The following is a 72,089-nucleotide window of genomic DNA, read 5'->3' on the forward strand; positions in this document are numbered from 1 at the left end:
AAATGTTAAATAACTCGAGAAGTGGTTCTCTGCCCCACAGAGCATAGCAAAAGTCGTGAGAATCATGGACTTAATATTTATTTTGCAGCTGATCTTTAATCCATGAATTGCATGGAAAAAATCTTCGGGATATTGGGTAGGTTTGGTGCTTCATTCATCATATGCCTTAGAAGCAGAGGGTTGCAATCTTAAGACTCTGATGGGTTGAGATTTACGGTGTTATGTCTTTAATACTCTTATAAGAACATAAGAACATAAGAATTAGGAACAGGAGTAGGCCATCTAGCCCCTCGAGCCTGCTCCGCCATTCAACAAGATCATGGCTGATCTGGTCGTGGACTCAGCTCCACTTACCCGCCCTCTCCCCGTAACCCTTAATTCCCTTATTGCTTAAAAATCTATCTATCTTTGACTTGAAAACATTCAATGAGCCAGCCTCAACTGCTTCCTTGGGCAGAGAATTCCACAGATTCACAACCCTCTGGGAGAAGAAGTTCTTTCTCAACTCGGTTTTAAATTGGCTCCTCCGTATTTTGAGGCTGTGCCCCCTAGTTCTAGTCTCCCCCACCAATGGAAACAACCTCTCTGCCTCTATCTTGTCTATCCCTTTCATGATTTTAAATGTTTCTATAAGATCACCCCTCATCCTTCTGAACTCCAAGGGGTAAAGACCCAGTCTACTCAATCTATCATCATAAGTTAACCCCCTCATTTCTCGAATCAGCCTAGTGAATCGTCTCTGTACCCCTTCCAAAGCTAGTATATCCTTCCTTAAGTAAGGTGACCAAAACTGCACGCAGTACTCCAGGTGCAGCCTTACCAATACCTTATACAGTTGCAGCAACACCTCCCTGCTTTTGTACTCCATCCCTTTCGCAATGAAGGCCAACATTCCATTTGCCTTCCTGATTACCTGCTGCACCTGCAAACTAAACTTTTGGGATTCATGCACAAGGACCCCCAGGTCCTTCTGCACCACAACATGTTGTAATTTCTCCCCATTCAAATAATATTCCCTTTTACTGTTTTTTTTCCCAAGGTGGATGACCTTACACTTTCCGACATTGTATTCCATCTGCCAAACCTGAGCCCATTCGCTTACCCTATCCAAATCTCCTTGTAGCCTCTCTGAGTCCTCTACACAACCCGCTTTCCCACTAATCTTAGTGACATCTGCAAATTTTGTTGCACTACACTCTGTCCCCTCCTCTAGGTCATCTATGTATATTGTAAACAGTTGTGGTCCCAGCACTGATCCCTGCGGCATACCACTAACCACTGATTTCCAACCGGAAAAGTACCCATTTATCCCGACTCTCTGCTTTCTGTTCGCCAGCCAATTCTCTATCCATGCTAATACATTTCCTCTGACTCCGCGTACCTTTATCTTCTGCAGTAACCTTTTGTGTGGCACCTTATCGAATGCCTTTTGGAAATCTAAATACACCACATCCATCGGTACACCTCTATCCACTATGCTCGTTATATCCTCAAAGAGTTCCAGTCAGTTCGTTAAACATGATTTCCCTTTCATGAATCCATGCTGCGTCTGCTTGATTGCACTATTCCTATTCAGATGTCCCGCTATTTCTTCCTTAATGATAGTTTCAAGCATTTTCCCCACTACAGATGTTAAACTAACCGGCCTGTAGTTACCTGCCTTTTGCCTGCCCCCTTTTTTAAACAGAGGCGTTACATTAGCTGCTCTCCAATCTGCTGGTACCTCCCCAGAGTTCAGAGAATTTTGGTAGATTATAACAAATGCATCTGCTATAACTTCCGCCATCTCTTTTAATACCCTGGGATGCATTTCATCAGGACCAGGGGACTTGTCTACCTTCAATCCCATTAGTCAGTCCAGCACTACCTCCCTAGTGATAGTGATCATCTCAAGGTCCTCCCTTCCCACATTCCTATGACCAGCAATTTTTGGCATGGTTTTTGTGTCTTCCACTGTGAAGACGGAAGCAAAATAATTGTTTAAGGTCTCAGCCATTTCCACATTTCCCATTATTAAATCCCCCTTTTCATCTTCTAAGGGACCAACATTTACTTTAGTCACTCTTTTCCGTTTTATATATCTGTAAAAGCTTTTACTATCTGTTTTTATGTTTTGCGCAAGTTTACCTTCGTAATCTATCTTCCCTTTCTTTATTGCTTTTTTAGTCATTCTTTGCTGTTGCTTAAAATTTTCCCAATCCTCTAGTTTCCCACTAACCTTGGCCACCTTATACGCATTGGTCTTTGATTTGATACTTTCCTTTATTTCCTTGGTTATCCACGGCTGGTTATCTCTTCTCTTGCCGCCCTTCTTTTTCACTTGAATATATTTTTGTTGAGCACTATGAAAGAGCTCTTTAAAAGTCCTCCACTGTTCCTCAATTGTGCCACCGTTTAGTCCTTGTTTCCAGTCTACTTTACCAACTCTGCCCTCATCCCACTGTTGTCCCCTTTGTTTAAGCATAGTATGCTCGTTTCTGACACAACTTCCTCATCCTCAATCTGTATTACAAATTCAACCATATTGTGATCACTCATTCCGAGAGGATCTTTTATGAGGAGATCGTTTATTTTTCCTGTCTCGTTACACAGGACCAGATCCAAAATGGCTTGCTCCCTTGTAGGCTCTGTTACATACTGTTCTAAGAAACAATCCCGTATGCATTCTATGAATTCCTCCTCCAGGCTACCCCCTGCGATTTGATTTGACCAATCGATATGTAGGTTAAAATCCCCCATAACTACTGCTGTTCCTTTTTCACATGCCTCCATTATTCCCTTGATTATTGCCCGCCCCACCACAAAGTTATTATTTGGGGGCCTATAAACTACGCCGACCAGTGACTTTTTCCCCTTACTATCTCTAATCTCCACCCACAATGATTCAACATTTTGTTCATTGGAGCCAATATCATCCCTCACAACTGCCCTAATATCATCCCTTATTAACAGAGCTATCCCACCTCCCTTCCCTTCCTGCCTATCTTTCCGAATCGTCAGATACCCCTGTACGTTTAATTCCCAGTCCTGGCCACCTTGCGACCATGTCTCTGTAATGGCCACCAAATCATACCCATTTGTAATGATTTTTGCCGTCAACTCATTTACTTTATTTCTAATGCTGCATGCATTTAGGTAGTGTGTTTTCATCCTAGTTTTTAAACCATGATTTTTAGTTTTTACCCCTCCTGCAGCCCTTTTATATTCAGTGGTCCTTTTTGTTTCTTGCCTTTGGTTTCTCTGCCCTCCACTTTTACTCATCTCTTTTCTGTCTTTTGTTTTTGTCTCCTTTTTGTTTCCCTCTGTCTCCCTGTATTGGTTCCCATCCCCCTGCCATATTAGTTTAACTCCTCACCAACAGCACTAGCAAACACTCCCCCTAGGACATTGGTTCCCTTCCTGCCCAAGTGCAGACCGTCCGGTTTGTACTGGTCCCACCTCCCCCAGAACCTGTTCCAATGCCCCATGAATTTGAATCCCTCCCTGCTGCACCACTGCTCAAGCCACGTATTCAAAAGTAGTAATCCCGAGATTACTACTTTTGAGGTCCTACTTTTTAATTTAACTCCTAGCTCCTTAAATTCGTCTCGTAGGACCTTATCCCTTTTTTTACCTATGTCGTTGGTACCAATGTGCACCACGACAACTGGCTGTTCTCCCTCCCTTTTCAGAATGTCCTGCACTCGCTCGGAGACATTCTTGACCCTTGCACCAGGGAGGCAACATACCATCCTGGACTCTCGATTGCGGCCGCAGAAACGCCTATCTATTCCCTTTATGATTGGATCCCCTATCACTATCGCTCTCCTACTCTTTTTTATGCCCTCCTGTACAACAGAGCCAGCCACGGTGCCATGAACTTGGCTGCTGTTGCTCTCCCCTAATGAGTCATCTCCCTCAACAGCACTCAAAACAGTGTATCTGTTTTGCAGGAGGATGACCACAGGGGACCCCTGCACTACCTTCTTTGTACTACTCTTCCTGCTGGTCTTCCATTCCCTAGCTGGCTGTGGATCCTTCTCATGCGGTAAGACCAACTCACTACACGTGCCACTTATGTCATTCTCAGCATCGTGGATGCTCCAGAGTGAATCCACCCTCAGCTCCAATTCCGCAACGCGGTCCATCAGGAGATGGAGGCGGATACACTTCTTACATATGTAGTCGTAAGGGACACCGGAAGCGTCCCTGAGTTCCCACATGGCACAGGAGGAGCATATCACGTGACCGATCTCTCCTGCCATGCCTTAACCCTTAGATACCCTTAAATTGGTAATAACAATGCTACAGTTTACTTACTGATATAAAAATAAAAAGAAAAGCTACTCACCAATCACTAGCCAATCACTTACCCCATTGGCTGTGACGTTAGCTTTTGATTCCTTTCTACTTCTTTTTTGCTTTCTCTCCTGCTGTAGCTGCACCGGTACGCCTTTTATAGGCCGCTCCGACACTGCTCCCACCTCTCGCCAACTGCCGCTGACTCTCGAGCTCCCGCTGGGCCTTTTATAGGCCGCTCCGACACTGCTCCCACCTCTCGCCAACTGCCGCTGACTCTCGAGCTCCCGCTGGGCCTTTTATAGGCCGCTTCGACACTGCTCCCACCTCTCGCCAACTGCCGCTGACTCTCGAGCTCCCGCTGGGCCTTTTATAGGTCGCTCCGACACTGCTCCCACCTCTCGCCAACTGCCGCTTACTCTCGAGCTCCCGCTGGGCCTTTTATAGGTCGCTCCGACACTGCTCCCACCTCTCGCCAACTGCCGCTGACCCTCGAGCTCCCGCTGGGCCTTTTATAGGCCGCTCCGACGCTGCTCCCACCTCTCGCCAACTACCGCTGACCCTCGAGCTCCCGCTGAGCCTTTTATAGGCCGCTCCGACGCTGCTCCCACCTCTCGCCAACTGCCGCTGACTCTCGAGCTCCCGCTGGGCCTTTTATAGGCCGCTCCGACGCTGCTCCCACCTCTCGCCAACTGCCGCTGACTCTCGAGCTCCCGCTGGGCCTTTTATAGGCCGCTCCGACGCTGCTCCCACCTCTCGCCAACTGCCGCTGACTCTCGAGCTCCCGCTGGGCCTTTTATAGGCCGCTCCGACGCTGCTCCCACCTCTCGCCAACTGCCGCTGACTCTCGAGCTCCCGCTGGGCCTTTTATGAATGACTCCATGAGGTCTAGTATTGTACTTGAACTGTTGTGACCTTCGTCCCATTTATTATAATTCCAGAGTGAGGCACAAGCATGGTGGGCAGCCTTTTATACTGGGTCCTGCACACCTATGCAGGTGACCCTCAGGTCTCCCACCACAGTGCCCTCTGGTGACACACCTTATGTGACTATACAGTAATTATACATGGTCTACATACATGACATACGGGTCTTCTCATTTAGGGGGAATTTGTGATCCCACCCCTCGGCCTTTTCCCTACTGAACTGGAAAACTATAACTCTAACCTTAATACTTCCATTAATGCTGAATTTAGGCTTTTATGAAGCAATTAAAGGCTTCTTTTTATGAACACGAGTGTATGGATAAACTCTTGGTGCCATGATGAAACAGATAGAATATTTAATGTTATTTACCCTCTCACATCTCGGCAGGTGCAGTGCCAGCACCAATCAATGTGGTGTCCGAGTTATTTCAGGTGCCCCTGGGGCATGGAATGTTTGACCCCAAGATTGGTCCTTTCAGCTGCTGTTTTCTGCCCAGAAAATGGGTGCAAGAAGGACCAATTTCACCCCCATTATGTTTTTAACTCTTGGAAATGCTGGCTTTCCTCTGAAACACTCCAATATTGTTTAAATCCTTCAGCAAAGGAAAACCCTTCTGAAAGTGAATTTGAAAAATATGGGAAGCAAAGATTGGGAAAAGATACGACTAGTAGGCCATCATCGATTTTTCCAATAAATTTGGTATTTGGGCCATCTAATTAAACCAGGAACAGTTCAGACAAAGATCAAAAACAAATGGCATTGTACATTTCTGTCCTTTTAATAAACATGTAATTAGTCAAAAATAACATCGGCACTTTATTGGGTATAAGTATAATGAAATGATACAAGAAATAGCTAATTATATTTAAGTTATGTTGCACTTCATGGCTAAATAGTGGAGTGCATAGATGGACCTACGCAGGGAGCAGGAGAAGACTGATCCTGGCTGTCCATGCATACTAGATGACATAGGAAGCAGTCTCAGAATATGCAAATTAATTTAGAAAATAGGTGCAGGAGTAGGCCATTCAGCCCTTCTAGCCTGCACCGCCATTCAATGAGTTCATGGCTGAACATGAAACTTCAGTACCCCCTTCCTGCTTTCTCGCCATAAGCATTTTGCCTGAAAACAGAAGCATCAGGGCCATAAATTATGTTATCTTTGTTACTGATGGTCATTGGTGGCAGCATTGAGCCCGCGAGTCGAATCACAGGGATTAAGTCGAAGTGGTAAACGGTATTTTTCAGACTGGAGGGATGTATACAGTAGTGTTCCCCGGGGTCAGTATTAGGACGCCTGCTCTTTTTGATATATATTAATGACCTGGACTTGGATATACAGGGCATAATTTCAAAGTTTGCAGATGACACAAAACTCGGAAATGTAATAAACAGTGAGGAGGGTAGTAACAGATTTCCGGCGGACATAGGCAGACTGGTGAAATGGACAGACACATGGTAGATGCAATCGGAGATGTATGAACAACAACAACAACAACTTGTATTTATATAGCGTCTTTAATGCAGTGAAGCATCCCAAGTGTGAAGAGATACATTTTGGTAGGAGGAATGATGAGAGGCAATATAAACTAAATAGTACAATTTCAAAGGGGATGCTGGAACAGAGAGTCTTGGGGGTGTATATACACAAATCTTTGAAGGTAGCAGGGCAAGTTGACTTTATAAATAGAGAACAAAAGCAAGGAAGATAGGATAAACCTTTATAAATAACTGGTTAGATCTTAGCTGGAATATTACTTCAAGGTAAGTCAGGCAGTAGAACCAGAGGAAATCAAGTTAAACTATTTAAAACAGATTGTAGGAAACATTATTTATTCCAAATATTTATCATCCTGTATGTAAACTGCTCGACATTCCTAATGCTGTTGAATTCTCAAATGGGCAAGTTAGAGTATTGGATGGACAAATATTGATGGACTAAATGACCTTTTCTCATTCTTGACTTTTTCTTATATTCTCAAGTACTCACCACTTTATTATAATTGAAATCTGTTACAACAAGGTTTGTGATGTGAGATCTATTCCGTAATAACATTAATATTGAATATGAAAAAGTTAGGCGTCAGGGTCTGTTAACTTTCCAATAGAATGAAATACAGTTGAGTACCTAATAGCGACAATGTTTTTACAGGGATTGTTCAAATCCAAGAGGTGGCCATATTTACATTACATATGGCACGTAATATACTCAAGCTGAGGCCTGTCTACAAAAAGGTTGTTGATAGAGAAGCTTGTGGCAGGCATTAAAAAAATGCACTCCAAGTGTGAAGAGAGAATGAAGTACACCCAGACATGATAAACTGAACATTGGCTGGTACAGTTTTACAGTGGGATCCAACAAAGCCAAAAGATGTATCTTTAGGGGATTTGGATAACAGTAACAATGAAGGCATAAATCTACTGACTAACTCAACAAAATTTTATGACAGTATTGAACCAATCGTAACTTTTGTTGAAGTATCTTCATTTGAAAGTTTAAGCCAATGCAATGAGTGAAATATTTACATCCAAGCACAACTTTCCAATTCCAGCCTGTGTTAATCAGTACTGGCCATGTAATGTTCAAATTGCAATGTACTTTTATACTTTGTACTGCCGGCATTGCTCCTGGTCAGTGTGGGGAGGACATACAGTTCTAAAGCCATTTCCCTTGGTATTTAATACGATAAATGATCAGCACAGCGAAAACAACACTGGATTCCTGGGTCTTTGCCCTTTTTTACCAGAAACACTGATTGGCACCATAAATAAATGCCATAGCCAAGAAGATTTAGTGCTGGGCAATATCAATCTTTATACAAATTGTGTTTGTGACAACACCAAAATGCATTCATGCCAGAATATATATTAAAAACACAATTTAGATCCACTGAGAGATATCGAATCAGGTGTACGAGTGTTCTCTCGCACTGAGAAGCTGTTGAACCATGTCTCGCGTTACCTTGTTGTGCTTCTGTAGAGCTTGCTCCATGTCAGGCCACTATCAGTAAGCTGAAAAATGCTTTCTAGTTTTCGTATGGCTTTAAACCAAAGCTCAATGCATTTAAAAAATTCAATGAAGATCTCTATCGGATTTTTAGTGAAGGCACAAGCATCATTTTCCAAGTCCACACATTTTGAAAGGAGTCAATCAAGTGTTTGATAAGAGGAAGTTTGGGCAAACTGAAGAACATTTTTTAAAAGTTATTGAGGTGTTAGTGTGCATAATAGGACAGAGGATTAGCTAGCCAATGACATAATATAAATCCCCCACTTCTAATTATGTGGGGAGATATAAAGATTGTTCCCCATGGCATTTGTTTGCATGTGGTGCATAACATAAAAGTATTAAATTGCCATTTCATTTAAAACTAAAAGAAATAGTTTGATGTCTGGATTTCTACCTGATCCAGGAATTAAATTGAGGCTAATTATAGTAGTTTCGTCATGACTTACAGACTGATCCCCTTTTCTAATAGTGTTGGTTACATCAAAAATGTTCTTTACTCCAGTAATTTTCTACTGAGTTATAATGGGGCATTGCAATTTAACCATATCAAACTGCATCTACCTAGGACAATTATGCCACATTATAAGTTACTATACATCATTTATAGTACATAAAGTACAGTTGCAAAAGTGCACATTGGCAGAGAACATTTTTTTTCATTAAGTGGCAACTAGTTCCAAATGGGGAGGCAATTTTGTATTCTGGGCTCCTCACCACTGGGAAACGTTCAAGTCCTAAAAGAAAGGGCTTACATTTATATAACGCCTTTCAGGACCTTAGGACATCCCAAGGCGCGTTACAGCCAATGAAGAATTTTTTGAAATTAAGTCACTGCTGTAATGTAGGAAAAGCAACAACAAATTTGCACACAGGAAGGTGTGAGATACATGACCAGATAATCCATTTTAGTGATATTGGTATTGGATATTAGAGATAAATATTGGCAAGGACATGAGGATAACTCCCTTGCTCTTCTTCGAATAGTACCGTGGGATCTTTTACACTTACCTGAGAGCGGACGGGGCCTCGGTTTAACGTTTCACTTACAAGATGGCACCTCCTTCAATACCACACTGAAATGTCAGCCTAGATTATGTGCTCATCTGGATTTCTGGAGTGGGACCCTTCTGACTCAGTGAGGGTGCTACCACTGAAACATCCGAGAGACCAAGAAAGGAGATCTTTATTCTATCCGTCCAGGCTGGATTATAACCTGAGCCCAAAAAGTACAGGCACATTCAAAAATGTTATGAAAAACAGATCAAAATGATTCTGTCTCCAACCAAGATTCCCACTAAGCTGCATGGCTGCGTGGCAGTCTGGAGGTCCTGTGCAGGCCGCTCACCGGCTTTTACATTGAAGAAACCGTGCATGTGTAACAGTTTGAATAAACCATGCAACCAGTTAAAGGGACCATCCAGGAGAAAAAAAAAATTAGAGGGAACATTGTCTGTAACAATATACTGCTATGGTAATATTGGCGATTACTTTGTCTTTATTACAAGTTTGTATTTTCCACAGTTAATTAAACACAGCCATATTGGATTGCTGCACAATGACTAATATGTCAATTATGTCAATTTACTGGGGGCTGAATCTTCCTAGCCGTGCAATTTTCTCAATGTTTTGCATTAAATATGCACACTTTAAGGCACATTTGAAGTAGGTTTTAAAGCTTCCTATTATTAGATAACTGCTTAGTCACAGATTTGCAATAAATGCATTGTGCTACATAGGAAACTATTGTGATTTACAGAAAAATTGAGATTCCTTACCATTTACTATGATAAGAATAAGATTTTTAAGCAATATTTAATAGCTGCCCGCTCTGACTATATTGTATTATATAATAGAATTAAAGGAAAATAATAAGTATGATCTGAATGAAAATTGCACATTATCCAATTATTTTTATGGACTGGCTGGCAACTCGGGCCTTCTACATACACGTTGCAAGGGACTGAAGACCTCGAAGATAAAGGTGCAGCCCATATGTGTGGGAACTGGATTCCGAGGACATGGGATGTAATGATCTAATGCTTGTCACAGAATGTAAATAGCTAATAGCTTGTTGTAGTACTGAGTTAACAAGGTGCTAATTGGTTAATTGAGAGTGCACTCGATACAAAGCAGACACTCAACAGGGCTGTAGGATTTCAGAACCAGAAGGGAATGGTTATTGGTTTGGAGCTGACAAACAAAGAATACGCAGAACATCCACGCAGCATAGATTACCATCCATTTTTAAATGGTAGGATCGATAAAAAGAGACCTGCGCATTATGAAAAAAGCTACAGTTTACAACTATGATACCAGAACTGAGAGAAAAGACTGAACAGGCTGGGGCTCCTCTCTCTGAGTAAGGGAAGGCCGAGGGGTGATCTGATAGAGGTCTTTAAAAGTGTTTCATAAGGTAGACATAGAGAAGATGTTTCCACTTGTGGGGGAGTCCAAAACTAGGGGCCATAAATATAAAATAGACACTAATAAATCCAATAAGGAGTTTAGGAGAAACTTCTTTACCCAGAGAGAGTTCGAATGTGGAACTTTCTACCACAGGGAATAGTTGAGGTGAGTAGTATAGCCACATTTAAGGGGAAGCTAGATAAGTGTATGAGGGAGAAAGGAATAGAAGGACATGCTGATGGGGTCAGATGAAGTTGGGTGGGAGGAGGCTGTGTGGAACATAAACACCGGCATAGATCAATTGGGCAGAATGATCTGTTAGTGTGCTGTAAATTCTATGTAATTTTAAAGGATTTACATTTAAAAAGTAATATACCACAATAAAAACAGTTGATAACTTCACTATTATTTATGATTGTCAAATGACATCAAACGCTATTTAACGTACAACTTTGGGAGGAGATGTCACAGAGCCATGTCTCCAAGTGCAGGGGCATTCAAGGCTGCTACTATAATCTCACCAGATTGACTGCCTCACGTCTGAATCCTGAAAGGCTACAGATAGAGAGTGGCCAGTTATCGGTGCAATCAGCAGACTAACTGTATCTAGTCACCTTACATAGTGTGATCCAGGGGTGCAACCTCACTATGTAGCTATTAACAATTAGTTGGTACGGCAACATATCATTTTTGGTGCTCGAGGCTTTAAGGCACTTCAAGGTGTGCAAGTGGATGGAAGTTGAGGAGCCCACACGTGATGCAGGTGCCTAATGCCATCACTACTTATTTTCTGGGTGCAATGAGGTTTTGTATGGTGACTATACAGAAGATCTTGCCAGCAAGGTGATGTCCTTCTGCCTTCCCTTTTAACCACAGCATTATACTGTGTAGTAGTTGCCACAAGAGACCATCAAATCATTTTCCTCTGCAGGTGTCTTCCTCCATTGATAGGGATTTAGATGAAGCCTCTCTGAAGGTAGGAAAGTATGAAATCTGAATATAGGAGTTAAAACTCAGTCATCTGAGAGCGTTTGTATAAAGACGGCTATTTAGGACATTTGCCTCATTTTTATTGGAATGGTGGACAATGGTCTCCTTCTGTGCTGTAAATTTATATGATTCTTTGATATCATACAGGTGGACAATATCAGACTATATGGGCTGTGCAATTATTATTGGCATGCATATTACTATTACATTAGTGTCAATTAAGGGAGATTAATATTTTTAACATTGAATATAAAGGTATGTAATATATAACAAAAAAAAAACGGAAATAAAAAAGTAATCATTTAAGGACTTGGGGGCTGAAATTGGTGGAAGTTGCACCTGCAGTCGCCGAGGTTCCACTGGAAATGTAGTTTTTTTGGGCAATTCGCTGGAACCGCTCATCTGCCGTCCACGTTCCGCCCGGTGGGAAATTGGTGGTGCAGGGTTCCGCCGGCGAAACGTCGTGCTGCCTCCCGTGCCGGAGGCTGGAAATCGCCCATTTTGATCAGGGATGATGGCCTCAGATCGACCTACCGCCTGCCAGAAGGGGGTCTGAGCTGGCCGTGAATCAGGCGGCAGGGAGAAGGGCTCCGAGTGCTGCAGCTATTATGAATGGGACATCTGGAGAAAACTTTGCTGGATGTTGTTTTAGTTTATTGATGATACTTTTATTTAAGTGGTATGTGATAAAAGCGACTAAAATATGTCTAAGCTGATGAAAACTTTTTTTTTTTAACTTGCTGAAACACCTTCATTTAGAACCACAATGGCCAAGGCCAAATAATGATCAATAACTGAAAAGTATGTCACATTTTGTACAGCCCAGCTCATTAATTAATTCTGTGACACAGTCCTTGTAAAAGTTCTCAGAGAAGCACTGGATATAACATCGAAGGTCAGAGGCACAGACTTGTAAGCCTGAGACAGCTGGAGACTCTCACAACATTTGTATGGGAGGGAAAGGGTATAAAGTTACAGCTATTTGACTTTAGGGGCAGCACGATTACAGAGGAAACTGAGGAAGGATTACGGTCAATAGAACACAGCAAGAGACAAGCGCCGTGGTGACTCAGTGGCTGACCGTTGAGGTTTCAATGACTAGACTGTCACTATTGTCTTGTTAAGTTTTTTTGTACTGCAAGGAAACTACTTCATAAAATATGTTCTGCTTAATCACAAAATACCTGTACCCAGCATGCTTTGTTGTGGTCACGGACATAAGTCTATTCTGAGAGATGTAATAAATCTGACAGATCGAATAACCCTCACAACACATAAAGAGTAATGTGATGGACCTTAACCTGCACAGAAAGAGTTCAGATATATTTCTCCATATGACAGTTGAAGGGAAGATCTGGTGGATGAAGTGGCAATGAGAAGTGAAAGGTGGTAAAGGCTCAATGGAGATGCCCTCCAAGAGTTTTGAGAGCATTTAATGCGGAACATATTTAGGGACATATTGTGACTGCGCAGAGGGTATGGGATTATGTCAGGCTGAATAAGCGAGAGTTAGAAGATGTAAAGAAATGGCGCCTCATTGGAACTGATAGTCAGAAGAGCATTACATGAGGTATGGAACACGGGAAAAGACATTTAATGTACTGCAATGTAACTGATTACCATGTCATCTCAGGGGTGGCACTCCCCCATGTTTGGCCTCGGAAAATGAGGGTTGAAATGCAAGCCTTAAGGTCTGCCCTGCAAGTAGGTAAAGTGAGTATCATTGAATGGCAGCCTTCCTGCATTGGTGACCCTTCCTTGTCGTGTTGCCATGGCCTGATGACAGGACCCATTATACAGTGCAGTCATATGTGGATGGGAAGATATTCCTGATAAAGCAGATGACCTGAGGGAGAGATGTGTGTTTCTCACAAGGCACCACACATGACGTTAAAATCAGGCACTCACCAAGAGAGGGTCAACAATGTGAGTGTATTTACAAGTACACAATAACAAAGGTTACATAACATAATAACATTTAGGAATATTTACACCACCAACATCTACCCTGTACCCACCACCACCTCTCTTCGCCACGCCCCCCTTGAAGTGATGCCCAAGCTCCTCTTCCTCGCCCCGCCTACCCCACGGCATCCCGCTCCCCTGTCCCTCTCTGCCTCTGGTTGACGAGGTTGTGCAGGAGGGCAGCGGGATCTCTGCAGACATGTGCGTCTTGGTTGAGAAAGTAGGGGGCATGACCAAAGGCGCCAGGATCTGTTGCTCCTCCGGATCTGTCAGCCTTGAGGGTGTGGGTTCGAGGGCTTGCATTACATTCAGAAGCCATCTCTTGCCTCATCACCTCAACGGGCTCGGTTGTGCGCTCCAACACAGTGATGAGCCGGTCCATCCTGTCATTATGCTGCTGAGTGAAGGTGGCCATGCTGCCAGCGATCCCAACCATGGTCTGGAGCATATCGAGACCTATCTGCACACTCGTCCGTGATAGTTGGGACCATCTCCTGAATTGCAGAGAGTGGTGCTGCATCCTCAGGTGGTTGCTCGCTCCTGGTGGGTTCTGGCACTTTGCTTGCCTTCACATACGGCCTCTGCTCTTGGTAGAGCTTGCTAGTGTGGAGTCCGTTCCAAACCCCAGGAACTCGGAGGCCGACACTGAGGTTCTGTGGACAGATTGCTCACATGGCAGGAAGCTGCTGTCATCCTCTTCCAGCTCCTCAAGCTCAAGGGCCTCAAAGATGGGCCCTTCTCCCTCCTCTCTCTCCTCTTCTTTGTGGCTCTGGATGGCGGAGGTGGGAGCGGTGGAAATGGATGATTTGGGGGGGGGTTGGTGGAGGAAGGAGCCACTGTGTTGGGCTGGGGCAACATCTGGGTGGGAGACATTGTGGTCTGACGGCTTCTCTGAATGCCAGAGGTCGATGGTGTGCCTTGATCGATGCTGTCCAAGTCATCATCTGCCAGTAGAGGACAACATTTCAGTTTGTGGTGGGGGTGGTGCTGGTCAAGCTGAGATGTGAGGTGTGCCATCTCATATTCTGCCAGCAAGGAGTTCCATCTCTACATGGGCACACCAATACTGGGCAACAAAGTGTGCGGTAAACTGCGGAGTGCCTTAACACCGGAAATTAGTATAATCTTACCATGCTGTAGCACCAGATCTGCATCACCCTTTGTGGTTGCATGGCGTTGGTCACCCGGGCTGCTCAATTCGACCAACTATGCTGGTCCCCCTCCCGTCGCTCTCAGCCTTGCTGCCTTGGATGCATTTTTCTTCTGCACAAAGAAACGTTGCAGCCTTTAGCCCCCCACACACACTCCCACACACACACACATCTGGTGCACAACCCTTTTGGTATTGGACAGGAGGGGCGAATAAATTTGTACTCACTCTTGCTGCCGCCAACAAATCGTTCCAACGTTTCCTGCATTGGTCCCCATCCCGTGCAACGTTGGCCAGTGCAGACACGATCTCAGTGATCTCCCTCCAAATGCGTCGGTGTTGTGATGGTGGAGGCTTGCCACGACCATCCTGGGTGAGGTCTTTATACCTGTGCGCCATCTCCGTTAACAGCTCCTCCAATGCCTCTTCATTAAACAGTCTTCAATGAAGCGTTTTTCCCACTCATCCTCAATGATTAGAGGAATGGCTGCTCAAGACTTTGTGACTCTCAATTTACAACACTCTCCCCTCTCCAACTCAGACTCTCCCCTCTCCAACTCAGAATCTTCCCTCACCAACCTCTAACTCACACTCTCCCCTCTCCAACTCACAGCTGCAGGAGAGTGCTGTGCCTTTAAGCGCTAGCACAGATGTCCCATCAGTCTCAAATGTGGCTGAAATGACGTCAGATGGGTAAAAAGACGACAAACAAGAAACCCCAAATCTTGCGCATGTGTGTTGTAGGGCCTCTGAAGTTCTCTGATTCGAGAGGCCTGCATCTGCTGTCCACTGATGCCACCACCCGCTGAAGCCCGCTCTCGCTCGCCGACTCCCGCTGCCTGCCACTGCCGCCCACACAACCTCGCCGAAAATGGCTCCCGACGGAACCCGACGGCAGTGGCGCCAAAAATATAGGTGCCGCCCGGGGACCGCTGAAAAATGGGCGGGCCTTACTGTACATCAATTTCGGGGCCTTGGTGATGTGTTCTCCTTCTCCAGCCATAAGGCTGAAAATTATGGTCACTCTCATTTCTGTGGCTGTTAGTTTTCCAGCACAGCCTTGGCCCTCTTTCATTCTCCATAGACCTTTGCTTGACCAGCCTTTTAAAGTCATTAACGCAGCTCTTAAATTTTGACATTTTGCAAACATAGGAATATATTTGTCCAAGTGCTTACTTTTATAAGCCAATATTCCTCTTCAAAAGGGAGTTAGATGTGGCCCTTATGGCTTAAGGGATCAAGGGGTATGGAGAGAAAGCAGGAAAGGGATACTAAAGTTGCAAAAATGATCAGCCATGATCATATTGAATGGTGGTGCAGGCTCGAAGGGCCGAATGGCCTACTCCTGCACCTATTTTCTATGTTTCTATGTTTCTATGTTTCTATTTACTTTTAATGGATTATTTCAACAAACCATAAACTTCCGTCCTTGGGATCTGCATTGGTATTAAACTGGTTTTATTTTGCATTTAATTTTGCTGCATTCAACTCCACTGCAAACAAAACCACATTCGTTAACAAAGACCAAATGGGCCATTTCCAGTTGTAAAGCTGTTTATTTCTTCCTATTACCAACTGTATTCCGTTCAATGGCTTAACTTACTGTGGAAGCGGTAAATTACTGTGCAAAAGAAACTGAAAACGATGTTCTCATGGCTGGGCAGTAAACATGTGTAATTAGTGTGATATTACTGTACAAATAGCTTTAATAGCCGTGGATTGAAACAGCTGGCCAAATTCTTTATAAATATGCCTCATTTCTAATGAATAGCGCAGCAAAGTGGCTGTATAAAATGCTTTTGTGTTTTGCAAGACTCTTAATTCCCTCCAGAAATATTATTATGCTATGGGAAGGGTCACAACTCTCATGCAGAATTTGTGGCAAATGATTTTCAGGAATTGTTGGCACTGAATAATATTCTCAGTGAAACAGAAACATATTGCAAGAAGTACAGAACCAATGTCATCAATTGCACGCAATCCCTGTTTTTTTCCATTGCTTTGTCTACATTAAAGCATATAGGAGCACTGACCACACCAGCTTTCCTTTATACACCATCATACAGAATGCTGATCTTAGTGATGTTGGTTACTATTTTAAAATGCATTTTTATATTAATGCTTATTTGTTGCATTCACTTTAAAAAAAAACATTACAGTAATAACATTCACAGAATGCTGGGTCTTAAAAGTTTATTACCAAATATTACTTTTCATAACATGCAATATATACACACAGGGTGAATTAGTTGCAATTTCATGCAGAATGGTTACAGTTTAATACAAGTCTTGGCAAGTGAATAGATTGTGGTCATTCTTTTGTTTATTATTTCCTCCACATAATGTTTGAATGATTTCAGGGATCTAATCTCTCAAGATTAGTGTGATTGAAGTAGTCAGTCAATTTTTTCCACAAATACTTTCAAATCTTAAAACATAAAATTTTTTATGTTTTTCAGCTTCATCGGAAACAAATTCAGAAACATTGGATACAACCTTCTAAAGATCTGCATGGCCACAAATCCTTCTAATGAAAACCCACAAATTTTGCTAATGAAATTGCAGTAATGTACAGCTTTGAAACATGCAATTTCTAAGTATGCGCTTTTATTCGTGTGCTGTTAATTATGGAGAAAAATATTCTCCCATTTTTACCTGATATTTTAATTTCCTAACCATGCAAAATAATTTAGTGGCTATTTTTTAAAAAATCCTTCTTGTGAAGGATATGGGTATCACTCGTCCTTAGTCGCCCTGACAAAGTGGTGGTGGACCACCTTCTTGAACCTTTGTAACAGCAGTTTGATACAATTGAATGATCTGCTAGGACACTTCAGAGGGACTGGAGTCACATATAAGCCAGACTGGGTAAGGACGGCAGGTTTCCCCGAAAGAACATCAGTGAAGCAGTTGAGTTTTTATGACAATCCGACAACTTCATGGTCAGATTTACTGATACCAGATTTTTATTTCCAGATTATGTTTTTGAAAACTGTATTCAAATTCTCAAACTGCCATGGTGTGATTTGAACTCACGTTTGCTGGATTACAAGATCAGCACCATACCCAGTAAAACAACTTAGTGGGTGGTTGAGATCAACATAACCTGGTAGGCATGATATGTAGAATCATATGAGGGTCTCCTCAGTAGAGAGAAAAATCCTGCATGTTGGATATTGTTGGACATTTATTTCCACCCTATTTAGAGAAATTCCATTAATCAGGTCCACTGCAGTGATGGTGCTTTAGGTAAATGCAATTCAAATCCAGACAAAGGTTCTTGGGGCTTCACTTATTATTTCATTTCTTTAAAGCTCTTCTGCTGCTTATTCTTAAATAATGAGCATTTTGAGATCTGCATTGTATTTAGTGATTATGTACTGAAGAAAAAGTTACATTTTTCAAGGACATTTTCCATAATGACACTAGTAATTCATTATTTTAAACTATTAACTTGTTAACATTCATGCTAAATCTACACTAGAGCAAACTTCAGAATCATGCTACCTTTTATCATTGTTTATTCTTCTATAAAAAAAAAGATTTAGCAGTTCTCATATACTACAAGCTCTCAAGCACATGGCTAAATACCTTCTGTATTAGTGTGTTCAGCAGTATAAGTGTTTGTGTAAACCCTTATTTAAACCATGTTGCTTCAAAGTTATTGCACTATCATGCGATGTGTTTCCCAAAAACAGGAGTTGCAATACTGATGCACATTACATAGAAATAATTTCACTCTGAAAGTGATTCAGAACATGGGAACAGGAATAGGCCATTCAGCTCCTCAAGCCTGCACCGCCATGCAATTAGATCATGGCTGATTTGTACCTCAACTCCATTTACCTGCATTAGCTCCATTTCCCTTGATACCCTTACCTAACAAAAATCTATCAATCAATTGGAATATTTTTGAATATGTTACCAGTCTTCTTTCAAGTCCATTTCTTTTATGCACAGACCTTCAAAGGGATTTTCTAATGAATCCACGACACAGTGAAGAGAAGTTGGTTTAAAATTATAATCATTTTTGTACAGAATATTCTAATTTTTTTTGCAGAAAACGAATCTGATGTAAAAGTGCAAGCTCGTGAGCATCACATTCTTTCATTTGAGTGAGTCAATCGCTGTGCTGAAATTCATGAAGTACAATTTCCTGTTTATTCTTTTGTCCAATAGATACGGTATACGGTTTATATTATGGCAAAAGTTAAACCAGCTGATCAAAGTATAAAACAAATGTGGCCTCTGCTTTAGCCCATGGAAACAAAAAATGGCATCAATTACTTCGGGGGAGGAAGAGTCAGAAGGGAGAATGGAAGGGAAATTCAGAGAATAGGATGAGGATGGGAATGCCAATTTCACTGAGATGAAGACATGAATATGAAAAGCAAACTTCTGGTCAGATATAATTATATTGTATTTTCATTTTTAGTACAGTCATGGCCACTCTCTTATCTCTGTGAAATCCTCTTCATGTATACTTACTAATGAGGATGCCGGCCCTAATTATTTTGCAGGATGTGTTGAAAGGCCACTTACTACTATCTGTTTTTTCCCGACTCTGTCTTTGCTTCTGCTTCTCTAAGCCGTACATAGACCATCTTCTTTCTTTGATGTTTGAGCATAGTTTTCATTCACAATAATATCACTTCATCTGAAAAAGAACCTGCCAGCATTGCAATTCTGATACAAAAGGCATGACATAGTTAAAATAACAAACATGAATGGCACACTACAGTAAAGGATCATTGAATTAACCCACAATTATAATTTTTAAAGTCCTTTAGTAAAATCGTCACTTAAATAAACACTGATATATTCTCAATATACATTTGTTATGGAAAGCATAATTGTATTTTATATTGTTTTGGGGTAACTGGAGGAGAATTTATAAAGCAAAATGGGAGTGATGCTTATAAATATAAACCTAAATTGCTATTGCATTGGATCTCATATATTATGCACCAAAGCAAAAGCAGTAATCAGCTCATATGCAACATTTCTATTATCAAATTTGCCATTCATGAAACCAAGAAATTACATAAAGCTAACTGTTGATTCTACAGATTTATGACAGTTCGACCAAATATTGTTCATGACTTAGAAACTTTTATAGAAACGTTAGAACATCTGTACTCCTTCTGTAAAAGTTTTACTTACATGTTTAAAATAATTGGATATTTAATGTTATAAGAAAAAAATTATTTCATCTTAGAGGTTTATTGAATTAGTATTATAAAACAACCATTTCAGAAACGCATTGAAGATGCACCTGAATAACACCAATTTTGGAATGAACAGTAATAAATAGTGGGAGTTGGCATTTAAAGGGTTAATACAATGTTTGTAAATTTTCAATGTTCAATTCTATCCATAGTGTGCATATAATGTTAGACATGTGCATTATGTACTGGAACACTGTCACTTTCACCTTTAAGTTCTGAAAGGGTCATTTGTCTTTCAAAAACACATTTCTTTTCATTCATATATTGGGAAAAATGATTACTGTAAAATGCATGTGATCACACATCATTTGCGAATTTGTAGTACTTCAAAATAAACAAAAAAAATTATTGTAATCGTGTTAGATTTCTGATCTTAGTGCATCTGTGATCCTGAAAATTAATGGCCTAGAAATCCGGCAGCGTTCTTTTTGAGCACCTTAACTGCACAGAGCTAACAGCCCGCTCTCAAATGGGGTGGTCCGGGATTTTGGGCTTTAGACCTCATTATCATGTAGATAGTGCAGCGGTAGCAGCCTGCAAAGGTTCGTGTGCCGATTTTCAGCGAAGTGATTGGGTAAGATCGTGGGGGTCTGGAGGGGGAATGGCTGGGCCTCGGATTGTGATCGGAGATCTGTCGGGGTTCGGGGAAGAAGATTGTGGGGATCTGGAGTATTGTTGGGAGGTCGGGAGTGCTGTTGCAGGGGTGGCTAGGAGGTCGGGGCCAGGGGGAGATCGGAGTGGGGGAGGTGGGTGCGGTCTGGAGGTTGGGAGTGAAGTCGGAGATCTCAGGCCTGGGAGTGGCACTGATCGTGGTAATTATTAATCATTTTTTAAAATTCTGTGCTGTTTAGCTTTGGTTTTCCCAAAGACAATCAGCACTGGTGCTGGCTGCCTCAGGCACAAACCAAAGTTGCAAGAGGGAGCAGAAGCAGGCGTTAGGCCCCTTATTTGTTAATGGCCTAACGCCTGCTTCAGACATGGGTAACGAATGCCCCTTGTTTGGCTTTTACCAAAATGGCATCCGGTGCGGCCTACACCAGAATTGTACTTGCACAGTGCCATTTTGGATACAAAACAGCACCTGGTACTGCACAGCTGAATTTCTAGCATTGACAATTTAAAATCATTGCATTTGCTATTTATTTTTAAACTTTTCGCAAACTGTGTGTTCTTGACAAATATGTTTTCTTGCTATCACGCGTACAATTCCTGATCAATAACACTTGAAATGCACAGGAAATACCTTGTACATTTTGTTATACACCAGCCTAGAACAGAATATTACAATGTGAAGTTATCACCAACAATATATTTCAAACTCATTTCTCAATATTATGTACTTAACTCAGTTTCATGAAAGTAATACATTTTCTTAAACTCAATGTCCAAGTGCTCCGTCTGTTTTAGCTGGTGTAACTTAGAGCCGCACTCGAATACGATGCAAAAATTAGCATAGCATTACAACGTGCTCTAAAATCCAGCGTATACTTAGCTTGCAGTACAGGAGCTGCTTCAGCAGTAATACCCATGGCTATGTTATACGTGCATCCCCATGAGTCACAGCTATATTTCTAATCCACAAAATTTGGGAAAGGTATTATGTGGAGCCTTGTGGAAATTGCACTTTCAGACCTTACAGTTTCTACATTATAACTGACTACACTTTAAAAGTACTTCATTGGCTCTACAATGCTTTGGTACATCCTGAGGTCATGAAAAACGCTATATAAATGCAAGTTTTTTTCTTTCTTTTTTTCTGCAGAGAAGCTGATAGATCTCGCTTAACATTCAAAAAAGCTAATGACGAAATGGTTTAAAACCCAAATTCTTAAAACTATGGTGGGGAGACATTAACAACGAGCCTTCCAGGATGTGGCTCAACTGCTTCTAAATTGAAAAGGAACACAATGGTGAGCGCTTGAATGATTTTTCTAAAGCGGTACATGGGTATTTGTATATTAAAAGGGTATACTTGGTATGCAAAGGCACTTGAGCGATATGTTACCAAATCTTTGCTAATTCAATTCTTTCCACGGTGAGGTGATTGAGAATTGCATTTGCACAGACCGCACATATAAAAATCCAGACCCTGGAACTTTTTTGCTACCCTCATATGTGCAAAAGGTAGGCAATCTCGTGGGATCTGACACAAATATTTTGTGAAGTGAAATCAAATCAAAAACAGCTAATGGAAAATATTATCATATAGTAACTGGTGTGAAAGCCAAGCTGGTTCCAATATTTGCAAAATTCTATGAGGAAGTAATTGCCAGATGAAACAGAAGTTGGCACAGTCTGCTTAAATAATCTTGTTAATTCTTTCAGTGCTATTGATGATTATGGTGAAGGAATATATAACAAAATTAAATTGTGATGTTTTTAACATCTGTTTTGTTGCTTCGAGAGGAATTCAATCAACCTTTTGCATCTTCTAAATGAATAGTTTTGACAGGGTGGCCTCACACAGTACCAAGTAGAGGCGAGATACCCAGCCAGTAAGAGGGAGGAAAAAACAGCAAGGTTTGCACCTTGGATTATATTTCAGTTCCCCTAACAATTGGCCAAGGAGTGACATTGGCGTAGGTGTTGGGGATATTTTCTGTCACTTGCCTCTCCTTAACTGTTGTGTTCAACCCAACAGGGCACCAAGTAATGAAAATGTGAGTAATATGTATCTATATCAAAAATAATGTTATGATTACATTTATAAAAGGACCCCATCAATAACAAAATTTAACAGTATTAACACAGGGCTATCATCTCTGGTAAATTAACATAGAAAATTAAAGACAAAGGCAAAATACTGCAGATGCTGGAAATCTGAAACAGAAATTGCTGGAAACACTCAGCAGGTCAGGCAGCATCTGTGAAGAGAGAAACAAAGTTAACGTTTCAGGTCAGTCAGCATGGATGTCGAGGGACATACAGGGTGGGATAAAGAAAAAAAGAGAGGCTTATGATAGATACCGAGGGCTAAATACTGCAGAATCTCTAGAGGAGTATAGAAAGTCCAGGGGTGAAATTAAAAAGGATATTAGGAAAGCAAAGAGAAAGCATGAAACATTCTTGACAAGTAAAATCAAGGAAAACCCAAAGATGTTTTATAAATATATTAAGATCAAGACGATAACTAAAGAAAGGGTAGGGCATATTAGAGAACATGAGGGTAATCTGTGTGTGGAAGCGGAAGATGTGGGTATGGTTCTTAATAAATACTTTGCGTCTGTTTTCACAAACGAGAGGGGCGATGCAATCACTACTATCGAGGCGAAGAAGTGTGAAATATTAGATGAAATAGACATAGTAAGAGAGGAGGTATTACGGGGCTTAGCAGCTTTGAAAGTGGATAAATCGCAAGGCCCAGATGAAATGTATCCCAGTCTGTTAAGAGAAGCAAAAGAGGAAATAGCAAAGGCTCTGACCATCATTTTCCAATCCTCTCTGGCTACAGGTGTGGTGCCTTCTAATGTGATACCTTTGAGAAAAGGACAGACCGAGTAATTACAGGCTAGTCAGCCTAACCTCAGTGGGGGGAAAATTATTGGAAAAAGTCCTGAAGGACAGGATAAATCTTCACTTAGAAAGATACGGATTAATCAAGGACAGTCAGCACGGATTTGTTAAGGGAAGGTCGTGTCTGACTAACCTGATTGAATTTTTCGAGGAGGTAACCAGGAGGGTCGATGAAGGCAAAGCGTATGATTGGTGTATATGGATTTTAGTAAAGCTTTTGATAAGATCCCACATGGCAGATTGGTCACAAAAGTAAAAGCCAAAGGAATCCAGGGCAAAGTGGCAAGTTGGATCCAAAATTGGCTCAGAGGCAGGAAGCAAAGGGTAATGGTGGATGGGTGTTTTTGTGACTGGAAGGATGTTTCCAATGGGGTTCTGCAGGGCTTAGAACTAGGTCCCTTGCTTTTTGTGATATACATCAATGATCTAGACTTGAATATAGGAGGTATGATTAAGAAGTTTGCAGATGATACTAAAATTGGCTGTGTGGTTGATAATGAAGAAGAAAGTTGCGGACTGCAAGAAGCCATCTATCAACTGGTCAGGTGGGCAGAACAGTGGCAACTGGAATTTAATCTGGAGAAGTGAGAGGTAATGCATCTTGGGAGTGCTAACAAGGAAAGGGAATATACATTAAATGGTAGGATACTGAGAAGTGTAGAGGAACAAAGGAACCTTGGAGTGCATGTCCACAGATCCTTGAAAGTAGCAGGCCAGATAGATAAGGTGGTTAAGAAGGCATACGGAATGCTTGCCTTTATTAGCCGAAGCATAGAATACAAGAGCAAGGGGGGGTTATGTTTGAACAGTTTTAATACATTGGTTAGGTCACAGCTGGAGTACTGTGTGCAGTTCTGATCACCGCATTACAGGAAGGACATGATTGCACTGGAGAGGGTACAGAGGAGATTTACAAGGATGTTTTCGGGAGTGGAGAATCTAAGTATGAGGACAGATTAGATAGGCTGGATTTGTTTTTATTGAAACAGAGGAGGCTGAGGGGGGACTTCATTGAGGTGTATAAAATTATGAGGGATCGAGATATAGTGGATAGAAATGGCCTATTTCCATTAGTAGAGGGGTCAACAACCAAAAGTAATTGCTAGAAGATTTTGAGGGGATTTGAGGGGAAATTTCTTCATGCATAGGGTTGTGGGGGTCTGGAACTCACTGCCTGAAAGGGTGGTAGAAGCAGAAACCCTCACCACATTTTAAAAAGTATTTGGATGTGCACCTGAGGTGCCGTAACCTGCAGGATTATGAACCTAGAGCTGGAAAGTGGGATTAGGCTGGATAGCCTCTTGTTGGCTGGCACGGACACAATGGGCCAGAATGGCCTCCTCCCGTGCTGTAAATTTCTGTGATTCTATGATTCTATGACTCTGATTCCAGCATTTTCTGTCGAAAAATGAAGCTATCATCTTATGGAAATGATACACCTCTTTAAGCTTGAGTAACTTAAATGATGTGTCTACTGGTCTCTGGAGACCAGAACAGTTCCATTTCCCACCCCTGTACTGATTGTCACTATTTGTCAGTTATCTTCAACACCCTAGCACCTGCGAAAGAAATTATAGACATTCACAACTTCTATATCAAAAATTGGAGAAATTAGTTTAAATGGCTTCTGCTATATTGTATGAGCTACATTTGTAGAATCTACATCTGTCTGCTTTTCACTGTTTTCAGAAATGTGGCACTCATTAAAACCAACATATGTGCTGTACATTATTGAACTTGCTGCTTATTAAAAGGCATAAAACTGGTTAAAATATCAGTAGACACAATCCTTATGGTGAAAAACATTTGTATTTAGGATTAAAAATGTAAAGTTCTTGCTGAGGCACTCTCCTAGCTTTAGCAAATGATATATTTATTATAAGTGCATTGATAGAAGCAATAACTCCTATTATTTCAATATGTTTCACTTATAGGGAAGGACTGATGAAATTCCACCTGTCGATAATTTTAGAGAGACAAATTGGCATGAATGAAGGAAGTCACATTTCCTAATTGTTGTACCCACAATGACTTCTCGGATGATGAAATGGACCAGAGGAACTTTACCCCCAACATGTTCTATGCTGTGGGTAAAGCCAAGTTTATCACCTTGCAGGCTCCCCAACAGGGGGCGCCCACTGTGGCTCCCTTCTGGGGTGTATTTTGGCTAAGGTGACAATACTGTTAGTGTCCCAGTGCTCCTCATCCTTCCACAGAATGTCGGCTACCAACAAATGTCTGTTTTATTTAGGAGCCAAAGTCCTGTGGAAAATTATATAATAACTTTACAGAGCACGAGCAATCCTCAGTGATGTCATCATACCCAGAATACACTGTACACAGGAGAACTTCCATCCCCTGGTGGCGAATAAAATGGAATGTTACAGGCTGGATTTTTCCAACAGTAAATGCCTCAGAAAACTTGGCAACGAATTGCATTTTTTTTGAGTAAAGGTATTAATGTGCCTCTTTAAAAAAAAAGATGGGGTGAAGCTCTTTTTCAAATCTGTTAGCACTTGCTTGCACACCAAATGTCTTTGACTTATTGTGGCCATCCAAAGATTTCCCCAAGGGCTTCAAGTTACACTTTTCAGCACCAAGTTGCAATCCCACAATGACTTAATAGGAATTTTGCCATGTCAACCCGTGGAAGGCGAGCTTCAAAAATTGCTTCCTTTAATCGCTCGGCCTCATATAACCGAGGCAAACACGATGGTACTCATTCACCACAGATACAATGTGTCGTTCCAAGACCAGCGAAAGCAAGAACAAAAATATATAAGATTTGCAACTGACACGATGATAGGTTGGAAGTAGAATAAAGTAACCTTTGTAAATACATTTCAGAATAAAAAGGATAGGGAGGAAAGGAAGGGGACAAGTGAGACCTTTTGAGTCCCCTAAAAACATTGGCCATATCCCTATGAGAAGTACAATGCATGATTTTGTGAAGACTTATAAGAATTCGTTGAATTGGTAAAACTCCAGCAATCTTAAAATTAAAATGAACAAAAAAAAAGCCCACACAAAAGAACCCTCTCCTGAAGCTGCACTGTTTCTCTTCACAAGTCGGACTTGTCAAATTCACAAATTATTCAATCAGCAATCTGTTACACAAGGAGCCCGAAAACAAATCGCCTCCAGCCTGGTTATTTTGTCCGAGGAAAATATTTTAGAGCCTGTGCTTTCGAATGTTTTTTGTGTGTGTGTTTTTGTGTGTGTATTGTGAAAAAAAAAGTCGATAACATTACCGCATGTATGATTCCAATCACTCGGGAAATCGCTGCCAATATTTCAGTGTCTGGTGGATAAACTATCCCAGGGCTGCTGCATATAAACACAAACCAGACCCGCTCGGCCTAATGCAAGCGGGACACCAACATAATCAATTCCGAACGGAATTCAACGCACAAAAAGCACACTTGAAAAGGATTTTTTCACCATTAATCGTCCACATGTTTAGATATTTAAATACCCCTTCCAAACAAATGATAATTGAACAGTAGTTGGTTCCTGACTTTTCTTAACGTGTAAAAATCAGCTAAAAAATCTCGGGATGAGCCAAAATGCTGTCTTAAATCCAGACTTGCATAAATTAGGGATTGGTGCATCAGTTCTGATTATATAAGGAACACAACTGGGACTGAAAGTGATTTGCATATATCAGAGCATTGCAGGCAATGTGCTGTGTACATGTGCAATCCTCGTTGCAGAACATTGTTTTGTGCTGATAGCTGGCTAGGTGCACATTGATATACCAGGTCCCAGTCGCGCTACTGACACGGTCGGTATCGATACTAGACGTGCATTCCCCTTGTACCAAAACTTTTGGTCCATTCTGACCCCGGATGTATTTCATTTTGTGCAATATACGAGCAGATAGGAGGACTGCGGGGTTCTCTGTGCCGGTAAGCCAAGAATAACTTCGATCCTGGTAGCGTTTGCTTTGCAATATGTGGATTCGACTGTACCGTGTCTATTACGTGTTATTTGTTTCTCTAACAGGGTACTCCGTATTTTGAGAAATGTGTAAATCCACATGATTTACGCGAAGCCCTGTTTCAAAAGAGAAGCTAAAAAAAATGCAATCATTATTTTACATTGACGTATTGCACGATGGGCGCCATCTCCCACGTCTAATCACAAGGCGACATTGGAAATCTAGTTTTCATGCCCCATAATCCGGTTTGGGTTGCTTAACTGGGAGTTTTTTTCTGGCGTATCTCGTTAATAAAATCTTTTGTTTTAATTTAGACATCGGTACATATTGAGGAATGTGTGTGTTATTGCATTACAAACGAGGATATCTTCACAACAATGATACTAGTGATTACAATATATTCATCCCTTCTGAATACAGGCGATATCATTACTTTTAAAAATTCGTCCTTAAATGCGGTTCTGAGCAATACTTAAATGAATTACATTCAGTAAAATGTACTTTAAACGTGAGGACGCATGGAGAAATGAAATCCTATTGTGCACTGAGATGTTACTCTTGGTCAATCAGCAAGACTGCCAGGCCCGTGGCTGTAAGGAATTGACTATTTTCTCAGCATTTCTCTAACTAGTTGTTTCCTTCGCTGTGCGGGGATTTGACGCGTTTTCTAAACGGGTGTTTTTAATGATTAAATAAATGTGTATATTTGGAGATGAAACCCACGTTTATTCCCAGCACGATTTCACCGGCGGCTTTCCTCCGTCTAGCGTCTGGGAGAGAAAACCCCCCACTTAAGAACAAATGAGTCACCTTAGTCCTGAAAGACAAGACGAACGGGCTCGAAAGGGAATTGGTGACAATCGTAGGTGATGCGGGATGCAGTGTTTAATCTACCAGCGATTACACTCGCCCCTCTCAAATGACAAACGCTGGAAACAGATTTCTGTTCAGTGGGTTTGCAGCGTTTATGGGATGGCGTGATTGTAGGACTCCGCAAAGTCGAATCTACTAGAGGCCCAATTTAATATATAAAAAATGCCTAAACCGGCGAAAAATGAAATGCACGTATGTAATGCACAGCATAATCTACAAAGGAAAGGGAATCGCAAGGCTAAATCTTAGTAGCAAACCAGAAAAGTATATGTAAAACAGGTCTTTGGTTCTCATATGTCGACCTTTGGTTAGGGAGCTGAATGAATGTGAATGCTACAATTAAAGCAAGAGTTGGATGGCCGAATGACTCAACCAACAGACATACACAACTGAACTTGGACGGAATTGTCTGGCCAGCGATGGAATAGAACAGAATTATATTATAAACTATAATTTTACCACTGTGCTTGTCCGGACAGCGTGCCCCGTGCATTTAGCCCTATCCTCAGGATATTAACTCCCCCCCCCCCCCCTCTGAGTTTGTGAACTAATTGGCAAAACAAAAATCATTTAGAAGTTCTGGTAAATTGAAAAGAGTGCATTAACCTATCAGACCTTTACTCCGGCTGCTAGGGGGAGAGGGGATATTCGACACAACACTTAACACAATATAGTTTTAATAACAAATTTATTTGAACAGATTTGATTTTTTTTTGTACACCAAAATGAAATTCTTGTCACCAAATCACAAACTTAAATCGGGTTACAATCAAATCTGACATCAAATATATAATTTATTAACCAACAAACATCTTACTGGTTTTTTTAACGCGTGATTCTGTCTTTTAAAAACATAATACAAAATTTGAGGAAAATAAATTACTGTTCGCAGCCTCCATAAGTAATCCAAATATAATTGTTGAAAAAAGAAACATTTAAAGAAAATATCTTATATTTTAGATCAGCAACTGATCCGTCTTTTTAAATTTAAAAAGTTTTTTCTCATTCCCCCCTCCCCTCTAAAAATGGCAGGTTTTTGAGAACTCGCTTCAAACTCCACTGGCAAAATCGGTATCTGTGGTAATAAATGTCTTGACATTTCGAGACAGATACTTATGTGAAAAAAACATATTTGCCAGATTCCTGTCCCTTTACCAGCGGTTTTCACGGCAGTGTTAATGTTTTTGTAATTGAGACGTCACAACAATTCCCTTTAAATAAAATGAAGGGCAACTGAGGTTCTAACGAATACTTCCCAGTTTCTTAAAGTAACGTTCGTGGCGAGTAGGATAATTTCACGACTTATTTTATCTTGAGTCTGTTGTTAAACTAGGTTCCAGGCCAAAACCCTATGTATGCATTTCATACAGACCGGTCCAATACATAATAATACTGCACGCTTCGATATCAGATCCTACTGCTTCTAACCAGTTATTAAAATCAAAGTTGTGGGGAGGGAGGAAAGGGTAATGCCGTCCATAGGAACAAATTCACCTGATATAGCCGAGATAACCAAGGCGCTGATAGGTGTTAGGCACACAGTCGGACTGCAATCCTTGTCTGAACAATACAATTCACCACAGTTGTGGTAATGTCCTTGATTACGCTGTCTTCACCACAGATATGGACAATGCCAAAACGACTGCTAACTGTACATGCAGACTTTTCTTTTTTTTGATATACAACTTTTTCTCTGCCTCCTCCCTCATTGTGACAGTCAAATATATAATTTAAGAAGAAGAAAAAAAACACACACAAGCGCTTCCCATTCCTTGCTTAGTCCCGGTTGAAGCGAGTGCCAGCAGTGACCATTGTCACGGGTCCTGGTTAAAGATCATGGTGTGTCGGTGTCTCTGAGTCAATACTATGGGAAAATACTTCGTCCTGTTGATGCAACCCGGGCGGTGTCATTCGTTTCTCTTTCTGTCTTCTATTACAAAACCAGACCCGAACAACTTCTTTCTCTAACTGCAAACTGTCGGCTAGACTCAAGATCTCTTGGGCTGCGGGTTTGGGACACTTGAGAAAATGAGTCTCTAAAGCACCTTTGACACTCACCTCTATAGAAGTGCGCTTCTTTCTCTTTCTGCCCTGGGCCGCTATTTTGTCGATGCTGGTTGGACTGCCCGTGGTAGAGTCCGCTTCTTCCAGCCACTTGTTCAATAAGGGTTTAAGTTTGCACATGTTCTTGAAGCTAAGCTGAAGCGCTTCGAACCTGCAGATGGTTGTCTGCGAGAAGACATTTCCGTACAAGGTTCCCAGTGCCAGCCCCACATCTGCTTGGGTGAAACCCAGTTTGATCCGCCTCTGTTTGAACTGCTTCGCAAACTGCTCAAGTTCGTCTGATGTCGGGGTTTCCTCGTCGGAGTGGTCGTGACAGTGGTGGTGGCCGAGATCTCCGTGGTCTGTGTTGTCCCTGAGTCCCGGGTGCATGTTCTGGCCAACCGCGTTGGATGGAGGCGGCGGGCCGACATGATCGAGCATGCCATTGACTGTAAATGCGGGCTGTGAGTAAATATTGAGGGGCTGCCCGGCCGAGGTTATGGATGAGTTGTGGGCTGTAGTTGTTCCCCATGCAGTCGGGTGGTTTGTATGCGGCGAATGGTGGGCTATGTGAGGAGAGCGGTGGTGCAGACTGGCCCCAGTGTGGAGATCTTCCCTGCCAGGCTTCACGTCCTGCTGGCTCAGGGGACTTGCTGCTAGCGCCGTGGACCATGGGCTGCCTTCAGGTAAAGCCGTCACCCACTGATGGGAGAGGGGATGCCCGTTACTGGGGAGTCCCTGCAGATAATCACTTTGGATCAGTTTTTGATGGCTCCGAAAGCTGCCCGCTTGCTGCATGCTCGACGAGTCCGTATGAACTATGGAGTTTGAAGTGAGGATACTACTGCTCGGCATGTAGAGATTGGAGGCTGCGGTGGCCATGGCTCAACGAGTTCCTCAGTAATAATAAGCTGCCTACGGGAACAGCTTCAGTCTTTGACAACAAAGCTTAGGTAAGGAGGTCACCAGGGAGGTCACTGACTGGCACCTCCTTGGACCAATTGTAAGCCACGCCGAAGCGAGTAACGGGCCAAAGACATCGGCGTCATGACGTTGCCGACCAATCACGATGCGAGAGGTGGAGCACCAGATCCAAATTTGTGTGTGTGTTTTTTTTATAAACTCCAAATCTGGACTGTAGACCCGACGAGGAAGTCAATCAAGCGCCGAAGCCCATTGGATCCCCGCTGGGTAACTGACAGGTCACATCTCCCTCAGCCATTCCTGATGGTTAACTCTTGATGTAGCAGGATGCACACATTGCGCTTTTCAATCTGGCAAGTTTTGACCAGAACTCTATATTGAATCAGAACACTCCCCTGATTCGTAAAAAAAAATTAAAACATGCTGCAAACCTTCGTTTGAAAAGTTGAGAGCTTTTTTTTAAAGCAAAAATTCTACAACTTTGCATGTTCTTTCAGGAAACAACCGTTTCAAATTATCCTGCATCGTGGATGGTTATTTAATGCACACACTATGTCACTGAGCTCGAGTTAATAAGAACGAATGCTGATTTTCGATCGAGTCGGTTCAAATTATATTTGGGCAACGGCTTTGCTACTTTACATTCACCTACGAAGTTAAAGATTATAGCTGTGCGCCAGCTTTTTCTGGCGATTAATTATTCCCCTGTTATTAAATTTATAATATAATTAGGGCGCAGAATGTCGCCAGCTATAAAAAAATTGCTTATTAAAAATGTAAATCATGCGCATATTTGTGTGCGGTGCTACGCCAGATACCAGCACTGGACCCTGGCTGCGACTAATATGTAGCTCCCTTAATGACAGAGCCTTCTGAAATTATTTATATCAATAAGTCTTTTCAAAGGAATGGTACTTTTCACAGGCAGTGCAAGGCGAGCGAGAAATTAGTATCATAGGACCAACCAGCTCGTTCGTTAGCTCCCTTATTCCTTGGCAGTCTGATAGGAAATGATGAGGGCATTTTATAGACATTTTGAAATGTAGGTACGCGGAATAATTACATTTGACATCAGAATAACGGCTTCAGAGTCCAGCTATTGGTTTGAAATTCCATTAAATACAACCAGAGATCCTAGGTTAAGATTGATTTAAATTTGCATACATTTTCATATATTTAGGGCAAAATAAAGGAACGCCGGCAGAAGCTCTAAGCCATTGCCGACGCCACTTTCTCTAAATTCAGCTGAGCTCGAATTTCGAAGAATCAACAGCACGGTGATAGGTGAGTATTTTCCAGTTTACTGTTGCCTTCCAGTACTGCAATAGGCCGCAATCCGGTATGGTTACATTTTTATATTTAAAAACATACAGCTTTGCAATGCGTTCTCCACATTGTTGTGTGCTTATGGAGATGTTATTTGCGCAACCTTTTCGCTTTAACATGATTACATTCGCCGTGCTAATGGCATGGGAACTTAACGGTGCTTGGCAAATTAATTTGCAATGTTTACCATTGACTATCGGCGAGAATTAGTATTCCTGATGCCTCACACCGAAAGGCGAACAATGCAAAAACATCATTTAAAAACCGAGCGTGAGCAATTGACGGACAAGGGCCAATACACCAGTGCCAGGGTAGTGCATGGAGTGTGTGTCCCTGCATCTTGCTGTGTGAAGCGCATCTCTCCACCGGACACAGTAAGTAGCACTGCAAACTGGAGATTCTCTCTGAATGCCTGGGCTGGTTCGGTTCCAGTAAAGTTTGAGCTTCCTGTGATACTAACCGGATCGTTCCTCCCCCCTCCTGTCGGGATACGGAGGATGGGGAAAGAAATCTAGACTAGTTTCACTTGGCGAACCTCTCACCTTCAAGGTCAAGACAAAAGATGGAGAAAACAGTGTCGCCCAAATCTTTCTGAACAAGTGAGTTTCTAAAGTAACCGAAGCATCAGAGAGTTACCAAAGCTTCCAGCACAACGCATCAAAGTTTAACGGTGGCAGTAGGAATCAGCCGTCAACAATTGTCAATAAAACATCGTGCAAAGAACTTTTAATTTGATAAACAGGCGAATATCTGACCTCCGAGCGCCGTAATTTTAATTTATAATGTTGTTTCGTCAAATGTAGCGCACAAAGGTTAGGAGATCACATCAGTTGCCGAAGCTGGATTTACGGTTGGTTGTGTTAGTTCGATTTGTCACGTTATCTGTGCTGTATTTCTAAAAGCACTGATGGAGGAATTTCTCTCTTGGCTCTTTCATGTTAGACTAACAGGCGCTAACTTTCCAAGTGTAACAGATGCGGCTCTCAGACGCCCTTTTATGCTGATTTCCTTATTCATAGACACATTTTTGCGCCGATGATCTTGGTTACCATAGAGAGAGAAATAAAAGGGAGAACAGTGGTCACATTATACCATATATCCAAGGAGCAGAATAAAAGAGGCCAATTCAAACAAGTAGACTGGCCGGACATGGGAGAGGGAGTGAGCGAAAAAAAGCACAAGGGTGCACTGGGTTACTGTTAATCGTAGCATCGATATCTATCTATCTATCTATCTATATAAATACATTTTTCCCATTTAGTGTTAAATGATTCTAACTGCAAGAAAAGGACACGTTTTCTCGCCCGGATTTGTATTTAATTTTTTGGATAGATTTCCAGCCGTTGTCAATGGGGTAAAACAGCATAAAACCCAGAGTACAAACTGTCAATCAGTGTCACGACCTTTTAACTCGAACTTCACCTGCCTCTGTGAGCACTTCTGTTACAAAAAGTACATTGTGTCCCGCCAGATCCTGTTGAAATCCATACACTTTGTTTTAAAAGGAGCGCTTTCTCGTCATTCGGCCACACGAATTTGGTTTCGTTCTTAATTGAATTCTTTATCAATGGAGAATGTAGATTACTCGCCGGTTAATCCGAGGTCCAGCCATTGGAATAGGTAGATCGGAGGCGCGAAAAAACATTTTATTCCCCCTTAAAGATCAGTTGCTTATCAATTAGCCCCTGTCCAGAGAATGTTTAAGTTCAGAAGGTGTAGCGGGAGGGAGGAACAGAAAACATAAGTGCATTCACGAAGATGTTAAATGATGAAGTTAATATAACATGATGAGTTTTTTTATTAGCATAAAGTAATTTATTTTTATTTGGTCTGTAAATCCAAACTTTCATATATCCCACTATCAGAGATAATGCGAATATGTAGAGAATCACTCAGGTCCAGGTCTGTTTACATGTCCTTAGCAACCTAATGAAGCGACAATACTGCATCTCCTGATTGCTAATGGGCGATTGCTCAAACTTCGAAGAAAATCAGATTATGGTATCTCTTCTTTAAAAAAAGTCCCATTGCAATTCTACAGATCGTCAAACATTAGACACATTTAGCCGCAGTAAGATGTGCGCTGTCAACCTTAAATCTAAATAAAGTCGTTGAATGTATAAAACTGTCCGATCTGAAAGCACGGGATGTTCGTCTCCAGCCTATGTTCTTCATGTATCGTGCTCAGAAGTATTGAGAGCAATTTAATTAAAATAGCTTTGCTCAATCTATGTTGACATTTCTTTAAGAACTGGCCAGTATTGATGAAAGAACTGGAAAGTTCCCTGAAGTGTCAGTGGCTGATATTTCCTGACTGCCTCTGGTCGATGCCAGTCGAAACCTCATTCTTTGTCAATGCTTCCAACAGATTAGAGAAAGGGCGTGGCGAGTAACATATTCGGATACATATATACTATGTGTATATCTGAAACACTCGCAGTACTGGTTAAAGCGGCGACATTGGGATACTCTGCGTGCGATAAATCAAAAGCGAGTGTGATGAAACAATGAGCAGATGTTCTTTATTGTTCTGGGTTTAGAAACTTAAAAACGCTCTTTCTGATGCATTGGCCATCCTTGCTATTCCCCTGTACAGAGCACAGCTTCCTCGCATCCTCCCGAATACCCACACTGAGTAAATATGAGTTGCTATTGTAATGTGTTGTCAGCCGGCTGTTTGTTTCAATTAAACCAGTTCCATATTTCTGAGGCTTAAATGGGCGTTTGACAAAGATTTGTCGGCTGCCTATAATACCTCTTTGACGCTCAGCACTCTCATTTTGGACCTTTATACATGTGTAGTGAGTGTGTGTAGATGCATGGATGTTGTTTATATAGTTGAAGAGAAATATCAATCTTTTCTATGAGATACTGTGGGAATGGCAGGACACTGGCGGCGCATCTCACAGACACACACCATAGTGCAGCCACTTACTCGCCCTCGAAGCAAAAATACAAACAATTAAATATCAATGTCGAAGACCAGAAACGCTGCGGACAATTGCTGCACGGGATGGATAGAACCGATTTATTAAAACCGATACTGAATCTTCAGCTCAGTGCAAAGACACCGACGCTGCATATTTTTAATCGAGTATTTATGTATATATAGCACAGACAAGGTGCTCGCGTGAAATTGTCCACACAGATTGTAAATACACCAAAGGAAAAAAATCCTCGGGCATTTATCGCCTATTCGCCATTGTGTCGGCCTATTTGCAAATTCATGACAGGCCGAAGGGAAACCTTTCGCATTTCGATATCTGTCCATGTTTAATTATAATCATTTTAATTTTAATTCAAGCAACCCACTTGCGTATAAATCGCTAAATGAGGAACGAGTGTTGGGCAAGGGCCAGTGTGTTTTCAGAGATGTTTTTTTACTGGGGATGGGGGGGTGAGCGTTTCATCAGCCCTCCGTGCTATTTATTTGAAACAGGCGATGATTGCTGAGTGCATGTCGTTCGGGGAGCGGGTTTGTGAGTGCGATAATTTCAAAGTGAAGAAAGCTTTGTGCGGAGAGGTGTGTCCACGAGTACTGTTACAACAGGCTGCAGAGGCCAGCAAGAGAAGGAGATGTGGCAATTGGTGCCGGATCAAACAGAGCGGAGGGAGTCTGGGATTCAGACAGGGGCTAAATGAATATTAAACGGACACTGACAGGACGGGGCTGAAATGAATTTTCGTGCGACTGGAAAGGGGAGGGTCATCCCCGAGGTTGTTTACAAATAAAGATTGTAACGCTCGTGCGATGCCAACCCATGAGCGGCAATAGACTCCTTTATGGACGGAGCTCCGAGTCTTTTCATTCTAACACGACAAGAGCAGCGAGGTGAAAAGATTACACTTGGGAGTGCACAGCCCTATCCCGAAAATAGGGTCTTCAAACCTTTTCTGGAGCGAATAAGATCACCATGATTTTGAAATAGATTGCGCTTCAGGTCCAAATCCTTGCACACATGGATTTGTGTTAAGCCCTTGTGAGTGACCAATAAATAAAGCCTCAATACTGCAAGTGTTTTATTTTAGGGACAAGCAGTTAAACACCGCTGAAGTATTAATGTAATCCCTACTCTGTAGGACCACGCTCCTGGCGGATTCTGCTATTTAACTATCGCTTTTTCAGAGAGAGAGCGAAACAAATACGTAGGCCCTTCCCTCGGCGGGAACTGTGACAGGGTCCCGATGATGCTATGCGTTCTGTCCATTCATTAATAACCCCGGGACAGCGGGAAGCCAGCCTATTCTGGGTAAAATATGGAATGTCGCCAAACTTTTAGTTTCAAAGCAACTGCAAGAAAGCGGAAGCATCGAATTGCAAAGATTGCAAGTCCATATCTGATAGTTACAGCGCAACCCGTGTGTGTTAGGCTGCCCACAGCTAATCACAGCGTGGCAGATTGTAAGATATTCCAAACCATTGCTCAGTAATAAGTTTACAATTTTATTAACCATTTTGGTCTTGATCACCTAACCCCGTGCTTTATTGAGTTCGTTTTTTTAAAAAAGAATATCGCATTGTAGGGTTACATAATGTGATAATACAGTAAGCAAACCAAGGGTTTGAAGAGATGGCGTTGATTTGTTGCGTGGCTTTGTGCATTTCTGATAGTTTGGTGGTTAAGAATTGGTTCACTTTAACCTCGGGTACAGGCCCATTCCTCCTCACTGGAATAGGCAACGTGCCTGTCAGTGTCTTTTTAATTGGGAAAGGCTCTCCTTCGCTGCGGGAAAGTTTCTGAAGAGATCTTGCGGAGGACACATCAGGCGTTTGATGCTGATAAATGTACGGGGTGTATCTGAATATTGTTCTGTTTAAAAACAGACCTTCATGTCAGATGGACCAATACTGACTGGTTTATATTGCTTCAGATAGCAAGATATCTTCATGTCACTACATCGATCAAGTTTCCAAAATATTTCTCAAGCTCATTACCATACCCTCCAGAAACCAGGACCTCGTTACCTTTATTGGGATGGGATTAGATTATTAGCAATCAAAATTCCTAATTAAAATAAAGCCACGTCATGAGATAAGGGAAACGATTTTTGTTTAAATTAATATTCTTCCACGACAGAGTACAAACAGGAATGATTTATGTCATGTCGATAATGCTGAAGGACAGATATTAAAACGTGTTAGATCATTTCAACCCTAAACTTCTTACTAACCCTTAACCGGTCTTAAAGAATAGATTCGATCTAAAGTAACTAAATGCAACACATTGCATTAAAACCATCGAATATTTTTTTTGGAACAGATTGCTAGTTTGACATAACAATTCTTAAATATTTACATGGCTTAATCTACATATAATAAAACCTACAAGTATATTATACCGAATGGCCTACTCTTGCACCTATTTTCTATGTTTCTATACCCTGACGTTGAGTTGTTTACCTGTTTGTTAACTGGACAAGGTTATTGTTAAAAGTCAATTTTATTTGCAACTTTCCATTTTTCTAGAAAAAGCACCAATATTACTAAAAAGACAGTTTGTCCCTCAGTCCAACATTTAGGAACAGATGTCAAACCCTACACACCAACTTTTCCCGTTTTGTTTTGGGCTTGGATTTAGATAACATGTAATGTTCGTTAAAATCAAAGCATCTTAAAAAACGGCACCTTGTCGTTATGTTCTAATCTTTAAAATTGCTTAATTTAAAACTGATTTTTTTCCAGAAACCACACTGTGTATGGACTTATTGTGACAACATTGAAAGGCAGCATGTGTGAGCTGTAGACCAGAATCTCTTTAACATGGGACAACATGTGCCCAGCAACATCTGTGCAGCGGCATTACTGCGGACTTGTGAGCTTTCATCGGACCTGCTTCCAGGAATCGTTTTTCTCAATAGTTGCCAATACAAATGGTTATCCCAGAGGTTGTCACACTCGCACTCTCATTGAATCTGGGCTGTTCTGGACCCGAAACAACAAAAAAAAAGACAGAAGAAAATATTTTACTTTCGACGAAATTGCCTTTTAAACATTTGCCGCAGAATTCGCGCCCTGGGTTCAAGTCTGATGGTTATTAATGAGATTTGATTTTACACAAATGCTTTATTTTGGAGGGGAGGAGAGGTGTTTGAAACAATACCTGGGTCAAGGTTTCAGTCGTGCAAACCTCACGTGAATTCGTGAAAAGCACGAGCATTCTGGTGCAAATGTTTTAATCTACCGGTAAAAGGGAAATCTAGGTGGGGTTGAGCTGTCATGATGAATTCCAGAATTTATCACACCTGAAAAACTTCTCCAGCTGTGCTTCAGTAAAATAGAACGACTTTATTTGTGCAGTCATGCGAGGCGAAGAATCATACCTCATTGCAGTTATATATCCAATTATATATTACCGATAACGTCAATATATATTAACCATATAACATGATAAATGTGATACATATGAGCTGTATAATATAGTAGATTTATTTATAATATCTCTCGTTAACCGTCCAAAGTGACTTGGGCTGGGTTTAAATTTTAAAAACTGCAAAATGGTGGAATTAAAAACAGCAAATGCTGGAAAGCCACAGATCGCCGAGCAGTATCCGCAAGGGGAAATTGCAGGTTAATCTTTCAGTGTGGACCCATTGGTCAGAACTGAGGGAGGACCCCGACCCTAAATATTAACCTGCCCTATTCAGATGTGTGTTCCCAGCATTATCTGATTCATTGCAATGCCCCTTCGTATTGTTGCTTTGCCTGTTAATAGAATTCACACATCTCCCACATAAAGCTTCCCTGCAAGTGCTAATCATCATGTTTGTCTTCGAAAGACAACGTTAGGAACGAGCCTGGTTCTATCACCAGCCCGGCAGGATGAGACAGGGAACTTGCCATCCAGGTAAACAGACATGCTGCAGGATGATCAGGGAAAGTTACTGATGAAACAATCTGTTCGCAATACAGAATCATTTGTTATTTGACACTAATTCAAATAAAAACAATGACGCTGTGCTGCCATATTAGCTACCCTTGCCTGTCAAATACTTCCTTATCAAACGCTCGGAATGATCTATTGTGCTTTAGATCTAATTATAAATGATAAAAGTTAGATGACTCAAATAAAAAGTCTGCATCTTAAATAGCCGGAGAGAAGAGTGTGCCTTTCGTTGTTTTGGTTGAAGATTAGTTTGCAAAGTGCAATATCTAACATTACAAGCGCACGACATGTTTGTAAATAGTTTTAAAGTACATGCTGAAATTGTACGGTTTGTTAAATTAAATTACAATATGGAATGTGAAAGCCCCCTCCACTAATAAAATAGCAATCTCCTGAGATTGATATCGCCAGTCGGTGCCATTTCGGATTCACTCTGCACTCGTTTTTCTGCACTGATATCAGATGCCTTTTCTAAAACACAAACAAATTCGCAGTTAGCAATTTGCTACAAATTGAATACATATAACCGAATAATATCGGATTCAGCTCATGTTGTGCGCTCTCAACCATCCTTCAACCAAGTTAAAGAATAACTTTAAGCACATTAATGGGTGCCATTCAAAGATTTCGGCTGCGTGCTTCGTAACCATTTGTGAAACAGTGTAGCCAGCCTGCAGATCTGCAGTATTAACATCAATACACTGCCACCACAAGTCTGGCTCTTGATGTTTAGCTTGAACAAATAGACCGGTGTTATATTCATTTAGGAAATAACACACGTAACTTGAAATGCGAAACTGTTTAAAAAGGAAGCTTGTTTTCTAAAGGAAGGGAAGTGCAGGGAACCTGAAGCCACTTTGGTTGCCCTCTCCTTTGCTGACTCAATACTTTGCCTCACCTTTTACAGCATAGTCGAAGCTCCGTGCCGCGCACGTTTCGGTCATATCACTTTAAATTAAACCGGCTGAACGGTTGGGATGGTGATATAATGGGAGGCTAAATTGTTTAACGCGATATATTTCGCAGGTAATGACCCACAGAACAATGCGAAGGCACCAGGTATTGTACATCACTGTCGCAACACTCAACAGTGCTTTGCACATGGGCTGTTTCCTTCAATTAGGACACAGACATGTTTTGCTTTCGAAAGGATCCGTCTATCATTGTCCCATTTTCGGAGATTAGCTTTTCCGTATTTGCCTTTCGTACCTAGTTTCCAATAGATTTTTTTCTCTCTAATATGGTGAGGAATTATATCGAGCTAACGCTGGATAATTCAGTGCCCAATATAACAGGAACTGCAAGGGATCTGGGTCGCTTCACTCCTCTCTCTGATGATCACACTTTGCACCGTGATTCTGACTGCACAAGTGAGCGGCCAGAGAGAACACAACCCACCTGATCGCTATCAAAAAGGACCCAAATACGCTGGAATATAACACGCAGCGACCAGAGCAATCCCTTCCCTCCAGGGAGTTAGACGAGGATTTTTTTTTAGAAGTGAATTCAGTTAGTATTTGTAATCACTCATTATGATATTGCGGCTAATGAAAACAGCATGTAGTGTGTAACAGTGTAGGGAAGAAGTGTGGCCCGAGCGACACACTGACTCGCTGATAATTAGTGCTTTCACCGGAAAATGACTAGGGAGGCCAGGATCTTTTTTTCGTTAATCAGGAGTGAGTGAATGTTTTAGTTTAAGGTTTAAGTCTGATGCCAGGATGTGAGGGGACAATTTAGGAGAGTGACCCTACATAAACTGAACCTGGGTTCAGCTCCAAAGAATCACCCATCTCCCATTCTGCTAACACAAAATCGATGCAGCGACACATAATGGGGAGAATTATGGAAGAAACAGAGGTTTCATCACACAGGCAGGAAAGCTTTTGTGGACCTCCCACCCCAAGCACACGCACACACCACACACGCACATGTTTTTACTTTAATTTGGATTGAAAGTAGAACAATTTATCCAGGCACCAGCTACAAGCCTGTGCTGATAATATTAACCCTACCAATTCCCATCGCCCTGCGAGGAGCGAAGTTACTTTGTACCTGCATTTGCCTCTGTTAACTAATGATGTTTGTTTTTGCGAAGTTGCCACGCGAAAATAGCTCATTGTGATGTTTTCTTTTGTGTAATGTATTGGCTTAATCTATTCGAGTGAAGCAGTTACATTATCTGGGCCGCTATTTTTATTCATTGTTTCGTAAGCGTTTCATAATAGAAATGATAAGTATATATTCAAATAACATTTTATGTAACTCTTTCACATGAAGATTTGTGCTTTACTATGTTGCCAGTGGATTAGAGTTTGAAGATGCAGTTCTCAGTCGGTTGAAGGTGCTTTACAAATCTTGTCGACCTGTGTGAAGTTACATGAGGCCAAATGCTTAATCATGTGTCTTTCATTAAAACATAACTAATACAACGGTAAATTAATATAGCTAGAGCTTAACATAAGATTTTGTTGAACATTATTTTGTATATTGTGATGGACATTTAACAATCTGTTGCAGCAGGTTTCTGAATAACTTTTGAATTTGTCTTTTAATACTTTCAGAAGTCTGCTTAACACAGTGAATACATCTTTAAATTGAAGTTCGGTATCTTTTAATTGCTGATGGATGTTAAATTATTCTCGCTCAAGTTCTAAATTTAAAATCATTGAATGTGGACTATTTTAAATCGTACTCTCAAACCAACAGATGGAATCAGAAACGGTTTGAATTCAAACTTTTAGTCATTTTTGAAGAGGTTGATTTTGTGAATGCACAGCTCGTAATGATACCACAGAGGCAGAAGTATATGAAACAAAATAATTCTTTTGAAAAAAAAATTGCTTCTTTGATTTCATTTTCCAAATTATTTTTTATTTGGCAACTACTCCCTAATATTACATGAACAAGTGATAATTAAATTAATGTTGTATATTTAATAGACAGCCTTGTAATCAGCATGGTATTCTAGTTGGATGAGGAGCTAGATGAGATATCACTGTTGAACCTTTTTAGTGTTTAAGGATTGTTGTTATATCACAAATCAAACCATGTTATATTAATATATAGAGATTCCATAACACTCTTCATTTTATACCAATGCTTATGTGATTGGAACAAAGACTATTCTGTTGTTTTCAACCATGTCACCAAACAAGATGTCATGCAGACATCTGGCTCAAATTAATCATTGATGAGGAAGACTGATGTGCCCTTGTTGTGCATTTTATTCCAGTAACAACAAAGCTTAATTTCTGTGCACCATGTAGAAACCTGGGCTTGTCTCTGGTTCATCGCCATTTTGAATCAGAAAATGACTGTAGAGTGATAGTGATCCAAATATCACCCAGTGTGATACTGGAAGCAACCAATATCCACCCTTCCGCAATTGTAATATGAAGGAGATAGGGGTTCATGAGAACGATGTGATGTAGGTCTGTCATGGACTTAGGTGCCTCTCTCAGAACTGTTCTAGTGTGTGATATATATATATATAGATCTCTTGCTCCCTCTCTCTCTCTCTATATATATACGTTTACAATAATCTGCCCATCTAAACAAGGAATGGTTTTGGCATTCCGTCTCAAAGAGGAACACACACATATATATCCACACATTTATTTCTGGATATATATATAAAATATATATACACACGCATACATACATATAGATATATCTCTCTATATATATACTACTCATGTGTATGTATTAAAATGTCCCCGGCAAGTTAAAGAGTTAAAGATTTACTCTTTAGGATAGAATGTCAAAACCATCCTTTCTTTACGTAAGCAGATTACTGCAAACTTCCCAGTGCAGCATAACCACGATCACCTATTTCCACCTCCGTAACATCGCCTGTCTCCGCCCTTGCTTCAGCTCATCCGCTGCTGAAGCCTTCATCCATGCCTTTGTTACCTCTAGACTTGACTATTCCAATGCACTCCTGGCTGGCCTCCCACATTCTACCCTATGTAAACCAGAGGTGATCCAAAACTTGGTTGCTCGTGTCCTAACTTGCACCAAGTCTCGCTCACCCACCACCCCTGAGCACGCTGACTTACATTGGCTTCCGATTAAGCAACGCTTCAATTTCAAAATTCTCAATCTTATTTTCAAATCCCTCCATGGCCTCACCCCTCCCTATCTCTGTAATCTCCTCCAGCTCCACAACCCCCCGCAGATGTCTGCGCTCCTCGAATTCTGCCCTCTTGAGCATCCCTGATTATAATTACTCAACCATTGGTGGCTGTGCCTTCTGTTGCCTCGGCCCCAAGTTCTGGAACTCCCTGCCTAAACCTCTCCCCCGCTCTACCTCTCTTTCCTCCTTGAAGGCACTCCTTAAAACCTGCCTCTTTGACCAGGTTTTTGGTCACCTGCGCTAATGTCTACTTATACAGCTCGGTGCCAAATGTTTAAATTTCATAATACTCCTGTGAAGTGCCTTGGGATGTTTCATTATGTTAAAGGCGCTATATAAATACAAGTTGTTGTTACATCTTTCTGCACTAAATTCAATGTTTGGCTGCAAAATAGAGCTAACTTACTCCTAGTGTTCAAGATTGTCTTGTTGCAGTTTTGCTGTTTCCTTTCATTCTGTCAGTACATTGTGTGATGCCTTCAATCTATGCTGACCATTTTTTCAGGATTTTTACAACAAAGTCAGTACCTGATGCTATAGAGTGAAGAATATGCCCCAAAGCACTGGAATCTCTTGGCTTTGTCTCACTGCTTTCTCTTCCTGACCACTGACCAGCCCAGATCACCAGTGGACAGTGCCGCAAGGCTCAAAAATTGCATATCAGCAGTACGTGTGAGAATAAGAAAAATAATAACAATGATTACCACAGTTACACACTCGCAAGGCAAACACTGTCCAATATTAAGAAGTGAAATATATAATGGGTCACAGAGTACTGAAGTACACAGGGCAGGCTGATGAGAATTTAAAATAAACTGACAGTTTTAATACAAAGCTTTAGCAACGTCCACATTTAGCAAATTGGCTCAGTCTTTGTGTTAGACTTTTTTCTCTCTATATCTGCTTGGGAGGTATCTTCTTTACACATTGAGATTGGGGTTGATGTAAGTTTATATTAATAATGCTGTACAAACTAACAATGTCCTGTTATTATTATGGTACATTTACTCATATACTGCCTAGAGACAATGCTGCAAAATAGATAGAATTGTATCACAATGTCTTGGACAAAGTACTTTTAGGGCTACATAAGATCTGTTGATTCTTATCGTGAGAAAAAATATTTAATTAGCAATCACAATCCATTTCAAACAAAAGCACAATGTAGGCAATTATAAGATAGCTTTACAATTACTGGGTGAGATTGTCTCAATAGGTTAAGAAGATGGCACACCAAACTTGCTGACATTTTTGAATAGATGGCAATTCTTACTAAACTAATAACAAAAGAAAGTCAATTTGATTGTATTTTAAATACACGTCAGCTTTTTAAAATGGGTTAAAATGTAAGAAATTCCCCCCAAAAGGGTGAATAAGTTTTCTGTGCTCATTAATATTGCAGTTAAAAAACCATCTAGATATCATAAGTTTTTCTGTAATTTAAAAAAAATACTCCTTACAGATACTTGCACTCAAAATTAATAATACATTAATTTAAAACAAATCCTTAATTTCTCTCTTCTTTCCTGAATGCAATATTACAGTACAGTTTCACGGGCACAGGCAACTCTAGTCCTTCTTCTAAGTGACCATTTTTCATTGGGGAGGCCAGGTAATGAGTGCTGATATGCTATTTAACCATCACAGGCTCATCACAGGTGAGCTTCTGAACACCCAAAATTGATACCTGCCATTCCAGGTGGGGGTGGGGTCTCTGGACACCAATTAGGAATGGTAACCCATTGGTTCTGGTTTCCACTCTCCCTTAATCCAAGCATGCTGAGCTTAATTGCTGAGCCCACTGGCACTGGCTGAACTGTGGTGATCAAATCCTGAGACCCTCCTGATCAGTACGTTCACTGCGGCAACATATGGTGCATTTATGCACTGAACTGTTGGGGCCTCCAAATGTACACGTTTGTCCTCAGTATATTGCTACCTAAATTAAAAAAACACAAGAGTTATAGTAGGGCCAAAATGTTCAGGTGCATTTCTTATGACTGCAATTGAGGCGTATAAGATGATCAAAGGCGTTGATAGGGTAGGTAGAGAGAAACTATTTCCTCTGGTGGGTCGTCCAGATCAAGGGGACAATACCATAAAATTAGAGCTAAGCCTTTCCGCAGTGAGGTCAGGAAGCACTTCTTCACACAAAGGGTCGTTGAAATCTGGAACTCTCTCCCCAAAAAACTGTTGAAGCTGGGTCAATTGAAAATTTCAAAACTGAGCTTGATAGATTTTTGTTCAGCAAAGGTATTAAGGAATATGGAACCGAGACGGGTAAAATAGATGTAAGGTGCAGATCATCCATGATCGAATTGAATGGCGGAACAGGTTTAAGAGGCTGAATGGCCTCCTCCTGTTCTTATGTTTCATAGTAGGAAGAAAAAAAAAGTTGCTATGTTCTAAACTATGATTGTGGGTTTACCTTGGACCTGGCCCGAGAAGTCATCATTCAGGCACAGGACTCATAAAAAGAACTGAAACATGTTGAAATCAAACTTGCAACCTGTTACACTGTAGATTCCTCCACTCTTTCCAAACCAGCTACTTAAAGAATACCCTCCCTTTGTCGCAATATGGCTAAATTCCAGTTTTAAACACGCTCGCATGAGCTAATGTATTAATGCTCAATGCAACACCAAAATAAATGAAATAGAAGATTATTTTAAAGTGAAGTTAAATCTATTAGATCTGAAATGATAGCCTCTTGTTTGATATAAATGTACTTTTCAACAGTGATCCATGCAATTTTGTTAATGATTGTGGTAATATTCCAATTACACTTTTTTATATTTTACCCTATGTGGGATTTTCAATATAACAAAAGTTATAGGCTGGAAATGACTGTTGCCAATACTAGCAGACAAATGCTCAACATGATCATATATGACTCCTCTCTTTGCTATTTTAATGGAGCCCGTTTGCGTTAACACCTCCATTAAAATAGCAGAGAAGAATGTAATAGGAATGTGTTAAATATTTATCCACTAATATTGGCAACTGTAATTTCTAGCCTTATAGGTCTAGACAGTATTATTTGATTGAAATCTGGCAACATCATACCTGGCATTGTTGGATGGATGTATCATTTTTTTTTACTATATTCTAGGACATGATTAACAAAGTTCAAACCATTAATTATTTTTCTCCACTTCTTTTACACCTTTGGTGCATTTTAACATGAATGAGTTTATATTGTTTTACTTGTTTCAACACAATAAGTGATTTAACTAAAGAAACACCACATATTTTGTTTTGTAGTTTGTCAAAGTGAGCAATCTAATTATTATCTAGTTTTATTCATCAGTTAGCCTTGATTGTGTGCGGAACTCCTGCATGTTACAATTATGAATGCCAAGTACCATATAACCATTTTCCCACTTTTATGATTTTGATGCATTCACACAATCTGTTCTAAATGTAGTCTTTGCCTGTCACTTTAACAAAATGCCTTACCTTTGGGTGGTGCAGGGACTACATTATCTGAAGGGAATGCATTTGTTTTTAGTTTGCTATTGCTGTGTTTAGGAGCTTGCTTTTGCACATGTGAATATCCTATGGAAGGTATGCAAGGGGAATGGAAGAGGAATCAGACTGAAATTCCCAGCTTGTTGAACTTCCAGATTATTCAAGGTAACTAGGCAGCTTCTTCATACACGATACAGTGATTGGGAATTGTATCGGACAAACAGATCCCAGTTCTGTTAATGTCCAAATCTTCTGATGTAACATTATCAATAAAGATATTAAATGAACATAAAGATGATATGCTAACCTGTGTTTAATTTAGAAATATACATGGTATAAGAATGGCACCATATCTTAATAATAAAAATAGCAGTAAGATAATTTCCTTTAGAGCATTGGAGTTGTGCTGTTCATAATACCCCTGGTTGCCCTGTGAGTCTTTGCATTTTTGAAATACTTATAATAGATGATACTATGCAGCAGTACTTTATTACTCACTATGTAACAGAATATTTGCAAAGGATCCCAGAATATATATAAAAAAATAATGGATAACACAACAAATTAAGTACATAATGGGTTAAGCTATCAGATTTTTAAAAACAATGGTCCAGATTATGCTGTTGCAGAGTATCTAATGGCATCTGCCGTTAATTAGACTTGTTCATGCACATTTAGATTTTAATATATTTTGCATCACAAATTGCTGGAAGTGTGAGCTGGTAACAGAGCATGTGGGGGCTGAGTGAACAGGACAAGCAACTGCGTACCTCCTTAACCAATCAGATTGAAGGATTGTTAAAATAACAGCACAAAGACTGAGAAAGAAGTGTAAATTAGCATGGGTGAATACAATGTCAAATCAGGTAGAGAAAGAGAAGTAAAGGAGGGAAAGAAAGATTTTATTAAGAGAGATGGTAAAAAGAGACAGAAAGGTAAAGTAAAAAAAAAACATTTTTTTTAAATTTGACATTTTTAAAATCTTCAACTGCAATTAGTACCTGAAGGAATGAGACGCCACACTTGTAATAGTTAATTTTCAGTGCCAGAGAGGCTGATTGGCAGAATTTACACTTACCACATTGTTAACAGGGTGTTTAGGTTTGTAATAACAAGACTTAACTTTCTGTGGTGAGTTTAGTTTGCATCTGCCGCACAATTACAGAAACTTCACGACATTCAGTGCATTTCAATGATGAAGAAATTGCCGTTTGTGCGAAGTTAATGGTGGAGCAACTCATCTTGGACAGCAACTTTTCGATATTGGCAATTTACTTGCGCATCTGCTCCTTGCCATTTACGGTAAATAATTGAGATGCCATTAGCCTCACCGTTATTCTGACAACAAAATCTGGCCCAACATTATCAATATTGTATCAGTGCATTCATGGGAAGTATACTACCTTTTAATGTTCTGACAAATAGGTACATTTCAACATCAATAAAAATATGTGTATTGGGGCCAATTTCCATTAATGAGCTCCATTTTGTTAGGTTAGTGATAGTCAGAGGATTAATTTGGATCATCGGTTTCTTCATGAAGTAACATTTGTTTTGGTCTTATCATTTATTTTTGTACCTTTCAGCTTTCACTAAGGACATGGCCCTATGCAAAAACTGTTCATATTTTTGCTATGTTAAGGAAAAATGGAAATGTTGTTTTTCGACAATACAACACATGTACCTATTGACGACCAGGAGATCCAGGAGCTAATTAGCCACAAGTGCAAGGCATTTCTGAACTTAAAACAGCAACCCAACATGAGAGCAAGAAAGCAGCTCTACAGACTGCTGAAGGCCGAGGTCCAACAAAAAACCTGCAACCTAAAAAAACAGATGGTGTGTGGAGAAAGCACAGGAGATCCAGCAGTTAGCCGACAACCATGACGTGTGTGGATTCTTCAGCGCATTCAAGACCACCTACAGCCCAAGCACCCAAGACTTTACCCCACTGCTGGCCAAAAACGGTGAGGTACTCATGAAGGACAGAGAGACAGTCAGTGCCCGTTGGAAGGAGCATTTCAAAGATCTCCTAACCGAGACTCTGTCTTCGATGCAAGTGTCCTCGACTCCATCCCGCAGCATGCTACCCGCCACCATTTAAGCACAACCCCAGCCCAGCACGAGGTAGAAAAGGCCATTCGTCAGCTGAAGAATAACGAGTCAACAGGAGCAGATGGAATTCCCACCAAAGCACTTTCCCAACCTTTCCTTCAACCATTGTCTGCCTCACCTGTGACATAGATGTAGGTCCCGCATTGGACTCCTCGGTCACCTGAGAACTCACTTTTAGAGTGGAAGCAAGTCATCCTCGACTCCAAGGGACTGCCTATGATGATGATGTACCTAATAGAGCAACCACTTCAAGGCTGAGACAGAAATGCTGGAATGATCAACATAGGCCGTATTTTGCTCTTCATTAGATTTAGTGAGAAAATAGAGATGCATAAGTACTGTTGTACATGGGCCCAAATTTCCCCAGCCACTTAGAGCAGCGTAGTTAGCCATGATACACTGACTTCGTGGGGGAAAAAATGCGCCAAAAACTTACCAGGATAATTTGGCCATTCCTGGATCCCTGTGGTCCCGTGGCATGGCGCTGAGAAACCTGTGGGGGGCAGAACTTGGACCACGCTTGCTCAGCGCAGCCAGCAGGGGGGGCGGGGCTTGGGCCCAGCGTGTCCTCGAGTGCCGGCAGGAAGGCGCATGTCCGTTTCATTGTGCGAGCATGTGTAATGGAGCAGGAAGCTTGGCAATCGGCCATTTAAAGGGAGAGTATCCTCAGTGCCTCAGCAGCATTGGCAATGGACCATATGTAAAGGTAAGGTGTGAATAGTGATTTTTGGGTGGCTGAGGGAGTGGAAAGGAGTGCTGCATAGGTGGAAGAAAGGTGAGAATTGATTTTTCAAGAGTACCTGAGTGTAGGTCCAATACACCAATGACGCAAGAGCATGCAACAAGAACAAAGAATTTCCCCCATGAGGAAGTGGAGAAACTAGTGACTGTCATTGAGGACAGATGGCTGGAATTGGATATCAGTAAGAGTGGTCCCACAAAAGTTCCACCCAAAGAAATGAGAAGACGATGGAACCTAGTTGCAGAAGGATACTCCGCAGGGGTGAATACCGCAAGATCTGGAAGCCAGTGCAAAAAGAAATGGCAGGACATTGGTCAAGTAGTGATTGCAAGTAATATCTTCATCTTTAAATGGAATTGCAATTGTAAATTTGACCATCTGTATATGTCCCACCCATGAGAAGCGCACCATGTGTGAAATGTTATATTTTCATCTTTGCAGAAGAAATTGGCCCACAACAAAAGGGAAAGACTTAGAATAGGAGGAAGGCCACCAAATCTGCACCTGGAACAGAGAGTTTCTGCCTTGCTGAGTCACACCTGCAGAAAAGAATCAGCTCTGCACAAGCTGGACCCACACGCGAGGGTGAGGGTGAGTCATTAAAATGCATCGTCGCCCTTCAAATCAACCTGCTGACTGGCCTGCTGTTATGCCTGAGACTTCCCATGCCACCCATCCTGCCCCCTCCTGTGCTGCTAACCATTTGACTGTTCTATTGTATTTTACAGAAGAAGACAATCCTGGACATCCTGAAGATCCACCAGATCCGTGCGCTCCAGATCAAGGTGGGTGGGGGGAGGAGGGGTCCTTGGAAATGTGTTCATGGGAGAATGCTGACCAGATAGGGATCAGTCCATAGTAAAGGGCAGCACACTGCCAGAAACCTCCATGAGCTCTCCAGTGACATTCCATGGTGTCACACCTTCCGAGGTTGTGGGTCCCAGTGGCGGTGGTGAACTGCAGGTTAGAACACCCAAGGCCCCACCATCCCAGCCTGCGCCTCGCACTGTAATAGTGCCATTAGGCAGACCCACGGCGAGGGGAAGGAGAAGCCGACCAGTCTCTCCTGAGATGCAGCCTTCATCAGATGTTAATCAGGTTATGTCATTGGGGGAGGCGACCAATGCCCTTACAAGATCATTTGTGGTGAACATCAGTGGGGTGCGTGATGAGGTAGCGACACTGTTGGGAGAAATATCAGCACTGAGATGAGAACTGAGGGTGGGCATTTCAGAGGGTGTGCAAACGATGGCAGAGGCCATGAGGGAGCTAGCTGCTGCAATAAGGGCACAAAGGCCAGATATTCAAATGCCACTCCCACTTCAATCCACGCACCAACCACCGGTAAGACCCAAGCCGGGCCCCCAACCACCCCCCCCACCACTATCACCGACCCCATGAATGAAATGTACTTTCCCCGAGAGATGGGTGCAGCCTTTATTTGCTGTTGTTGCTGTTGTTTTTGTTGTTGTTGTTGTTGTTGAAGTGCATTGTAAAATATCCAATAAAAGATATTTTGCATTAAAACTGAATCATGTTCGATTAGGACGACACAACATTTAGGAACAACTGTAAAAAGTAAAAATCCCTCACCCCTACAGTCATGCATGCCTGCCGCCCCTCGCCCTAGCCGAAGGGCTAGCCGCTGCGTTCTGCAGTCCGCAAGGTAGGACTGCTCTATTTTCAGTAGCTGATTTATCTTTCATTTATTTTTGATGATGTTGTGCAGCTGTTGTGCTGAAGATGTTGTGCTGAAATTGTTTTGATGTTGTGCTGATGTTATGAAGGTGTTTATTGCTTTAGAATCCTGTAACTCACCCCCCCCCCCCCCCCCCATCTCTGGCTACCTGCGCTGATTTCTTAAATGTAGGTAAGGTTTTTCTGTGCCTACAAAAGTGGCCACATACACTGGCCTAAGTTAGTTTGGAGTAACTTTTAGCTGGCCAAATTGGCTTCTATGGTCAGAAGAAGTGTGAGTGACTTGTCACAACCCCTTTTGGAGAGAAAAAACAAAACTAGAAAAAAACCTAACTAACTGACTTACACTGGAGCAAGTTAAATGGGGAAATTTGCGATTTTTAAGTTACTCCAAAAAAAGCTACTTACTCCAAAAGAAACGGGGCAACTCCTGGGGAAATTTGAGCCCATGTGCAAACAAACCATTACTTTGTATGTAGCATAGTTCTGGGATTCCTAACCCAAATATGAATTAGTGAATAATAACGCATTTAGAAAAAAAGTTTATTTGTGCTTGTTAAAACCATGCATGATAAATTCATACAGCACCGTGAAGTTGCATATTAAGTTGGAAAGTGTGCATTTCACTCCTGTTCAAATATCCACTTTTTGATTAGAATGTGTAAATGAAAAAAAAGAAAGAAATAGCATTTATATAGTGCCCTTCACAACCTCAGGACACCCGAAAGCACTTTACAGTCAGTGAAATACTTTTGAAGTTGTAGTAATGTTGGAAAAAGTTGTAATGTTGGAAACGTAGCAGCCAATTTGCACACAGCAAGATCCCACAAGCAACAATGTAGAAATTTCTTCTCTCAGAGGGTTGTAAATCTGTGGAATTCTCTGCCCCAGAGAGCCGTGGAGACTGCGTCATTGAATATATTTAAGATGGAGATAGACAGATTTTTGAGTGATAAGGGTATAAAGTGTTATGGGGAGTGGAGCTGAGTCCATGATCAGATCAGCCATGATCTTATTAAATGGTGGAACAGGCTCGAGGGGCTGAATGGCCTACTCCTGCTCCTATTTCTTATGTTCTTATGACCAGATAATCTGTTTTAGTGATGTTGTTTGAGGGATAAATATTGTCCAGGACACCGGACAGAACCACCCCATCCTTCTTTGAAAACTATAGAATGTTGCAGGCTGGAGTTAGTGGATAAGAATTGCAACCATCAGAACAGCAGTGACAGAAGGAATAATGTACGACTTTCTTTTGTTTGAGAACATGGGTGTAGTAGTCATTGGCAGGAATATTTTTTTCTCATCAGTCTGAGGATGTGGGCATCGCTGGCAAGGTTGGCATTTACTGTCCATCCCCAGTTGCCACAACCAAGAGGCTTGCTTAGCCACTACAGAGGACATTTATAAGTCAATCATCTTTGTATGGTACTGGAGTTTCATATAGGCCAGACCAGATAGGGACGGCAGGTTTCCTTCCCTAAAGGACAAGAGCAAACCAAGTGGATTTTTGTGACAATCGAAAGCTTCATGGTTACTTTCACTGATACCAGCTTTTCTTTTGAATTTCTAGATTTTGTAAACTGAATTCAAATGCTCAAAACTGCCATGGTGGGATTTGAACTCACATTCTCTGGATTATTATTCAAGGCCTCTGGATTACCAGTTCAGGAACGATTGCAGTGCAACAGAAGCAAGGGAAAGAGAACCGGTGATGTCTGAAGCACTGAAGCACTGAAGTACTAGCAAAACGGCAGTGCCCGAGGAAGCTCAGGTCAGCAGAAAGTTGTGACTGAGATGCTGCACCTGGTCCACGATGTCCTGCACAGATAGTCAGCCCTCTGCCACACATTAGCAGTGAAGTTCACCACTGCCTTCAATATTATGTCCTCTGGGTGCTCAAAGGGGATATCTCAGGAACATATCCGTATTTTTTGAAGGGTCGGTAACCAGGGGAGGCAGATTTAAGGTAATTGGCATTGGAACCAGAACCAGAGATGAGGGGACATTTTTTTTTACATAACAATGATCTGCAATACACTGCAGATTCATTAATCATTTTCAAAAGGGAATTGGATAAATACTTGAAAGGGACACATTTGCATTTCTGTGGGGAAAAGGCCAGGAAGTAAGACTAATTGGAGCAATCTTTCAAAGAGCCAGTAAAGTCACGATGGGCCCAAAGGTCTCCTTTTATGCTGTATCATTCTATGGTTCGATATGATTCTAATAGTGATACTTTCATTTCTGCGCATAAAAGAGTGGAGAAATCTACATGATATAGTGAAAGTAAATTAATTTTATTTTGTGTGCGCATTCACTTTGCTTTGCTGATGTGTTTTCTTCTTTGTGTTGTGCGTTTACTTAGAATCTACATCACAGAAACAGGCCATTTTGCCCATTAGGCCCATGCCAATGTTACTGCTTTACACGAGTCTCCTCGCACTCAATTTACTTCATCTCACCCTAGCAACATATCTGTCTATTCCTTTCTCCCTCATGTGGGAAACTGTTTTCACTGGCAAGCAGGTCAGTAACCAGAGGACACAGATTTAAGATCCGGAAAGAGGGGGGAGGTGGGGTTGAGGAGAATTATTTTACATAGCGAGTTGTTATGATCTGAAATGTACTGCCTGAAAGGGTGGTGGAAGCGGATTCAACAGTAACTTTCAAAAGGGAATTGGATACATACGTGAAAATGGAAACATTTGCAGGACCACGGGGAAAGTGTGGGATGGTGTGACTAATTAGGTAGCTCTTTCAAAGAGCCAGCACAGCCATGCTGGGCCAAAAGGCCCCTTCTGTGCTGATGCCATCTCTCCTCTGAGTTCACTGCCCTCTTATCCTTTCTTAATCTCTCCCTCCATATAAATTCACCTTCCCATATTCATGGCCACCCCCTTGACCTTGCCATCTCACGTGGCCTCTCTACTCCCATCATGTCAATCACAGTTAAGGCCATCCCTGATCATTTCCTTGTTTCCCTCTCTGCTCATATCACACTTCCACCTCCCAAATCCACTTCCTCCTGTGTCCGTCCCTGGAAAAAATTCTCCCCCAAATCACATCCAATGGCACTTTCAAATTCCCAACTGTCCAGCACTTTGGCCCTCCATTCACCATGACATTTCTGCAGCGACTGATCTGCTTAATCACACCCTCCCTCCACCTTTTATGCTTTTGTCCCCATTAAATCCATTACTCTCTCACTCTAACCATTCCCCCTGGTACAACCCTCATCTCCACTCCCTTAAGTCCAAGGGATGCAGACCTGAACGATTATGGCGGACAACTGATTATCCATTCACTGCCAGATCCGGCTGGACCACATAAAGCACTATCAGGTCCTGCTCTCTTCTGCCAAAATGGCTCACTATTCCAGGATCATCCTGGAATGCAAAAATAATCCCCGGCTTCTCTTTTCCACTACAAACCATCTTCTCAAACCCTTCTCCTGTACCTCCAACCTCACCTCCAATAACAAGTGCAGGAGCTCATGGACTTTCTTGACACTAAGATCGAGACTGTCCATTCAGCTGCCCCTGCCGCTTCCCTCCCTTCCCCGAGCGCACCAAGCCAAACATTCCCTAAGGTTCCCCCTGTCCTAGACCTGAACTCGTATCTTTCTCTAGTTTCTCTCCTATCTCCCTTAATGACTTCTCCGAGCTCAGCTTATCCATGAGACCCACCGCCTGCTCCCTCGACCCGACTCTCACCAAATTGTTGACCACCCAACATCCCCATGTTAGCTAATATAGTTAATGGTTCCCTCTCCTCAGGAACTGTCCAACTCACCTTCAAAATTGCCATCATTAGTCCCCCTCCTCAAAAAACCTGTTATGTCTCAAATAAAGCAATGTGACTGAGTACTGTCGACTTGAATAAGTGTGACCTTAGTCTCTTTATTCTGACTCCAGAGTGCTGGCACAACATGGGACGCCAGCTTATATGTAGTGCTCCAAAGGGATGCTGGGATCCCTTGGGACTCCAACAGATGCGCCCTCTGGTGGTGGTAGAATGCTGGTTACAGGGTGTTGCATACATAACAGCACTCCCCCCCCCCCCCCCCCAAAGTCAATAGTACACTTATTTACAGGGTGAGATGATCTGGGGCTTTCCGTTCCCTAGTCAATTGTCTCAGTACAAACACAGGTGCAGGTGAGTTGGTTGGGCCTTTGCTGGGCTGCTGGGGATGATGCGTTCAACTTTGTGGTCAACCGTGATGTCGGTTGCCACTTGTGTGTGTGTATCAGCGGGATAAAAGAGTGGAGAAATCTACATGATATAGTGAAAGTAAATTCATTTTATTTTGTGTGTGCATTCACTTTGCTTTGCTGATGTGTTTTCTTCTTTGTGTTGTGCGTTTACTTAGAATCTACATCACAGAAACAGGCCATTTTGCCCATTAGGCTCATGCCAATGTTGCTGCTTTACATGAGTCTCCTCGCACTCAATTTACTTCATTCACCCTAGCGACATATCTATCTATTCCTTTCTCCCTCATGTGGGAAACTGTTGGTGGTGTCCTCTTCAGATTGCTAGTGGCTGTCTGTGAATCGCAGTTTGGTTTGGTCTGAATGCTTTCTGCAAGTTAGTCAATTTGCAAGTTTGACCTCAAACACTCTACTCCCTTCTTTGGCTATGACTGTGCCAGCAAGCCATTTGGGACCATGTCCATAGTTGAGTAGAAATACAGGGTCATTGACTTCAATATCACGTGACAAATTTGCGCGATCATGGTGCATGCTTTGTTGATGCCGCCTGCCCTTGACATGATCATGGAGATCAGGCTGGACTAGAGAGAGCCTTGTTTTGAGTGCCCTTTTCATGAGCAGTTCGGCAGGGGAAACCCCGGTGAGTGAGTGGGGTCTTGTGCGGTAGCTGAGCAGGACGGTACAGGCGGGTCTGTAGTGAGCCTTCGGACAGGCGTTTCAAGCTTTGCTTGATGGTTTGGACTGCCCGTTCTGCCTGGCCATTAGATGTGGGCTTGAACGGGGCAGGTGTGACGTGCTTGATCCCATTGCGGGTCATGAATTCCTTGAATTCAGCGCTGGTGAAGCACAGCCCATTGTCGCTGACAAGGACATTAGGCAGGCTGTGCGTGGCAAACATGGCTCGTAGGCTTTCGATGGGGGCAGTGGACGTGCTTACAGACATTATTACACACTCAATCCATTTTGAATAAGCATCCACAACAACCAAAAACATTTTGCCTAGAAACGGGCCAGCGAAGTCAACGTGGATCCTAGACCACGGTTTGGAGCACCATGACCACAAACTTAGTGGTGTCTCCTTGGGTGCATTACTCAGTTGAGAGCAAGTGTTGCATTGGCGCACATAAGACTCCAAATCTGAGTCGATGACAGGCTACCACACATTTGGCTATAGCTTTCATCATTACTATGCCTGGGTGGGTACGGTGTAGGTCGCGTATGAATGGTTCCCTGCCTTTCTTCAGCAAAACCACGCGATTGTCCCACAAAAGACAGCCCGCCTGCATGGACACTTTGTCTTTGCGCCGCTGGAACGGCTTGATCTCTTCATGCATCTCCGCTGGGACGCTGGACCAACTCCCATGGAGGACACAGTAGTTTACAAGGGACAGTAATGGATCCTGGCTGGTCCAGGTCCTGATCTGGCGGGCCGTAACGGGTGACTTTTCGTTTTCAAATGCATCCATCACCGATTTGCAAGTCTGCAGGCTGTGCCATTTCCACCCCGGTGGTGGGCAATGGTAGCTGACTGAGAGGATCAGCGCAGTTCTCTGTGCCTGGCTTGTGGCGAATTACATAGTTATATGCAGACAGTGTGAGCACCCATCTTTGGATGTGAGCAGAGGCATTGGTATTAATCCCTTTGCTCTCTGAGAATAGCAAAATGAGCGGCTTATGGTCAGTTTCTAACTCGAACTTAAGCCCAAACAGATACTGGTGCATTTTTTTCACCACAAAAACGCATGCCAGAGCTTCTTTTTCAATCATGCTGTAGGCCTTTTCGGCCTTGGACAATTCCTGGACGCATAAGCGATCGGTTGCAATGTTCCCGATTCCTTTGCTTGTTGTCATACACACCCGACCCCGTATCGCAAGCTAGCACTAAACATTTACATGGGTCATACAGACATGCAGTTTGTTCGAACATAACAGATTTCTAGTTTTCTCAAAAGCAGTCTCTTCTGATTTCCCCCATACCCAGTCATCTCCCTTGCATAGCAACACATGTAGAGGTTCTAACAAGATGCTTAACCCGGGTAGCAAATTACCAAAATAATTGAGGAGTCCCAGGAACGACCGCAGCTCCATCACGTTCTGTGGTCTCAGTGCGTTCTTAATGGCCTCCGTCTTGGCGTCGGTGGGTCTGATGCCGTCTGCCGCGATTCTTCTCCCTAAGAACTCGATCTCTGGCGCCAGGAAAACACACTTCGAACGTTTCAACCTGAGTCCCACACAATCTAGCTGACGTAGAACCTCTTCCAGGTTCTGCAAGTGTTCGATGGTGTAACGACCTGTGATCAATATGTCGTCCTGGAAAACCACGGTGCACAGAACTGACTTTGCAAACTTTCCATGTTCCTTTGAAAAATAGCCGCGGTGAATCGAATCCCAAATGGGCATTTATTGTAGATGAACAGACCTTTGTGCGTGTTGATGCAGGTGAGGCCTTTCGAAGATTCCGTCAGCTCCTGTGTCATGTAGGCCGAGGTCAGGTCCAACTTGGTGAACGTCTTCCCTCCTGCCAGCGTCACAATTAGGTCATCTGCCTTGGGTAGCAGGTACTGGTCCTGCAGCAAAAAACGTTTAATCGTTACGTTATAGTCCCCACAAATTCTGACCGTGCCATCGCCCTTGAGAACCGGAACAATTGGACTGGCCCACTCGTTGAACTCAACCGACGCGATGATGCCCTCTCATTGCAGCCTGTCCAGCTTGATCTCCACTTTCTCTTGCATCATGAATGACACCGCACGTGGTTTATGGTGGATGGGTCGTGTAGCGGGAAGCAAATGGATCTGCACCTTTGCCCCCAAGAAATTTCCGATGCCTGGTTCAAACAACGACGGGAACTTGCTCAAAACCTGGGCACAGGAAGTGTCATTGACGGACGAAATTGCTCGGATGTCGTCGCAGTTCCAGCGGATTTTTCTCAGCCAGCTTCTGCCGAACAGTGTGGGGCCATCTCCTGGTACAATCCATAGTGGTAGTTCGTGCACCGCTCCCTCACAGGAGACTTTTACTGCTGCACTGCCAATTACAGGGATCAGCTCTTTAGTGTAAGTTCTCAGCTTGGTATGACTAGAGTTCAGCTTGGGTCTTTGTATCTTGTTGCACCACAGCCTGTCGAAGGCCTTTTTTGCTCATGATAAACTGACGCACCCATGTCCAATTCCATGGATACTGGAATTCCGTTCAGTTCAACATTTAACATGATCGGTGGACATGTCGTGGTGAAGGTATATACCCCGTACACTTCTGTCTCCTCGGTTCGAGTCTCTCATTCAGTTTGATCCACCATGGATCGGTCTTCCTCTGCAACGTGGTGGTTTGCAGGGTTTGTAGCTCGTCTGCACATTCGTTGGAGGTGTCCCATTGTTCCACAGCCTTTGCACGCATAGTGTTTGAAACGGCATTGGCGGGCTCGATGTTCACCTCCGCAGCGCCAACAAGGTGTTAATTGCCTCGCATTCACACTTGATGGCAGGCTCTGAGTCATCTGAGGTCGTGCAGCTGCAGGCGTGTACATTGTGCCATATGCATTCCTGCCTGAAAACGATGTTACTTTGTGTACAGTACTTTCCGATGCATCTTTATGCTGTGAAATTTGTTTGGTGTTATCGCTGGTGGACATAAATGCCTGGGCCATCGTTTTGACTTTGCTCAGGTTCGGTGTTTCAACAGTCAATAGCTTGCGAAGGATAACCTCATCGCCAATGCCCAGCACAAAAATGTCTCTTAGCATTTGCTCCAGGAATCCATTGAATTCGCAATGTCCTGCAAGGCGACATAGCTCGTCACTTCCTGGCCTTCAGCCCCTTGACATGCATAAAATCAATACCTTGGCATCAGAACGCTCTCCTTCAGATTTAGGTGCTCCCGGACCAGCGTACACAGTTCTTCATACGATTAGGTTGTTGGTTTCACCGGAGCAAGAAGATTCTTCATGAGGCCATAGGTTATTGCACCGCAGACGGTGAGGAGGATCGCCCTTCGTTTGGCAGCGATCTCATTCACTTCCAACTTGTTGGCCATGAAGTATTGGTCGAGTCATTCCACAAAGGCTTCCCAATCGTCACCTTCTGAAAATTTCTCCAGAATACCAACAGTTCTCTGCATGTTCTGGTTCATTATCTATTGCTCTTCGGCAGTTGTTATGTCTCAAATAAAGCAATTTGACTGAGTACTGTAGACTTGAGTAAATGTGACCCTAGTCTCTTTATTCTGACTTCAGAGTGCTGGCAGAGCATGGGAGGCCTGCTTATATACAGTGCTCCCAAGGGATGCTGGGATCCCTTGGGACTCCAACAGATGCACCTTCTGGTGGCGGTAGAATGCTGGTTACAAGGTGTTGCATACATAACAAAACCCACCTATGACCCCTCTATCCTTGGAAACTATCGCTCTTGCTCTAACCTCTCTTTCCTCTCCAAAGTCCTTTACATAGCATTACATGGGACTACATAGGACATACAGAAACAGAAACAGAAACTCGAGCCTCCTCCTGTATTTTCTCATCTAAATCTATCAGCATAGCCCTTTATTCTCTTCTCCCTCATATACTTGTCTTGCCTCCCCTTAAATGCATCTATACTATTCGCTTCAACCACTCCATGTGGAAGTGAGTTCCACATTCTCACCACTTTTAGGGTAAAGTAGTTTCTTCTGAATTCCCTATTGGATTTCTTGGTGACTATCTTATATTGATGGCCTCTAGTTATGCTCTTCTCCACAAGGGGAAACTTGATGTCGCCTAAATCCATGCCCATCTTTCCCGCAACTCCATGTTTGAACCCATCCCTGGCATTGTACTGAAACGGCCCTTATCAAAGTCACAAGTGACATCCTATGTGACTGTTACCACGGTTTACCACACCATCCTCCTCCAGCGCCTCTCCTCCATCGTCCAGCTGGGTGGGACTTCCCTCGCCTAGTTCCATTGTTATCTATCTAGTCATAGCCAGAGAATCTCCTGCAATGGCTTCTCTTCTCATTCCCGCACTGTTACCCCTGGAGTCCCCCGAGGACCTATCCTTGGCCCCTTCCTATTTCTCATCGACATGCCGCCCGTTGGCGACATCATCCAAAAACGTGTCTGGTTCCACAGGTGCCCCGCCGATGACACCCAGCTCTACCTCACCACCACCTCTCTCAACCCCTCCACTGTCTCTGATTCATCACATTGTTTGTCCAACATCCAATACTGCAAGAGCAGAAATTTCCTCCAACTAAATATTGGGAAGACCGTTTTGGTCCCTGCCACAAACTCTGTTCCCTAATCACCAACTCCATCCCTCTTTTTGGCCACTGTTTGAGTCTGAACCAGACTGATTGCAACCTTGCCATTCTATTTTATCCTGAGATGAATTTCTGACCATATATCCACTCCATCACCACTGCCTACTTCCACCTCCATAACATCATCCATCTCTGACCTTGCCTCAGCTCATCCATGACATCTAGCCATGACCATTCCAACACTCTCCTGGTTGGCCTCCCATTTTCCACCCTCCATATACGTGAGCTTATCCAAAACTGCTGTCCATATCTTAACTCGCACCAAGTCACGTTCACCCATCACTCCTGTGCTCGCTGATCTACATGGTTCCCAGTCTGGCAGTGCCTCGATTTTAAAATTCTCATGCTTGTTTTCAAATTTCCTCCCTATCTCTGTAACCATCTCCAGTCCTACAATCCTCTGCGATCTCTTCGTTCATCCAATTTTGGCATCTTGTGCATCCCTAATTTTAACTGCTCCACCATTGGTGGCCGTGCCTTCAGTTGCCTGGGCCCTAACCTCGGTGTAACATGTCAGTGTAACCTATTGTGGAAATGTTGGTGTAAGCTATTGTGCAAATCAGATTGCCTCAATCATGTGGTGCAGAGCATACATTTTATGTTCTCCTCCAAAAGTTTCCCAGCTTTCAGGATCTCCCTCCTGAACACCTTGAAATCTATTCCTTTGTAAGGAATCAGTTTCATGTCTAGGGGTCCTATCGCAGGCTACAACTGCCAAGGGTTTGCCTTTGAACATAAAAGTTGTGTGGATTGAGACAGGGCGATTTGTCATATGCCAATTCCTTACAGCACAAAAGGAGGCCATTCACCTCATTGTGCCTGTTGTAGTTCTTTGCTAGAGCGGTGTATTCCTTTTGGAATCATGGCTCCTTTTGCATTACTTGTTACATCATTGCTGACATTTCTCTATGTCAGTGTAGGGGATTTTGCACAACATGTCCTAGCTTATTTCATGTCCATATGTGTCCTGGGCTGTCATTGGACAATAATATTTATAGCTCACTCTTTGTGCTCTTTTTCCAGTCATGCAATTTCTTCCAGGCCTCCTTTCAGGTCTTCAGAGTTGTTCATACTGTGCTGACTCTTTCCTTGAATTGCTACCACACTTGTTGCCTTCTTTACACTCAGAATCTGCTCACATCCAATACAGCGGTGACCGCCACATTCAGGGGCTCGACTGTAAATTGGGCTTTCCTCTGTGGCCTTTGAGCCAATTGCATACTCCCCAGCTGCATTAATAAACTTACTAACATTTGTACTGATTGACTAGCTTGTTAGGTGCTTGAGAAGTATTAAAAGCTCATTATTGCAGGTACATTGTGATTGGCTGAATTTTTTTACAAGTCCCAGCTAATGAAATCACATTCTCGGGAAGTGCATGTCTCCAAAGTGCTCCGTCTTGTTAATTTGTTAACTGGTTATACATTTTCATTAAAATTATTTTTCTCAGACAGAGGGACAGATAGGATTGTGCAACTAACCAGATTTTATGACGTGAGTATCAATCTTACTATGAAAGAATATTTTGTTTCCCTGCCATACCCAGGTTTCTATCCTATGCGGAATTACAAGTCATGAGGAAAACTATTTTGTTTCATACTTCAATCCATTGTCAGCCATGGCTCAGTGGGTAGCATTCTTGCCTCTGTGTCAGCAGGTTGTGGGTTTAAGTTCCACTCCAGAGACTTGAGCACAAAATCTAGGCTGACACTCCAGTGTAGTACTGTCGGAGGTGCCGTCTTTCGGATGAGACAATATCCAAAGCGATGTTCTTATGCTCATAACATTACTTTCTCCACACTCTTGTTTGCGAAGCAACATCACAGGGATAAGGATACTGTCAGTCCTCCAGGATCCTCCTGACAGAAGTCCAAACATTCAGTAGTAGCACTCACGCCTCTAATTCAGAAGGTTGTGGGTTCAAGTCTCACGCCAGAGACTCGAGCACAAAATCTAGGCTGACATTCCAGTGCAGTACTGAAGGAGCGCTGCACTGTCAGAGGTGCTCTCTTTCAAATGAATCATTAAATGTCTGCCCTCTCAGGTAGATGTCAAAGATCCCATGGCACTATTTTGAGGAAGAGCAGGGAAGTTCTTCCTGGTGTCCTGGCCAATATTTATCCCTCAACCAACATCACTAAAACATATGAAATGGTCATTATTATTTTCATCCTTGTTTTCAAATCGTTCCATGGCCTTGCCCCTCCCTATTTCTATAATCTCCTGCAGCCCTATAACCCTCCGAGATATCTGCACTCCTCCAATTCTGGCATCTTGAGCATCCCTGTTTTTATTCGCTCCACCATTGGTGGCCGTGCCATTAGCTGCCAAGGCCCTAAGCTTTGAAATTCCTTCCCTAAACCTCTCCGTCTCGCTACCTCTCTTTCCTCCTTTAAGATGCTCCTTAAAACCTACCTCTTTGACCAAACTTTTGGTTATATGCCCTAAAAACTCCCTATGTGACTCAGTGTTAATTTAGTTTGATAACGCTCCTGTGAAGTGCCTTGGGACATATTACTACTTTAATTAATACAAGAGTTGTTGTTATCTCATTGCTGTTCATGAGTCTTACTGTGTACAAATTGGCTGCCGTGATTCCTACATTACAACAGTGACTACACTGCAAAAGAACTTCATTGGTCGTAAAGTACTTTCGGATGTCCCGAGAACTTGAAAGGTGTTCTGTTTTTCTGTCTTTCTTTCTAGTGGCAACATTACCCTATAGCACTGATTCAACTGGTGTATTGTTTCAGGAGGTAATTTTTGATTTCTTTTATAATTTCTTAACTTTGTTCATTTGAATTATACAGGACATCAGCCACTCCGTCCCCCCTATAATAACCTCCCCTAAGGAGCATTCCATCCTTAAATGTGAAGCAATTTAAATGATATTCCTAAAATCATTGTATAACAATTTTCTTGATGGTCAGTGAATTGAAAACAGGTGGTGTTTTTCAGCAATAAATTTCACAAAGAAAATGTCTTTAGGGTAATGCAAGCCATTTGATTAAGGGCTAAAAATTCTGACACCCTCCCTCCCTCATTCACCCAACACAAAGCAAGAGAGGCTTGTAATAGAACTGCACAGACTGGAAGCTCGGCAGAGCAGCAGAAGTAAAGAGAAAGGTTATATCGATAGACGATGCAAACATGGGAAAGGATAGGAGAATGAAAAGGGACTTGATGAATTTTAGGTTTTGATAGCAACATTGATTCCCTTCACATTTTGAAATGTTTACCATCCCCAGTGACGATGAATTTGATGGTCAAACTGTTTTATCATCATGATAGTTTTTCTTGACATAAAGCAGCATAGTAGTCAGGGATCAATTTTAAGGAAAGGGAATGATTTGGGGATAACCGAGAGAAAATAGTTTTAAAGTACCAAATTTCTCCAAACATCGTCATAGAATGACACAGCACAGAAAGAGGCCATTTGGCCCAACGTGCCTGTGCCGGGTGTTTGAAAGAGCTGTCCAATTAGTCCCGCTCCCCTGCTCTTTCCCCGTAGCCCTACAAATTTCTCCCCTTCAAATATTTATCTAATTCGCTTTTGAAAGTTACTATTGAATCTGCATCCACCACCCTTTCAGGCAGTGTGTTCCAGATCATAATGGTCTGGCTTTAGCTGTGAGCGGTGTAGGAACAGCTTTCGCCATTCACCTTGCGTACAGAGACTCTTCGAGGGCTTGTCAGCAAAGATTTCTAGTTTTTGGGCATCTGATCCAGCGTGGTGCCCTCTGCAGGGATCTGCGGTGTCTGTGAGCAGGCCAAGCAGCAGGAAAACTATATAACCAATCAGATTGAAGAATCCTCACATGCAGACTACAAGCCAGGAAGTAAAAAACAGGAAATATAAATTACATTTAATCATCGTAAAGGAAGCAAAATAAAGATTGAGATTAAGGGAGAGACATAAAAGAGCAAAACAGAAAAACTGAAAAACATTATTTATATTTTTGTTTTTTAAAAGCTGTAATTTTATTTTGAGGGAATGAGTCTCCACACTAATAAAATTAATTTTTCAGGGCCAGAGAGGTTTTACCAGCAGTAATTATCACTTACTACGCCATTAAAATCTCAGTTACTCCTGATTGCTTTAGCCATAACTTTTTCAGTTGTCTTTAGTGTGAGACTAGTGAGTAATTAGCCTAAGTTCACATCATTACAGCAATTTCTGTGCAGATTCCATCAACGAAGACTACAACAGCGCAGCCTGTGAAGGAGCAGTGTATCATTGGCAGAAACCTCTGGATTTCCACATGTAACTGCGCATGTGCGGATGCCAGAAGTTGCTGTAAATTTTATCCTCTAATAACGGTCAGCTCTGACAGCCTCACCATTATTAGTACAGCAAAACCCATGCCAATAACTCGCTGCGTTAATTTAAATTAAAATGACTAAAATGATCAGCCATGATGACTGCGTTTTATGAGTTTTTCTTCTCCTGGATTTTATCTGAGCTGTCTTGTAAGGCTGCTTATGAATTTCCATAGATTTTAATGCTCCATTTATTTTACAACGCTGCTGCCGATGACAGCCCTGGGTCTCGGGATAGTGCCGCTGCCTTCAGTAGTGGGTTTTATTTGGTGCCTGCAGAGGTGGGATTACCCTTTGGTGGCAACCTAATTGCTGGAGGTAGAGGTACTGTCTTTTATGGCAAATATAGTGACCAACAGTGTTGTTTTCATCACTTGCTTCGCCAGCATCAACATCTACAGGGGAAGTTTGGCAGCTGGGAAACTAAGTTGTGAGCCGCAGCTTAAAAAGAACCTGGCATGTGCGAATCAGTAAACAGGCTGGCCTCCACAGCTCCAGCGCTCTCGGCTCTATTACAGGACTACGTCAAGACACAGTTAGCATTATATACGCCGATTGGTTATTATTCTTTGAAGATGCCAGAGTGGGCCATTAATTATAATATACTGTGAGGTGATAACACAAATAGGATTGCTTGCTAACTAGTGAATAATACCCCTGTTATGTATGCAACCCTATGTAACCAGTATCATACCACCAGCAAAGGGCGTACCTGTTGGAGTCCCAAGGGATCCCAGCATCCCTTGGGAGCACTGTATATAAGCAGGCCTCCCATGCTGTACCAGCACTCTGGAGTTAGAATAAAGGAACTAAGGTCACACTTACTCATGTCTACAGTACTCAGTTACATTACTTTATTAAGAACATAACAACTGGCGACGAGATCACAAACCATCACGCGAAAATGCAGAGAACTGTTGGTATCCTGGAGAAATTCTCATAAGTGGACGATTGAGAGGTCTTCGTGGAGCGACTCGACCAATACTACATGGCCAATGAGCTGGAAGGGGATGAGAATGCTGCCAAACAAAGGGCAATCCTCCTCACCGTCTGCAGGGCAACAACCTATGGCCTCATGAAGAATCTTCTTGCTCTGGTGAAACCAACAACCAAATCGTATGAAGAACTGTGTACACTGGTCCAGGAGCACCTAAATCCGAAGGAGAGCGTTCTGATGGCAAGGTATCGGTTTTACACATGTCAACGGTCTGAAGGCCAGGAAGTAGCGAGCTACATCACCAAACTAAGGTGCCTTGCAGGACATTGCGAATTCGATGGATTCCTGGAGCAAATGCTAAGAGACTTTTTTGTGTTTGGCATTAGCCATAAGGTTAACCTTCGCAAACTATTGACTGTTGAAACACCGAACCTGAGCAAAGCCTTAACGATAGCCCAGGCATTTATGTCCACCAGCGATAACACCAAACAAATTTCACAGCATAAAGAGGTTTCGGCAAGTACTGTACACAAAGTAACGTTGTTTTGAGGCAGGAATGCATATGGCAGAATGTACACGCCTGCAGCTGCACGACCTCAGGTGACCCAGAGTGTGCCATCAAATGTTAATGCGAGGCAGTTAACACCTTGTTGGCGCTGCGGAGGTGGTTATCGAACCCATCAATGCCGTTTCAAACATTATGTGTGCAAAGGCTGTGGAACAATGGGACACCTCCAGCGAATGTGCAGACGAGCTGCAAACCCTGCAAACCACCACGTTGTAGAGGAAGATCGTTCCATGGCAGATCAAACTGAACTAGAGACTCGAACTGAGCAGGCAGACGTGTACGGGGTGCACACCTTCACCACAAAATTTCCACCGATCATGTTAAAAGTCAAACTGGACAGAATTCCAGTATCCATGGAATTGGACACGGGCGAGAGTCAGTCTATCATGAGCAAAAAGGCCTTCGACAGGCTGTGGTGCAACAAGGCATACAGGCCCAAGCTTAGCCCCATTCAAGCTGAGAACTTACACCAAAGAGCTGACCCCAAAGTCTTCTATGATGGAGCAGTACACAAACTCCCACTATGGATTATACCAGGAAATGGCCCCACACTGTTCGGCAGAAGCTGGCTGGGGAAAAACCGCTGGAACTGGGACGACATCCGAGCACTCTCATCCGTCGACGATGCCTAATGTGCCCAGGTTCTGAGCAAGTTTCCTTTGTTGTTTGAGCCAGGCATTGGAAGTTTCTCAGGGGCAAAGATGCAGATCCACTTGCTTCCCGGTGACCCATCCACCACAAGGCACGTGCATGATGTGAGAGAAAGTGGAGATCGAGCTGGGCAGGCTGCAGCGAGAAGGTATCATTGCACTGGTGGAGTTCAACGATTGGGCTAGTCCGATTGTTCCAGTCCTCAAGGGCGATGGCACTGTCAGAATTTGTGGGGACTATAAAGTAATGATTAACCGTTTTTCACTGCAGGACCAGTACCCGCTACCCAAGGCAGACGATCTATTTGCAACCCTGGCAGGAGGAAAGACGTTCACCAAGTTGGACCTGACCTCGGCTTACTTGACGCAAGAGCTGGCGGAATCTTCGAAAGGCCTCACCTGCATCAACACGCACAAAATCCATTCATCCACAATAGATGTCCATTTGGGATTCGATCGGCCGCGGCTATTTTTCAAAGGAACATAGAGAGCCTGCTAAAGTTGGTTCCGTGCACCGTAGTTTTCCAGGACGATATATTGATCACAGGTCAGGACACCATTGAACACTTGAAGAACCTGGAAGAGGTTCAAAGTCAGCTAGATCGTGTGGAACTCAGGTTGAAATGCTCGAAGTGTGTTTACTTTGGGCCAGAGGTCAAGTTCTTAGGGAGAAGAATCACGGCAGAGGGCATCAGACCCACCGACGCCAAGACGGAGGCCATCAGGAACGCGCCGAGATCACAGAACGTGACGGAGCTGCGGTCGTTCCTGGGACTCCTCAATTATTTTGGTAATTTCCTACCCGGGTTAAGCACCTTGCTAGAACCCCTACATGTGTTGCTGCGCAAGGGAGATGACTGGGTATGGGGGAAATCACAAGAGGCTGCTTTTGAGAAAGCTAGAAATGTGTTATGTTCCAACAAACTGTTTGTTCTGTATAACCCATGTAAACGTTTAGTGCTAGCTTGTGATGCGTCTTCATAAGGGGTCGGGTGTGTGTTACAACAAGCAAATGAATCGGGAACATTGCAACTGGTCGTCTATGTGTCCAGGAGTTTGTCCAAGGCCGAAAGGGCCTACAGCATGATTGAAAAAGAAGCTCTGGCATGCATTTTTGTGGTGGAAAAAATGCACCAGTATCTGTTTGTTCTTAAGTTTGAGTTAGAAACTGACCATAAACCGCTCATATCGCTATTCTCCGAGAGCAAAGGGATTAATACCAATGCCTCTGTTCGCATCCAAAGATGGGCGCTCACGCTGTCTGCATATAACTATATAATCCGCCACAGGCATGGCACAGAGAACTGCGCTGATGATCTCAGTCGGCCACCATTGCCCACCACCGGGGTGGAAATGGCACAGCCTTTTGCTCTTGGTGATGGATGCATTTGAAAATGAAAAGTCACCCGTTACGGCCCGCTAGATCAGCACATGGACAGCCAGGATCCTTTACTATCCCTTGTAAAAAACTGTGTCCTCCATGGGAGCTGGTCCAGCATCCCAGCGGAAATGCATGAAGAGATCATGCTGTTCCAACGGCGCAAATACGAAATGTCCATACGTGCGGACTGTCTTTTGTGGGGTAATCTCGTGGTTTTGCCTAAGAAAGACAGGAAAACGTTCATACGTGACCTATACAGTACCCACCCAGGCATAGTAATGATGGAAGCTATAGCCAGATCCCATGTGTGGTGGCCCGGCATCGACTCAGGTTTGAAGTCTTGCGTGCGCCAATGCAACACTTGCTCTCAACTGAGCAATGCACCCAGGGAGGCACCGCTAAGTTCGTGGTCATGACCCTCCAATCTGTGGACTAGGATCCACGTTGACTTTGCTGGCCCGTTACTAGGCAAAATGTTTTTGGTTGTTGTGGATACTTATTCAAAATGGATTGAGTGTGTAATAATGTCTGTAACATGTCTTCGGCCACCATCGAAAGCCTATGAGCCATGTTCGCTACGCACGACCTTCCTGATGTCCTTGTTAGCAAAAATGGGCCGTGCTTCACCAGTGCTGAATTCAAGAAATTCATGACCCGCAATGGGACCAAGCATGTCACATCTGCCCCGTTCAAGCCCGCATCCAACGGCCAGGCAGAATGGGCAATCCAAACCATCAAGCAAAGCTTGAAATGCGTGTCGGAAGGCTCCCTGCAGAACCGCCTGTCCCGAGTCCTGCTCAGCTACTGCACCAGACCCCACTCGCTCATCGGGGTTTCCCCAGCCGAGCTGCTCATGAAAAGGGCACTCAAAACAAGGCTCTCGCTTGTCTACCTGATCTCCATGCTCAGGTCGAGTTCAGGCGGCATCAACAAAGCATGTACCATGATCGCGCAAACTTGTCACGTGATATTGAAGTTAATGACCCTGTATTTGTACTCAACTATGGACATGGTCCAAAATGGCTTGCTGGCACTGGGTCTAATTAGGAGGGGGAAAATAGAGTATGAGAAGAAACTTGCAGGGAACTTAAAAACTGACTGCAAAAGCCTGCATAGATATGTGAAGAGAAAAAGATTGGTGAAGACCAACATAGATCCTTTGCAGTCAGAATCAAGTGAATTTATAATGGGGAACAAAGAAATGGCAGACCAATTGAACAAATACTTTGGATCTGTCTTCACTAAGGAAGACACAAATAACCTTCCTGAAATACTAGGGGTTCGAGGGTCGAGCGAAGAGGAGGAACTGAAGGAAATTCTTATTAGTCAGGAAGTTATGTTAGGGAAATTGAAGGGATTGAAGGCCGATAAATCCCCAGGGCCTGATCCCAGAGTACTTAAGGAAGTGGCCCTAGAAATAGTGGATGCATTGGTGATCATTTTCCAACATTCTATTGACTCTGGATCAGTTCCTATGGACTGGAGGGTAGCTAATGTAACACCACTTTTTAAAAAAGGAGGGAGAGAAAACAGGGAATTATAGACCGGTTAGCCTGGCATCGGTGGTGGGGAAAATGTTGGAATCAATTATTAAAGATGATATAGCAGCACATTTGGAAAGGATCGGTCCAAGTCAGCATGGATTTATGAAAGGGAAATCATGCTTGACAAATCTTCTAGAATTTTTTGAGGATGTAACTAGTAGAGTGGACAAGGGAGAACCAGTGGATGTGGTGTATTTGGACTTTCAAAAGGCTTTTGACAAGGTCCACACAAGAGATTGGTGTGCAAAATTAAAGCACATACATAATGTATTGACGCGGATAGAGAACTGGTTGGCAGACAGGAAGCAGAGAGTCGGAATAAACGGATCCTTTTCAGAATGGTAGGCAGTGACCAGTGGGGTGCCGCAGGGTTCAGTGCTGGGATCCCAGCTATTTACAATATACATCAGTGATTTAGATGAAGAAAATTGAATGTAACATCTCCAAGTTTGCAGATGGCACTAAGCTGGGTGGCAGTGTGAGCTGTGAGGAGGATGCTAAGAGGCTGCAGGGTGACTTGGATAGGTTAGGTGAGTGGGCAAATGCATGGCAGATGCAGTATAATATGGATAACTGTGAGGTTATCCACTTTGGTGGCAAAAACAGGAAGACAGAATATTATCTGAATGGTGACAGATTAGGAAACGGGGAGGTGCAACGGGACCTGGGTGTCATGGTACATCAGTCATTGAAGTTTGGCATGCAGGTACAGCAGGCAGTGAAGAAGGCAAATGGCATGTTGGCCTCCATAGCTAGAGGATTTGAGTATAGGATTACGGAGGTCTTACTGCAGTTGTACAAAGCCTTGGTGAGGCCACACCTGGAATATTGTGTTCAGTTTTGGTCTCCTAATCTGAGGTAGGATGTTCTTGCTATTGAGGGAATACAGCGAAGGTTCATCAGATTGATTCCTGGGATGGCAGGACTAACATATGAGGAGAGACGGGATCAACTGGTCTTGTATCCACTGGAGTTTAGAAGAATGAGAGGGGATCTCATAGAAATATATAAAATTCTGACAGGATTGGACAGTTTAAAGGCACGAAGAATGTTCCCGTTGCTGGGGAGTTCCAGAACCAGGGGTCACAGTCTAAGAATAAGAGGTAAGCCATTTAGGACTGAGATGAGAAGAAACTTCTTCACTCAGAGAGTTGTTAACCTGTGGAATTCTCCACCGCAGAAAGTTGTTGAGGCCAGTTCGTTAGATATATTCAAAAGGGAGTTAGATATGGCCCTTACGGCCAAAGGGATAAAGGGGTATGGGAAGAAAGCAGGAAAGGGGTACTGAGGTTGAATGATCAGCCATGATCTTATTGAATGGCAGTGCAGGCGCGATGGGCCGAATGGCCTGCTCCTGTACCTAATTTCTATGTTTCTATGTTTCCATGTCACAGCCAAAGAAGGGTGTTTCAGGTTAAACTTGTAAATGGACTAACGTGCAGATAGTATTTGGACCAACCCAAACTGCGATTCACAGACAGCCATGAGCAACCCGAAGAGGACACTACCAACTTTGACCCTCCGACACACACACAAGTGGCAACTGACATCATGGATG

The 72,089-nt window shown here is 42.5% G+C and overlaps 1 protein-coding gene across 1 annotated transcript; it reads right to left on the minus strand.

Annotated features, from left to right (window-relative positions):
* Positions 1 to 30,108: 30,108 nt before the first annotated feature.
* LOC139265200 (POU domain, class 3, transcription factor 4-like) lies at positions 30,109 to 31,206 on the minus strand. The gene has a single exon (XM_070882125.1). It carries the CDS (start codon positions 31,204 to 31,206, stop codon positions 30,109 to 30,111), a length of 1,098 nt encoding a protein of 365 aa, XP_070738226.1.
* Between the last annotated feature and the right edge of the window lie 40,883 nt (positions 31,207 to 72,089).

The sequence above is a fragment of the Pristiophorus japonicus genome, chromosome 6 (assembly GCF_044704955.1).
Source record: "Pristiophorus japonicus isolate sPriJap1 chromosome 6, sPriJap1.hap1, whole genome shotgun sequence".
In the NCBI taxonomy this organism is placed as follows: Eukaryota; Metazoa; Chordata; class Chondrichthyes; family Pristiophoridae; genus Pristiophorus; species Pristiophorus japonicus.

What these genes read in the sequence shown, in the direction of transcription:
- LOC139265200 (XM_070882125.1), bottom strand. Translation starts at nt 31,206, where the DNA reads ATGGCCACCGCAGCCTCCAATCTCTACATGCCGAGCAGTAGTATCCTC.